This window comes from Tachypleus tridentatus, chromosome 3, assembly GCF_004210375.1.
Source record: "Tachypleus tridentatus isolate NWPU-2018 chromosome 3, ASM421037v1, whole genome shotgun sequence".
Classification (NCBI taxonomy): domain Eukaryota; kingdom Metazoa; phylum Arthropoda; class Merostomata; order Xiphosura; family Limulidae; genus Tachypleus; species Tachypleus tridentatus.
Genome location: NC_134827.1, coordinates 71,510,626 through 71,577,530, shown reverse-complemented (window position 1 = coordinate 71,577,530; position 66,905 = coordinate 71,510,626). Strand labels below are relative to the sequence as shown.

General features: G+C 33.7%; 1 protein-coding gene and 1 long non-coding RNA gene across 10 annotated transcripts; one reads left to right on the top strand and one right to left on the bottom strand.

The window, feature by feature from the left end:
• The first annotated feature begins 14,053 nt into the window (after positions 1-14,053).
• Positions 14,054-20,550, top strand: LOC143247137 (uncharacterized). 2 transcript variants are annotated; one of them, XR_013026388.1, is made up of 3 exons: positions 14,054-15,473; positions 16,703-17,005; positions 20,246-20,550. It is a non-coding gene; the product is annotated as an uncharacterized LOC143247137 (long non-coding RNA). The 2 variants fall into 2 exon arrangements; XR_013026389.1 differs by having other exon boundaries at positions 14,071-15,473; positions 16,698-17,005.
• A 1,213-nt stretch (positions 20,551-21,763) lies between these two features.
• On the bottom strand, positions 21,764-65,464 carry LOC143247136 (uncharacterized). 8 transcript variants are annotated; one of them, XM_076494731.1, is made up of 8 exons: positions 65,276-65,464; positions 61,768-61,890; positions 58,460-58,584; positions 42,505-42,615; positions 41,243-41,355; positions 32,428-40,862; positions 24,932-25,103; positions 21,764-23,886 (listed from the first exon to the last, which is right to left on the bottom strand). In XM_076494731.1, exons 6-8 carry the CDS (start codon positions 32,470-32,472, stop codon positions 22,181-22,183), a joined length of 1,923 nt encoding a protein of 640 aa, XP_076350846.1. In that variant the 5' UTR covers positions 32,473-40,862; positions 41,243-41,355; positions 42,505-42,615; positions 58,460-58,584; positions 61,768-61,890; positions 65,276-65,464; the 3' UTR covers positions 21,764-22,180. The 8 variants fall into 8 exon arrangements, with proteins under 8 accessions (XP_076350846.1, XP_076350845.1, XP_076350844.1 ...); XM_076494730.1 differs by lacking the exon at positions 32,428-40,862 and having other exon boundaries at positions 58,498-58,584; XM_076494729.1 differs by lacking the exon at positions 32,428-40,862 and having other exon boundaries at positions 65,276-65,463.
• Between the last annotated feature and the right edge of the window lie 1,441 nt (positions 65,465-66,905).

The window sequence follows — 66,905 nt, the reverse complement described above, 5'->3', positions numbered from 1 at the left end:
TGTATAAGTTTTATATAAATGAACAAAAGGTGACTAGTAAAGACGGAAGACAGATTAATTTTGCGTTTATTGATATTTCTCGACGGTATATTGATATACATGTTGTCACTACAGCATTATTTCTGCCGGTGACACGAAAAACGTTAGGGACTGAGTGTTTGACGACATCCTTGATGTATTAGGCTAAGTAGCAGACAAATACCGAAACAATAGTAGTTTTACCCTTGTATAACCTACAAAAACGTTTCTTGCCAACACTATGAACTTGAGTACTGCCATTAGATCCTCCATCGGTGTTAAATTTATATATTCACGCTTAAGAAGTCGTTGTATAATTATATTTAGTAAAAGTTTTTGCAAGTCTATGCAAGGGAGGAAGCTCTGTTTATTTCGGTATTTGTCTGTAACTTTAATATGAAAATCAAGATTTGTGAAGCTTCACACATCTTAAAAATAAGGGAATATTTAAATGCTAACTCACATAAGATATAAAAATACAGACAACACGTCAAAAACAATAAATATTTCCATCTTTTATGCAACAGGGTAATCAACCTAGAAATTCTATTTCAGTATATTTCAAGTTTATTTTACGATTTATAAATCCAGTATGTTTTTAGAAACAATGGTATTGATGTTTCATCATTGATAACTACATACATTAGAAACGTAAAATTTAAATAAGTACAAAACTTGAACTAATTCATACCTATTTCATGATATTATGTATGATACACAATACTAATATTTCTTTAGACAGTTAAATGATTACACCTTCAAGTAGTTATAACTGTGTATCAAACTTTGTGTGTAACATTTAAACGACAGATATACTTGTTCCAGATCGAAACTTAGTATAGTGGACGTAAACGCCTATTTGGAACTGGGTTTATAAAACGTGAAAAAAGTATATATTATCTTCTATCATAAAAATAACTTGAAAGATATTTGAATATAATTTCTACATTGATTATCTGTTTTTGTATAAACTATCGAAATACTTGTTTCTTGTCTATATATGTTTGATAGGTTTGTTTTATTTACATTGTCATATAAGTAAAGATTTAAATATTCCCTGATACAAGTATTGATTTGTATGCCAAAGATCAGTTTAAACTGTAACTAAAGTGCATTCCTGATTTAGTTTTCGTAAGTTTTGTATAATTTGTAAAGTAAAGAAAGCTTTGAATGCTTGTGTAAAGTGAATAGCATTTACAGTTTATTATTATAAAATGATTACAATAATCAAAGGTTTTCGTTATAAACACTGAATTGTTATAAAAACTGTAATCACTCGAATTATGGATCATCTATGTAATATTATAAAATGCAGTTGTTAATTCTAGACACATGATTTTCTCTGTCACTGACATCATATCTAATGTTTTAGTTTACACTACATTGCAATACAGCACAAATACATGGTCAAGTCAGATCTGTCCTTTTATCATTCTTGAGCTTGAAAAGGTCATGCTTAGTAATCTGGTTTGTCAACAGCTGCTGATATCAATTCAACCAAAGTATTGTCACAATCCTTTATTCTTGCATGTGAAGGAACGTTAAACAGACATAAATCTTGTGTTTGATCTTTGTAATCTTTAAAAGCTTGTGTTCAGACCGCATGCATGTAATATTCTATTAGTGCCTTGTCGTTAGACAGTCTGAAAGTTCTTGTGTTTCAAATAATAGTAGTCAGAAAGTTGTTCATTTATTATATTTAGCCGTAGGGCGATTATTGATTATGTATGATTTATGAAACATTAAGTATCCTGGAGAACATTATCTGAAAGAATTTGTTTGTTTGTTTGTTTGTTTGTAATTAAGCAGAAGCTAGAGAATGGGTTGTCTATGCTCTTCCGACCACTGGTTTCGCATCCCGGATTCTAGCGTTGTAAGTCCGCAAACATGCCGCTGTGCCATTGGAAAGCGTCTTAAAGAAGCTATAAACATCTTAGAAATGTATTCCATACTTTTGCAAGATTTGTGTGGGTTTCGAGGTGATGAATGATTATATAGAAATGGACTAATAAGTAGTAAACCACTCATTAATATTTATATTACAAATAATGGATTCTAACATGATAAAATCTAGGTGATGATGGCATGTGTACGTTCGTAAAGACAGTTGTTAAAATAATGGTTTTGACACGTGGAAATCTTGAGTAACATGTGTAAAATATTGTCACAAACTAATAAAAATTTTAATTGTTACGTAATAAATGTTTATTAACATTTTTGCTGTATAAAGTATAAGTTATATTCATTGCATAATACTGCTGTCTTTAGACTGACTTAGATCTATAATCATGTACTGTATGCCCCGGATTGAGTAAAATATAGTCATTTTAGAAAAGAAAATATAATAGTTTAGTACTGAAAATCTTTAATCACTGAGTAAATTTTAATTATTGTATTGTTCTTGTAGGAATTAAATGGTAAGGAAATTTAATGTCATTTTAAGATAAATTAATTGTAAATGAATTAATGTTGAGCGTCCTTTTTATAGCAATTTAACAACAATTGATTTAATAAATTGATTATAAATAACACGATGTAACAAAATTTTTACTTTGTCTTGTTCCTGGGCAGAAAGTGTTATTCCCCAATTGCTTATGCCTAAAGTAAATGGAAAAGACCTATTTTTCTCTTCAAAGTTTGCTTTTGTGACCTGGGAGTGTATAACGAAAACATGATGAAAGACTATATTTGGGGACTGATACGTGAAAGTGATTTACATTACAGTCGTAAATTTCGAAAAAATACTCACTTCTAAACATTTTTGTATAACTTTAGTATAAACACATGTAAATCTTGATTCATATGTTGTTTTATTCAGATCTTATGTAAATGAAAATGTGTAAATTTGCTCGTTTTTACATAGAAAATAAGTTAATTTGTAAATTTCATTATCCAGGTTACAAAAGCAAAGTTTGAAGGGAATTATGACTATTTTTTGTACTTTTGCAACATAAGCAATTAAGAAATAACACATACTATCCAATAACAAAATTTCTGTTACATTCTGTTATATTTAGTTAATCAGTGTTAACCGTCATTTTGAGTACTAATTAGTTATAAATGAGTTAAGTAATTAGTGTTAAGCATCCGTTTTAGTATAATTTAATTAAATAATTGGTGATTAATTATAGGCATGATGGGACGTATATTGTATGCGCCATGGTTGCCTATAAAGACGTTCTCTACTTTGTAGTAATATTGCGTGATTATTCATCATGGCCATCTACCCAGACAGCCTAGCAACGCATCGTTTGATGACAAAATTTGGCGTCACGGTTGCTTGTAATGGCGGTCTAAAATGCGCCCCTTTTAGAGAATCAATCAGCGTAAGATGACATCCTTTGGACGCTAAAGTATTAGTACTACTACTACTGCTATTACATATATATTCAAACATTTGTTAAGGTGACAAGGGCGCAGATGGCCTAGTTGCTTTGCGCCATAAAACCCCAAACCAACCAAGGTAACAAGACTTAAAGTTGTAGATAGTAGTTTGTTGTTTCAGGTCAACTGTTTAAAATTATACTTAACCTGAAAGATGTTGAAAATTAAAATTTTGTACATTAACTTAGTAAAGATACGTGCCGCGGACGGTTTTACACTAAACTAGACATACTTTCTAACATTAATTCGTGCAGATATCAACAAGGTGAAACTGATAAGCATTAATATATAGTATCATTAATAATTTAGTATCATTCTGAATAACCCAATCCTAAAAACAACAGCAGTTGTACTGTAAACCCAAATTATTATCACATCAGCTATATGTATCTTTATAAACGTATCTTACAGTATATAACTATAGAACTTACTGTGTTTTGTTGGTTAAGACTGTTTGTGGTAACTTAATTTCATACTATGAACATTCTGAAAATGTATCTTACATTAATCTTAGTTTAATAATTTACTCACAAAACAACTTAATAATAAGAACGCTCAGTCATAGCGACAGTCACACAATCCTCTTCATCAAATTGCTTTCTTTGTTCTAAATTATAATATAAGCACAACTAGTTTGCTTTCGACGATAGTAATCGAAAGTCATTGTTTTGAAGTGTGTGGTATGTTTGTGCGTGTTTTTTTCAAACAGAAGAATTGCTGGTTTGACTTCCTTAAATCAATCCTCATGGATTGTGTCCTGTGTAGTTAGTATATAGAAAGTTATTTTATCTCTGCAATTACGTGATTGAACATCTACATATATTACTGCACTGGACTATTGGAATCCTTCAGAGACGATATAAAGATTCATCCTAAAGATGGAAAAAATGAAAGTACTCATCTTGTGAAGAAGGTGGTTTTGTTTAATTGTTCAGTTATGATCAAAGATGTCTTCGTGAACATAAAGATGACTAACAAAACGTGTAAAATTACTTCAAGTTTGTCTAATTTCGCAATGTAACATTTCTTATCCATTTGTTGGGAATCTTGAAGTGAAGATTTTCTTGAGTTGGGAAATGCTTGAACATGTATCATAACAGAAAATAATAAAATAGTTCGCGATTTCCCAGTTCAAGAAAAACTTCATTTCGAAGACTCCAACAAACAGATAATGAATCTTACATTATTACATTGTATAAACCTGAAATAACTTTAGAAGGTAACTGAGGAAATTATAACACTAAACTCTGGGTTTTTATACTCGCAGTGGGCATGGAACAGAAAGCCCACTAAGTAACATTGTGCTTGAATACAAATAAACTACTAAAATACAAATAGATATGTTCTTCTTGACACTTGGGCCAGTTATGGCCAAATATAGAATTTATTCTGTTGTGATTCGCGACTCGTTGGTGTAAACTTTCCCCCTGCAACTTGAGATTGTGGCTGCTTTATAAGAACGACTGCTACATCACACTAATCAATCAGACAATACTGATCTAAGAGATGGGGTGAGTACTTTCGAATATCTCCATCCCCCCCCTTCAAAAAAAAAAATCGCACCTCGCACTTTGGAGGAGTAGGTGAATTATAAATCTCACTAATCGATTAAAACCCCTTCCTCCTTGTCTATCACTTCGAAATTTAGAATGGCCAGTGCAAATAGTTCTCAAGTATCTTTGAACGAAATGCAATAAAGACAAACAAATGTTCTCCTTCTAGTTTATCAGCTTAAAATTTGAAAAGACTTGGGGCAAAATTATGAAGCAGAAAAAAAAATCGGCTGTTGGAGCTAGAGCTCATTTTTTAACATTGGAATTATATATATGTGTATTTTGTTATTGAGTTCGTGTTTAGTGTTGATTTTGTACTGTTAAAGTTACTAGAACTATATCTTTGTTTTGTTAACGTAGTTTGCTAGTATCGTTGGTTTTGTGCCTGTTGGTGCGTTTGTTGTTTGTTGTTTCTAGAAGTACCTGTTTTTTTTGTTGAGTTGATGTTTAATAGTTTTAGTTTTGTATCACTTAGTGATAATATACTGGTGTTATTTATTGCTACTCGAATTGTATTCTTGCATAGATATTGGTATTTATTTTCGTTGGTTTTGTACCGTCGGTGCTAGTGTTTCTTACTTGTTGTTGGAAAGATATTTTTGTCTTGTTGGATTGTTATTTAGTAACGTGGGTTTTAATGTTTGTACAATTTATTGCTACCAGAAATACGTTTTTATCTTTATCAAGGTATTTGTTGTCGCTGGCTTCGTAACCGTTAATGCCAGTAATTTATTCTACGGAAGTACATTTTTATTTTGGTGTTGGCATTTGTTGTAGTTGGTTTTATGTGGTGATACTGAAAATATCTTTTTGTCTTGTTGATGAAGTTGTTTAGTAACATTGGATTTTGTGACCATTGGTGCTAAGGATTCTGTTTTGCTAGAGGATATATAGTATATATTTTCTTGAATATATATGTGTGTAATGTTGTTAGCTTTGTAACCCGTTGGTGATAGTGTTCTTTTCTTTCTTCTAAAAATATATGTTATCTTTTTTTTTTATTGTTTGTTTACTTATTGTGAAACTCAAAGCCATAGAGTGTTTTATTTGTGCTCTGCACACTGTGGGTCTAAAAACCTGACATTCAGCGCAATAAATTATCAGGCTTATCGCTGAGTAGCTGAAAAGGGTTTGCCGTCTTGAGTTGAAAATTAATATTGTTGATGCTAATACTCCTTTCTTGATAATTAAAATATATTTTTGTCCTACTGAGCTGATATTTATTGTTTTTGTACTAGTATTCATTTTTTTCTACTTGAAATATATGTATATCTTGTTAATATTAAAATTTAATGTTATTTGGTTTCTGACTCATTCTGCCATTTATATCATTGGTTTTTCCTGTAAATTATGCTAGTGTTCATTCTTGCCACTGGAGTTTTGTTGTTGTTGGGAGTTAGTTCTAATAGCGATCCTCATATTACTAATTTTGTGGTGATGATTTTCTTACTGTGTAGTATTTTTAAAATTGCTGAAGATGGAGCTTGTGCTTTCATTGTCATTGATGGTGTTTAAAAACTTCTGTCTTTGTTGGTCACGTTTCAGAGGGTGTCAAGCTTAATGTATGGGTGGTCCAAATTTGTCAGTGACTTGTTGGCGATAAATTTCAATAATAAACAAGTAGCGCCCAATCCACTTGCTTTGTAACACTATATTAAAACAAATGTTCGTTATACTGTTGATTATCGTAGTTGTATCCCGGACTTTAAATAGTTGTCTCTTTTTTTGTCAAAGTCCACACAGGTTGATTCAGTTACTTCAGAATACAGTTTAATACGACGAATTATTTTCTCCTACTCTGTTATTAAAATACAGTGTAATATAATTCCACTTGAAGAACCGCAGCAACATAACTGTTAAATAATTCCAAGTAAAAAATTAGGAAACAAGCATAAAAATACTAAAAAGTAAGGAAACAAGGTAGCAATGGGGGAAAGTATGGTCACATCCACTTTCATGTTTCACCGTGTCAAACACCACCAAGTGTTGTAATGTTAATCCGCCTATGTGCTTTTTGTAACTTGGTTCAATTTTGTTCAAACTAAATAAAAGGTAGAAATAACTAAATATTTCTATTGTAAACTTTATTTTAGCAGTTTATTTTATAACTTATTATCACAATTGCTTCATATATTACTCGATAAAAGTTAATAGTTCAATCTTGATATTTCACTTTTGTTTTGAAAACGTAACGTTGCTTTAGGAACTAAACGACAGGCCCAGTCGTCTTTGTGTTAAATACTTATCAGAAGGAAGAAAATCAGCCAGCTATACTCATCATCTACGCAGTTACTATTAACTGAAAAGTGGTATTCATTGTTATAATTATAGCGCCTGGACAGCTTAATGAGCGGAACGTGTTTTTCTTCATACTGCAATTCAAACTTTAAACTTTCAGTGGTGGTTAGGGTGCTCAACTTGCAATCTGCGGGTCGCACGGTTGAATATCCATCACCAAAAATGTTCGTCCTTTAAAAAAATGTGTGTGTTATAATCTTACGGTCAATTCCACTATTCGTTAGTAGAAGAGCAACCCGAGAGTTGGAAATGGATGGGTTTTGTCTAGTTGCCTTTCCTCTATACTTTCAGGGTTAAATTAGGGACAGTTAGTGTGGATAGTCGCCGAGTAGTTTTGCGTGAAATTCACAAGAAATGAAACTAAAGCACTAACTGTCTGGCCACACCTGACAGTAATATTTTAAAGCAACCACAATTCAACAAAGAAGTGAAATTCAATTATAAAGAGTACATCTCCCACTTCGGTAATAACGCTTAGCGTACATGTACAGTTAGTAAGTCTCAGCGATGTCGAGAAAACTCACTTGTAGAGAAATATATATGTAAAAACGTCTCGTTTGGGTTGAGAAAAAGATTTTTACGTAGAGGAGTGAACAACGTTTCGACCTTCTTCGGTTATCGTCAGGTTCACAAAGAAAGAGAGAGGTAACTGACCGGAAGCTGACAACATGTTTGAAAGGGGTTGTGTAACTGAGTGCCGGAATGTAGAGGGCGGGCTTAGATGTTTGAATATATAATTTTATAGTATTTTTTATTATTATTATTTATTGTATTATATTTTAATATAGATATAAAGCTGTTCCTTTGTATTGGTTTATTTTGGGCTTAAGTTGTTGTATAAGTAAGGCTTCTTTAATTTTGCGTTTGTTGATGTTTGTTTCTTTATTTAGTATTTGAGTATTTTCTATGGTTATGTTGTGTTTATTTGACTTGCAGTGTTCGAAAACGTGTGAAGGTGACTTTTTATGTTCTTTAAATCTGGTTTCCATTTTTCTACTTGTTTCTCCAATATAGAAGTCGTGGCAGTTATGAAGAACATCCTATCAGACACTAACAAATTTAAACCAATACACACAAATCTAACAAAGACACACGAAACGCAACTAAACAAAATACTACTAAAAATGAAAAAAAGCCAACACAATTTCACAAACACTTTATTCCTACCCACGCAAAACCGATTCACGCATACCACAAATATACGGCATCCCCAAACCTCATAAACCAGATTGCCCATTACGACCAATAATGTCCACATATGAATCGTTTAATTACGATCTTGGTAAATACATAGCATGGGCATTCTCCAAATATGTAACATCAGCCAGCTCATTCATCAAAGATTCTTTTAATTTCAAGTCTAATCTTAATCAACTTAATCATAAAGCCTTAAGTTACAGAAGTTCCAACCGCTGAAGCCTGCAAGGTAGTCTTAGAACTCTATATCCGAGACCCTAACCCATCAATAGACATTCCCAGCAACCAATTAGCAACCCTCATAGAATTTACCACGATGAAGACAAACTTCATGTTCAACAATCACAACTGGATACAAACAAATGGCCTAAGCATGGGCAACCCAGTATCACCAGTTCTAGCCAATATTTTTATGACACAAGTTGAAACACAAGCAATTAACACAGCATTATATCCACCACTGTACTGGTACAGATATGTAGATGACACGATTGCGGGATTCACATCTACAGAACACACACTTAATTTTTTCAATCACATTAACGCTATACATCCCAATATCAACTTCACATGTGAACAAGAAGGAAGCAATCAAATATCATTTCTTAACCTCAAAATTACAAGAACCGATACACAATTTAAAACAGAAATCCACAGAAAAATCACCCATACTGGACTATACATTCCTTGGGACTTAGCACATGAAACAAAACAAAAACTCAACATACTAAGAAACCAAATAAACACAGCCATAAAACTATGCTCACCAGATAAAATTAACGAGGAATTAGACAAAATAAAACAATACTTCATCAACATCAATAAGTTTCCTCCACAAACCGTAGAAAACATTATACGCACACACCTAGACATAAAGCAAAATCAACCAACAAAAGTAAATATATCTCACGAACTAAAAAATCACGAAACCATATATTGCTGCATACCATATATTCCCGACATCAGCAGAAAAATAACCAACATTTGGCAAAAACTAGTAACAAAATATGACATTCCAGTTAATACCAAATTTATTCAAAAACCAGGCACAAAACTGAGGTCTATACTATGTAAAAACTACACTGACAAACATCACACCAACATTATTTATAAAATACAATGTGATAACTGCCACGACTTCTATATTGGAGAAACAAGTAGAAAAATGGAAACCAGATTCAAAGAACATAAAAAGTCACCTTCACACGTTTTCGAACACTGCAAGTCAAATAAGCACAACATAACCATAGAAAACACTCAAATACTAAATAAAGAAACAAACGCAAAATTAAAGAAGCCTTACTTATACAACAACTTAAGCCCAAAATAAACCAATACAAAGGAACAGCTTTATATCTATAGTAAAATATAATACAATAAATAATAATAAAAAATAAATCATATAAAATTATATATTCAAACATCTAAGCCCGTCCTTTACACTCCGACACTCAGTTACACAACCCCTCTCAAACATGTTGTCAGCTTCCGATCAGTTACCTCTCTCTTTCTTTGTGAACCTGACGATGACCGGAGAAGGTCGAAACGTTGTTCACTCCTCTACGTAAAATTTTTTTCTCAACCCAAACGAGCCGTTTTTACATATATAGTTAGTAAGTCTTATTCAGAAGAACGCCGAAGTTCTCCTTTTGACCATAGATATCTGAATTACATCTTCTCCTTCAGTTAATGCGTTTTGTGAACAGACGTGGTTAATCGGCCTTGTCTTAAAGTCGACTGATATTCACCTGTTGAATCGAAAGTGATATTCGTGTAAATAAGGTATCTATAAAAATAAGATATAGGAATATTTATATAACACTGAGTAAAATTTGGTTCCATCATAAGGTTTCAACAATAAATAACACATCCTTTAAAAATTACAGTTACAGGGATATTTAATGACATATGAAGAGAAAAACACTAATTCTTGGAAACTTTAGAAGGTTTGTTTGTTTGTTTTTGAATTTCGCACAAAACTACTCGAGGGCTATCGGTGCTAGCCGTCCCTAATTTAGCAGTGTAAGACTAGAGGGAAGGCAGCTAATCATCACCACCCACCGCCAACTCTTGGGCTACTCTTTTACCAACGAATAGTGGGATTGGTCGAATAGTGGGATTATAACACCCTCACGGCTGAATGAGCGAGCATGTTTGGCGCGACGGGGATGCTAACCCGCGACCCTCAGATTACGAGTCGCACACCCTAACACGCTTGGCCATGCCGGGCCAACTTTAGAAGGAAATACCCAGTAATTTTGATGAATTCATAGCGGGTGTATTCCCTAAGAAAATCGATTCGAATAACACTTGTTCTGTTATCCTGTTTGAAAACTCGCCAGAAACTTTTTTTTTCACGACTTTACATCTTATATAGAGGGATGGACACACAAGATGGTCCTATTACAAAACAATTTTTTTAAAGGTTTACTTGGCTTGAATTCAGAAATGCAGAGCCATTATTGTAATGTAATGTTTCGCTTTGTTCTTAGAAGGATTGGAAAAAACGCACGAAAAGTGCACAAGGTTACCATTTTTTCTACGCAGATCAATTTCAAAGTCCGTTTATGACATCACATTTGTACAAAGGTCAGGCAGATGATCTCAAATCCTGTAATTTTACAACTTGTTTAAACATAGAGATGTGTATAACATTTTGATTCGCCTATTTGCCGAAAAATTACTCACTTTCTGAGAAATAATCGGGTCTTCGCAGTTAATCTGTTATTTTTAAGCATGCAGTTTACCTAATAACATATGCATTCTTTCTTAATTTAGGTATATGAGAAAAGAAACAAGGCTACTATAATCTAGCATTGAAATTTATGACAATGAAGCAGAATTACTTCTCTCGTTGCTTCTGCTGAGAAATTGTTAATATGATAGCCAGGAACTCCAATAGTCTGTAAGATATATGCGACTGTTTCTGTCATTAATTCTACCAAGAAAATATTAAAACGAGGGTCAGGGGCTCCAATAAGTTATATGTAGGATAGCATACACACATAAACACTTAAATTTTGGTCTGTCGTGTTCGTTGTCACAAACAACAAAGTAAACGTTATTTTTATAGACTTTATAAGTAAAGACTACTTTGTCTTAATATAAATTTTAAAAAAGAACGTCACAGAAAAACGAAATTATCAGTAGATAATCAAAACTGTGAGAAATAACTTTTTTATTGCTTGATATTTTTCAACAATTTGCTTTCCAGTGATGAAACGGTAAAACGGCTTGTAACGCTATAAGTCAATTTCACTACCTGTGGTGAGAAAAGAATAGTTAGTCCATTGTGTAACTATGCGCTTAACAACACCAAAACAGAACGAACAAACTTAAACAAATTTAGGTCAAATACTGAAAAAATGATCAAAACTAATTTCTGAAATAGTTCTACAGAAATTGAATTTTTAGTATAGATTAATTTTTAGAAGGTTGAAAACTCTAGGTAAAGAATGCTGAAATTTCACATCTTTAGTCAGCATCTACACCCGGTCTTGTTGAATTTTAGCAACTTACTTCTTTACCCAAACGGTTCTTAAAGTTTATTGCCGGCATACCACTTCTGAGGGGCAAAACCCCTCGCGGACTACCCTCCTGTCACACCTCACCTGCTCTGTTCTCTCCTATGGCCTCCGTCGTGGCGTTTGCGTCGTTGACTTGCACTTTGGGCCATTCCCGAACCAGACTTTGAAAACAATTGTTTTACATGTATTAAAATTCTTTTGACTACTGCTAGCAGATTTGTATCAATTTTCAGAAGTCCTTCATGATGCCACTTTTTTATCTTCCATCTCCAATTTGATAGATCTATGTTCCTCCTACACTCAGGTATTTGAAAGTATACTCCAAGGCTGTAATATATTGAGGCAACTGGTGATGATGGTAGTACTTTTAGGTTTCATGAAGCTAGACATTTTTGTTTTTGCAACTTTCTCAGCAAACTTATTGGAACTTAAATAACTTAACCCTTCTTTATCATCGCAAAAAATTTTCGCACGAGGTCTTCTATTCAATATGGAGACAGCGCTTTTGACTTTTCACTTCTTTCATGTGTTTTGTACATCACAACCTCTCCAAATTCGTGCACCTTAGATGTGGTGTCACAGTTTGGTATTGCGTCAAGAAAGAAAATGATGCAAATTTGGATATTCCACACTGTAATAGGTTTCTTTGTTGTTGTTTTTTAGTAAATGTGCAAAATATATACAAGGATTCCATCTGCGCTTAGTAAAACAACAATACGAAGAAGTGTCATGTTCAACTAACATCTTCGTTGCTTCGTAACTTACAGCTGTATTCACAACGAGCACATCAGCATCAAAAGGTTCTTGCATAGTTTTAATGCCAGCAGCTTGAGCCTTTCACTTACGAGATTAATAAGTTTTGTTTATTCTTCCTATTAGTTAGGAAGTTCTTCTGCCCTAGTATGATTACTGTCTCACTGAATTGGACTTTAGCGCTAATGTATCCATATGTGCGCCATTGATGTGTATTGCCTTTTGTGCTAGGTTCATTTTCATAATCGTTATTTATTGTTGTGTTTTGTCTATGTTCCGACTTTACACACCTGACGTACGTATTGCAAATTTCACCATGGCAGCGACCTCTTTGGATGGAAGCCATTACAAACCTCATCAACTTCTCTCAACAAATGTGGAAACTCGAATATTACGGCAGATCATAAGAAAACTCATAGGAGAACAGAGATAGATGCTTGTTTTTCAACTAGAACAGAGTTCCAGGCAGCTGTAACAAATCTCTATCTTTTGATCTGCTTTGATTGTTTTCCTTGGTATATAAAAGTATTTCGTAATTAAAGATTTAATAATATATAAGTTTGAATTTTAAATTCAAAAGGAATTACAAAAAAATGTTCGATACTCATTTTTTGTGTGTCACATGATTGCTCCATGCTCTGCTTAGCACACAATTCGTCTTAAGTTTACACCCCTATTATTCAGTTAGTAATTCAGTGGAATGTGCAGGTTTATTACTATGGACGTTACTAAGTCGTAATATAATTTTATAGTATCCAATTTTTCCATTTTACTTGGATATAAGCCACAAAATCCATCTTCTGCCACGTCCAGCTACAACAATCCCAGTATGGCCATTTGATTAAAGCACTGGACTCGTAATATGAGGGTCGTGGGTTCGAATCCCCGTCGCACCAAACATGCTTGCCCTTTCAGCCGTGGGGGCGTTATAATATTACGGTCAATCCCGCTATTCGTTGATAAAAGAGTATCCCAAGAGTTGGTGGTGGGTAGTGATGGCAAACTGCCTTCCCTCTAGTCTTACTCTGCTAAGTTAGGGACCGCTAGCACAGATAGCCCTTGTGTGTCTTTGCGCGAAATTAAAAAAACAAACATATTCTACAACAAAGTAATTTTAACTGCTTGTAAACACATTATTGGAAGATATTGATTAACTACTTTTTGTAAGAACCAAAAATTGTAGTTGTTGTTTGTGCTGAATGATAAATAACAAAAACACTTAATTCTCTACTTTAAATGTCAATGTTTTCATTCTTTATTCCTGTTTATTAGTCTCTTTGGTTGTTTGTATTTACTTATTTGCTAAACACTCAGATTTGTACTTTTATGAATTTCAAAATTAATATTATCTTAAGTTTTTTGCTTCACACTTTCTAGCAAAATGCGTAGTCCTGAAAAACTTGAACACACGAAAATGTAACGGTATTTATGATTTAAAACAAAAACAAAAAATGTTAACAATAAGAGTCATACCATGTCTCATTATATGTGAGTAGACAGAGCCAATGAATTACAATTATTTTCAACTTATCTTTGTTTTACTGGAAGGTTAAGGTACTGGCGAATATCAAACTATTTCCTCGTGTACGTAGCTATTAAGATTAGTCATATTTCTCAACGAGAATATCTGTAAAGGGTATATGTGTGTGTGTGTTTTTCTTATAGCAAAGTAATATCAAGCTATCTGCTGAGCCCACTGAAGGGAATCGAACCCCTGCCTTTAGCGTTGTAAATCCGTAGACTTACCGCCGTACTAGCGATCTGTAAAATTTTAATTTGTTAATTTATTATTTTGCCACACATTTTTGTAGTATAATAACAAAAATAACGTTCAAAATCAAATTTTAATTTAACAATTTTACATTTTCAACCTTCAGCACTTCTTGTTTTTCAACATAATTTCATTGTTTTAAACATTAAGCCTCAGTACAATTTATGAGATATATAACATAACAACATACATTATATTACACAAATGAATTGTCTTTAGAGATTTGAGGAAAAAAAATATTAAAATGCTACAATGAATTCATTCATTCATTACATAGTTCGAATCTTTAGGCAAGAACTGACAAGGACAACGCTGTATTTATGTTTGAGTTTATGTAATTCCAGCCTCTTGTTTTTCAAAACTGTTACAGACGGTTTCAGATATTTTTGGTCTTCAGTGGGGCAGAGCGTGACCTTATGTGTTCATCCGTGAAAATTTCAACTGTTTGGCAATTTAACAGATTTACACTAGTTGTCTTACTGTGTGTATACTTTTATTGTAGTGACTGTTTTTTATTTGTGTTATTATTCATGAGGCCTTTCTAAGAGGTCGTTTGACGAGTGCCGCAAATGGCTTGTTTGACTGTTGAGCAATGATGTTCCTATGGTTTTTGCAACTTCCAACGTTCGATAGTTTCAAGTTCCAACACTAACTTGATAAACAAACATATTTGAGTCATGGTATTTATAATTTGGTTTAGAGGCAGGAGAATGTTTTCAACAATTTAGAGCAAGTTGTTATGTTGCAACGCTAACATCTCTTGTTATGCAGAAGTTATTAGAACAAGATTAATTTTTATACGATGTTAATAAAGTTGTGCTACTAACTGATTCAGACGTAAAGTGGTTCGTCTTGAGATGGATACAGAAGTCGTTACTTCAGGTTTAGTCATGTAATAAGCGAATGCCTAAAGTTGAGTATGAACATTATCAGAAGTATAAGGAAGTTTGTACTGATACTCGACAACTTCAGGTAGATATGATTTGGTGATTTATTACATAAATATTGTTTACTTGTGTTAATGTCCGAAATTAGGGTTGTGACATAAATAAATGCTCCAAATATTTTCTCTTTGGTTATAAACGTTTCAAGTGCATTATTGTATGAATTTCTTTTCTTCTGTTAGAGTGCTCTCTTATATAGTATTTAGTGCTCCTCCGTTATTTGTTTCACATTAATAAATTCATAACGACTTCCCACTTGATCTTAACATTTCATTATGTCAGTAATAAGAAAACAAATGTAAAAGGTATACTTTTGTGAATCTACTTTATCGATTTTTGTAATAAAATGTGATGTTTTCTTCTGATTTATTATGACAGTTCCTGCTAATTAATGTAGTCGTGTAATTAACAATGTAGACAGTATGTCAATTTTGTTTTAATATTCCGAAATACCGAACTATATTGTTTCTATATTTACTTTACTATTACCTAAACTGGCATGCGAGTTGGTTCAGGGAAGAGGATGTTCATTATAGTATAAAGTAATGATTTATGGCGGACAGTGTTAATTGTAAAACTGAGAAAGTGTGTTGTAAATTGTTTTTAATATTTTTATTTAGATTATTACTTGTTAGGAGGAACAGTCGTGATGTTGATAAGTAAAAAAATTAATAAAATCCAAAACCAGGGTAGAATCTAAAAAATTCAAGTAATATACAGAAATAAAAGTACACTATAATTACGAAAATTAAGTTTTTGGTTCAATGTCAGTTAATGAGTTAAACAGCGACAGAGTTAGTAAGCTAAATAGTAAGTCAGTCAGCATGTTTATTATTGATCGGTTAGCGAGGAAATTTTGTAAGTAAATTTATTTGTGAGTTAAATGTACTGTGATTTTAGTTAAAACATTACTTCTAAAATTAGGCACACCTCTGAAAGTAGCAAATTTTGTTGAGTAATAAATTAATTCACAATTGTTACATGGAATTTGATAAAAATAAGGAATCCATAAAATAGAATCATCTAATGATAAAACACGTTACAAAATTAATTTCAGTAGAGAACTATTTTGAAAAAAATAAAATAGAACTTTGTCTGAACTTCAAGAGGTAATACTAAACATTAATTTTAACACTGTTTCTCAATTCTACCAGCCCTCCATAAAGTTTGATTTTGAGTTTCAGATCAAATCTATTTTCTTATTTAATACTTTTTACTCTAAAAGTTGGTCTCTGCTCAACTTTTTACTTAGCACAGATTTTTACAAAGATAGATGTACTTCAGATGTGTCAGTCAGCAATACATATTCACCCATGGGCTCTGGAACAGTATAAGTCAGAACAGATCTGGACGTTCCAGCTTCAATGGGTTCCAAGGAGATCTACAAGAATTCAGTGACTTCATAGCTGTAATACTTTAAAGGATATTTAATTCAGCAAGGCAAGAAAAAGGATTCAGTGACACTGAGAAAAGCAGGAAATAACAACCAGCTAGTGGAAGATAAAAGAGACTGACTGTGGCTGAAACTTAACCTTAAATATCGGCAGTCTGGACTGAAGTGTAAGTTTTAATTCATCAGAGATTCAGTTGAATGTAGAAGCTAAAAGAGGTTATAATTTTTTATCATGACTGTAAAGTAAATATTGGTCAAGTTGTGCATCTATAAGTTTAATATGTACCCATGCATGTCCTCACCCAGCTAGCTACCTTGTGGTTGCGCTGCTCTCTATTACCCCTGCAAAACAACAGAAATACCAAACTCTCTAACCAGACATTTTTTTCTAGCCTTCCGCCACAAAAATACTGTTGGTGTGAACGTGCTTTGTAGTCACTATGAGAAAAAGTGTCATTCGCCACTGCTCCGTTCTTCACATTATTTAGCCACATAATAGCAAATGTGATAAATAATACTAGTTTATTTATTAAAGCCTAGTATCTGGTTGTCATGCATAAAGAACCTGGTTTTCTAGAGAAAAGCTTATGTATAATTATATATAAAAAATTCGTGCTGTTAGTATTATGTACCCAATTGCACATTCAGACAAAGTTTTCATGGTCGTGTTTTCTACGAATGTTAATGAAAAATCTTATGAGTGTTGGGAGGTATGCTTTTCAGAGTTCTCTCCACTCAGATAAATTGTTAGTCAAATTTTCTCGAAACATCTGACATCATTTCACAACAGACAATTCACAGCATTTACAAGGAAAGGATCGTAATACTATTTCAAGCAGTGATTTTTAACCATATGACTATTCTAACTACCAATAATCAAACAATAATTCTATATCTAATCTCAACAACACAGGTTAAACTGGCTAAGCGTGTTAAGGTGTGCGACTCGTAATCTGAGGGTTGCGGGTTCGCATCCCGGTCGCGCCAAACATGCTCGCCCTTTCAGTAAAATGCAATTTACTGTTCTATCATAGTTGATTCCGTTCCAGATGTCTCTCATCTTAAGCAAAAATGTTAATAATGAAGTTTATGGCTTAGAATGAAAATCTTGTAAATTTGATTAAAGAAAGGTTTTTTTTCGTCAATTTGTAGACTTTCATGAGGAAACTAAAATACATAAACATGTTGATCTTCAAAAGCTGATTATTTATGAAGGATTTTCACACACAATTTTTTAATAATAGTGTTGCAAAAGAAGAAAGAAAAGAGAATTATGATGTAATATCAGAGGAAATGGAAGTAATCTGGAGATTAAAATCAGTATATTCATTAAGTAACTATAGCAAGCCCTCCAGTAGTACAGCATTATGTCTGCAGACTTGCAATGCTAGAAATCGAGTTTCGATACCTGTGGTGGGCAGAGCAAAGATAGCCCATTGTGTAGCTTTGTGCTTTATTACAAACAAGTAAACAAAATCTTCAGGACAGAAGGTTGCAAAATTCCACTAGATAACCAGAGAGGTCATTGAGAATTTGGTGATGGATCCAATATGTCAGGAAAGGTAAAACATGCCCATTTACAGATTCTAAACAAAAATATGGTGTTCATGTACTTAATCTTCTAGGGATTCAAACAGCAGCTGCAAACAAATCATGAAACTGTTACATTCTTTGGTTCTGTTCAGTGCTTATATGTGTTTTTCAGTAGCAAGCCAATAAGGTAGGAAATTTTAACAAATGATGAACATATACAGTTCTTTTCACTTTATGTCTGACAAAAAATTTAGTGCACATGTTAGTGTTATTTATCCTTTTGCAATGCTTCTTCAAGGCATTCTAAAAGTATTGGAGTGTGCTCTTGAAGCATTCATCATATTTGACAAGTGAGAGTTGTTCAAAGTGAACTCCTTCAAAAATATTTCAGCTCATTTTAGTGCTTTGAGATGGAGTCAGATCTCACCATAGATCTCTGTAAAGAATTAAGGCAACTGAGAGACAAATGGTTCAATATTTAGTCAGAAGCATGTTTTGTTGCAGAAAGCAGATGGCTTCCATTATGATTGCTAAAACCAAAGTGGAATTTTAGTTTTATGTCTTTTAAAGCAACTTTGGATTATGTTATAAATTATCAGGTATACTGATTTAAGGCAACCAAGGAAAATATATGCCACATTTACTCCAATTCTGAATAAATTGTGTGCCTCCAAATATTGAAGAGCTACTTTAACTTCATCAGATAACTTTGTTCAAGAATGCTCTGCAAAAATAACAAACCACCACTACTAATTCTGCTAAATAAAATTTACAGCAACAATTTGCAGCTAATCTTTAGTTAAATGTGCATAGCTCTTCATCTTTTCTGCATGTTACAAACTACTGTTGTTGAGACTGAATGAAGTTCAACAAAGTGGCACTCATCAAAAACTTCAGATCTACAATAGGGCAGGAACAACTAACATATCTTGCACTTTTGTAAAGTGAAAGTGAACTTGCCAGAAAAATTTACTTTAATACCTTAATTAATGACTTAGCTCTGTCCATAATTTAGCAATGAAAAACTAGAGGAAAGGAAGGTAGTCATCATTACCTACCACCAACTCTTGAGCTTCTATTTTACCAAGGAATAGTGGTATTGACAATTATATTATAATGCTGAAAGGTTAAACATATTTGGTAGGACAGAGATCTGGACCTGCAGCTTGCAAAATAAGCACCCAAACCTCCTGGCCATGGACATGCAAGGCCAATGAGAGAGCTATAATGATTTCTTTTCAAGACTGTACCAGTTTTTGATAAATCATTTGGGCACTAATGATTTGAAACAGATTGATAGGTCATCAAGACTGCTTTACAGAACTCAAAAGCACAACAACCTATATCTTTAGCCTCAGAACCCACATTAAACTTACTATCTCTAGTGTAGTCCATAGACAAGTGAACACACACCTTTCAGCTGATGCTTTCAACACACTAGTCACTCAAAATTAAACTTCAGCATTTTAACAAACTTATTCAGAACTTTTGCAAACTCAACTTCCAGCTAGCCTTCATTAACCACATAAACCTAACATCACCCGTTAATTTTCATTCCCATGATGGATTTCACTTCAGCTTCTCTGGCATCTATACCTTGACTTCAAGTTTCTTTTTTTCAGTATTTTTCCCTATCCGATTTTTTGTTCCAAGTTACCCTACCCCTCTCACTTTGTTGTTACTGCTAGTTCTTATATAATTCCCTATTAAAACTTCACATTTCTTCCAACCTAACCACTACCAATATTTCATACTCTTGTACCTCTGACAACTCTACCTTCTTCCAGCAATCTGTATTTATTAATAGTTACAATTCCTTAATTTAATTTGTATATTGGGCCAATATGTATTGTTTTTTCACAACCTATCTAAAGCCATCATCCCAGAAAAAATGCACCTTGGGCTGAAAAACAGAAAAGAAGGAAAAACAAGAAGGCTTCTGCAAAACAGTATGGATATTGAACCAAAAGTCAAGAAGTCACAGCAAAGAAAAGAAAGAAAGGTAGTTGAAATAGAACAGTTCATGAGGTGATCAGTGATTATGAGGATAAAGAGGCATTTTTAAGTTATTGCAAGACCTTCTCAAATAGAAAATCACTGAAGGTAACATGTATTAGTATTATTATTATTGTAAGTCTGAATCCAAAAGTAATGTAAGCTTTATCATGGTATCAATAAATGTCACTTATTGCTCCCCCTCAAAAAAAAAGCACACCAAAAAACTCATAAATATCTGTATTTTTCAGCATTTAGTTATCTACTTTGGAGGATCAAGAACACATACCACATCCTTTTAGAGCCATTCAACATGGTATTAAGTATTTGATACTTGAGTTATCAACTATATATTTTATCATACATAACTGATTTAGTAAGAGTTCATGGTAAAGGAAAGTAAATACCAAATACAGAAAAAGCAATAGATGTACATCTCAGAGATTACAGAAATTGTACAACTGACAAAAATATTTTCATTTTTCACATGAATATTACACTGCACTCCAACATTTCAGATTCTAAGTCAGACGGATGTCAGGAATTCACAGACATATCTTATATACAAATACTTTTGTAACACACTTGATTTTTGTGTACAACAGATTTCAACATACTTCTAAAAGCTTGCCATGCTTTGTACAGATGTGTAGAATATTTGAAAGTGCAGTCAACGTTCCCTCTGAAATACAGGTTTGGTCCACTGCATTAACTACACATATATTTGATTAAGGAACATCCATTAACTATACAGTCTGTGTATCAATTACAAATTACCACAACTTGTTTCTAAAGGCAACTTGAGAGGTAAGTCTTTGTTTTCAATTTAGTATCTATGCCAAATAAAATGAAAGTGAACTTTTTATATTTTGGTTTTATTCTGCTGTGAAATATTGTAACTTATTTTTTTCCTAACAAGCTTTTAATGATAACAGAAGACAACAATACATGAGCATGCTTCAATGGAAATGTCTGAAAGTATTGAAACTTCATTTTTGTTTCTTCTCAATTTCACTTGAAAAACTTTTGAAACAAAATTCACGCGTATGACGCAAGTTCAGGTTATGGTTTTTGCAGACAAAATTTTTGGCTTACAACTGGAAAAGTATGGTGACTGTCACATAACAAAGGCCTATATCCAAAAGCTAGTAGTTCTTTAAAATGTTTTTGGAGCATTGTATAACCTTTATACAAAATAAACTTTGAAAATGCCAGAAATCAAATGGTTATTTTCATTAACAGAGATTTGGTAGTTCTGGTAGTCTTGTGACATTCTGGAGGGTAAAAAACAACAAGGAATATAATAATAATGGTATTTTTAGCTTGTTATAGGTTTCACACTATTTGTGTGTGTATGTGATAAATATTTGTGTACAACAGATTAATAACAGAAAAAGTAATCCTAAAACATTTTACATCTTAAAAATCCAAAACAAATAAAAAATATGACAACCTCTTAAGAATAATCAAGTTATCAGCACAGTGATTAGTAAATTAGCAAATTACCCTAACCATCTAGCTCTACATTTAATGTACAGATAAGATTTTCCCCAGTCTGTTTTTTATGAAACTTGTATTCACAAATTATTTTCCACATATTACACAATATTATGGTTTCACATAACTTTTGATCAACATTTAAATGAAGTTTTTCCTCAAAATATTTAACATTGTATTTGTTTTTCAATGAGTATTCTTTGATGTATTTTTGGGTTACTGCCTTTTCCAAAATTTTGGCTACAAATTCCACAATTCTGTTATACATGTACAACATATAGTTTTTAGATTGCTTTTTCCAAATTGTTTTCCAAACACTACACAGCTGTATTGTTTGTCCCCAGTGTACATTTTTGCTCCTTGTGTGTCTTTAGTTGGCTATTACGTACAAATCTTTTACCACACACAACACAACTGTATGGTTTCTCCCCAGTGTGCGTCATTTCATGCATCTTTAGGTACCTATTACTAACAAAACATTTTCCACATACAACACAAGTGTATGGTTTCTTCCCAGTGTGTATCTTTTCGTGCATCTTTAGGTACCTATTACTAACAAAACATTTTCCACATGAAACACAACTGTATGATTTCTCCACAGAGTGTATTTTCTCATGACTCTTAAGATACTTGTTACATACAAAATCTTTTCTACACACAACACATTTGTATGGCTTTTCCACTGAGTGCGACTTCTCATGAGTCTTTAGATGACTTTTAGTTATAAACTGTTTTCCACATACAACACAGATGTATGGTTTTTCCCCAGTGTGTATTTTCATGTGAATCTTCAAGTATCTATCACTGGCAAAATGTTTTCCACATGTATCACAATTATATGGTTCTTTCTCAGTATGTATTTTCTCATGCATCTTTAGATAGCTATTACTAACAAAATGTTTTCCACATACAACACAACTGTATGGTTTCTCCCCAGTATGAGTCTTTTCATGCATCTTTAGGTACCTATTACTAACAAAACATTTTCCACATAAAACACAACTGTATGATTTTTCCACAGAGTGTCTTTTCTCATGACTCTTGAGGTAATTGTTACACACAAAATCTTTTCCACACACAACACACTTGTAAGGTTTCTCCATTGAGTGTGATTTCTCATGAGTCTTTTGGTGACTTTTAGTTATAAACTGTTTTCCACATACAACACAACTGTATGGTTTTTCCCCAGTGTGTATCTTCACATGACTCCTCAAGTATCTATTACTGACAAAGTGTTTTCCACACACATCACAACTGTATCGTTCCTCTTCAGTGTGTAACTTCTCATGCATCTTTAAGTAGCTATTACTGACAAATTGTTTTCCACATACAACACAACTGTACGGTTTCTCCCCAGTGTGTATCTTCTCATGACTCTTTAGATACCTATTACTGGCAAAATGCTTTCCACATAAAACACATCTATATGGTTTCTCTACAGAATGTGTTCTCTCATGCGTCCTTAGGTGACTTTTAGTTATAAACTGTTTTCCACATATAACACAATTGTGTGATTTCTCTCCAGTGTGTATCTTCTTATGAACTGTTAAGTAGCTTTTAAAACGAAATTTTTTTCCACATACAACACAACTATGTTCCTTTTTGCCACCATGTATCTTCTCATGTTCTTTAAGGTTACTGTTTCGTTTAAATTCTTTGCCACATATTGAGCAACTGTATGGTTTTGACCCAGTGTGTGTTCTCTGATGTCTATTTAGCTCACTTTTTGTTCTTAAGTATTTCCCACAAACATTACATTTGTGAAGTTTTTCACAGTTTTCTATTTTCAAAGATAGTTTTAGTTCATAATTTATTACAGCTCGTCTTCCACAACTGTACAGTTTATCAGCATCAATGTGGGGCGTGTCATATGGCTTTATATTAATTCCTCTTGAATATGTTTTCACATCACTGTTTTTTGGATTCTGTGGTTTACCAGTTTTAATTTTTGTAGAGGGATCTTGTGTTATAATGTAACTAGGAAACTGATTTCTAGCAAAGCTGGTTTCAATAATCTTTAGATCTAGAATAAAAAAAATACAACAACTATAATAAGCGAAAATACTTTTGTTAAATATCACTTCATGCATAAAAATATACTTGTTTTGAACATCTACAAAATGTATAGAAGATCAAGATTCATGATACCACACATACATTTCTTTCCTTATTTTATTGAAATACTTCCGTCACTTCTAGTTTTAACAAACAGTTGTGACAGTCATTATCACTTTACATGTACCAATGTTTTTAATTAATACAAAAATGCACTAAAATACTTGTAACACATGAAGAATATTAATAAAGAAATGAAACTACTTTGGAAGAAAAACATCAGAAGCAATGAAGGAATTCAGAACCCCATCTCAACTGACAAAAGAAATCAGTGAAGAGTTGGCAAGATGAAATAAAATAAATGCTCATGAGTTAGGTGTTAACAATTAAGTCACTTCAACAATTAGAGGTGAAGAGATGGAGAGACAGAAACAAAATAAGTCAATACATTACTGAACATATTCAACTACTCTGTCATTAAACTGATTTTATTCTAGCTGCCTTTGTTCCTTTATCATTTTCTTTATATAATATTTGTTTTTCCCAAAGAAATAATGACTGTGATGCTGCACATCATGTAAGAATATAAACAAGAATGTTTTCCAATGGTAGGTCAAGTAATGCCTCATGATTATAATCTATCTTTTATTTCAATGAGAGTGACCAATAGTGACAACAGGTGGTGCATATGTTGAGAATAGAGTAAGAAAGAATTTGGCATATAATACTAGGATCTCTCAGTTAGCTCTCTCCCAAGCTTAAGCTCTCAGTTTAGTAAATGAAAGATAATCTTCTTCCCTAAATAGCAATATTCTGCTACAGTTTAAGCTGTAGTGTTACCCAATTTATAAAAGGCTTCTTTATAGATTACTAAAAGAACTTAGAGAAATATCTATTGAGTAATGGTACTGTCTCCTTCATCCTGTATATATATTTTAATTGTTTTGAGTTTAAATAAAGAATTGTTTTCACTGAATATGTATATGATTTATTTTTAAGAAAATTTTACATACCAGGTTTCTTTTCTACCCAAGAATCAATTTGCTGAAAATCCTCATAAAATTCGTTTTCTTTCTTCACTTTTGAAACATCCTCTTGTGAGTCATCTAGTTTATCATCATCACTGAACTCAGAAATAATGTCAGCTTGCTTAGAATCATCAGTTTTTACCCTGGCAAATATGTTCTAAAAACAAACATCAATAAAACAACAACTAGTATCATCATTAAAGGAGACAATTAAATACTTGTATATAATCTCTGTAACGTACTTGAAGCATGACAATATAAAACCCAGCTGTAAAATTGCATCCTAGAAGTTTCTTCTTGAGATTTATTGACACAAAGTTAAGTTGAATATCAAACATGAGTAATAGCAAAACTAACTGTATTTCAAAATTTATGGCAAGTTATTATGCATTCTCAATACAGCTGTTGTGGGTATTAGAACTAATTAAAATAAAGTACAGGACAATGCTTCTATCTTCTTCAGTTATCTTCAGGTTAACAAAGAGAGTTTGCAAATGACATTGCCTAGCAAACTCTCTTTGTTAACCTGAAGATGACCCAAAAACATCAAAACATTATTCTGTACTTCAATTTAATTAAACTTTTAATACCTACACCAGCCATCTTGAGAATGCATTTTTACTTCATGGGATTTCTTGTCATCATGGACAGACAAGTTATTACATTAAGATGAAATATCATAAAATTCATGTTATGATGAAAAATATTCAAATAGTAGAAATTCAGGGTGCAAATCAAGCAAAAACATTTCAAAATTCATCCCTGAATCCTATTCACCTTTATATTAATGAAAACACAACAACATAATCACTTAATACTTTGAGATACATTTTTAATTTTCCAATAAAAATAATAAAATAAACTTTGCCATCAGAGTCTGAATGAAATTATAATATGGTATAAGATAACATTTTTTTTTCTATTCTACTAGCTAATATGTAAATATTTTTTTGAAATTTCTGTATTCTTTTTTACTTCAGTTTGGGCATGGAAAGTAAATATCTTAACTTTGCTTCTTACTAGCTTCATACAGAACTTCCTCATCCACTTAGTGCAAACAGAGATCCTGTTTCTTGCATGAACTAGAAAATCGTCTTTTCTCTCAGTAAATTGGATAATAGCATGGGGGCTTTGCCATCCTCAGCACTTGAGCATAAATTGATGGAGACTGTGCACAGAATAGCATTTTGTGTGCAAAGTGCATATCTCTCTGAAATTGTTACTAGCTTTTTTGTATTAAAACCAGGTTGTCCTATTTAAGAGACTTTTTTCCCTTAACTTTTAAACTTAGACTTCATTGGGAGCTTTATTTTTGACATTTAATATACACATAACCTTGGCCTTTTCATTTAACTTTCCTTTAGAGCTCTTGTGAAGTTATAACTTGAAATTTGTGTTCTAATACAATATTTTATCTACAAATACAAAGTAAAACACAAATTTAACTTAATTTCAGGATTTAAGTACTATATGATTAAAGAAGAGGCAAATACTTGACAAGTGAATATAGCTGGGTGATTAACTCAATTTTGAAAACTGCCTATAAGCATCGATTGTCATGTAAAACAGTTTAATATTCAAAATTACAATTGGGTAATTTCACAAAAGTAATCACATAACTGAAATTAGTGTTTCTGGTTCTGCCAATTATCCAAGTCATTGAAGTATTACTATTATAATTTCTCAAAATTCAAGATTGTTCAACTTAATCAAATGGTGTCACGATTCATAAAAATAATTGATCTTTCTGTTTAGAATTATTTTCAACTATCCAAAACTCACTTGAGAAATTAACATATTCTAATATTGAAAATATGTTTCTGATAGATACTTCTTCTCACATATTAGCTTTCCTTGGGTTCGTGTCGCATTCTGTATATGCAATATTTTGCTTCCCAATAGTTTTTATGGTCTCATCTAAACTTATGTTTTCACATAGTGTTGCTGTATTGTAGCATGCAAAAACCCTACACCAATCAGAGTGCAACATATCTTTCTAATGCCATTGACTCTCTTTATACTGATTTTACATCATCACTTCAAGATTAGGCCAGAAATGATCCATTGGATTTGAGGAGTAAAGGAGTGTTAGCAGAGGTAATCAGCTACTGGAAATATATTTACATACTAGCTAGAGTTTGATGTACAAATTACATAAATGAGCCCTTCTGATTGAAAAAATACAGCAAAAGAGGTGGACAAAATAGGCTATAAAAATCAGCATGCCCTTGAACAGGATCCCTAGGGGAAGGAATATCAGTTCTCAAATCAGAAGATCAAGAAGGACATATGTAGGACTACAAAGCACTATAGTCAACATCTCCTTGACAGATAGAAAAAGGAGAGCCCAATGCCATAACAGTAATTTCTCTAGCATGACCAAGATCTTAGAGATTCACATTAGATGAACTTGTGAGTTCATAATGTAGAAATGATAGAATTACACTGCACTTTCCTGTTAGGATAACTTCTATTCTAAACAAACAAAAAGCTTGACTTCTGTAATATGGTACATTTTGTGTAATGTAACACCATCTCTCTCCAGCTCTTGCATAGTTAAAACATGTTCAAACTTTTCTTCCAGAAACATAAACTTAGTATAGATTCTTTGTTACTGCTGATGGCTGGGATGGACTTCTTTAGTGTCAAACTCCTTTTCTGCACAGGGTATCCTCCCTCAACAAGAGAGCCATTTGTTCAGCCCACACACACACACTCAAAGAAACTGAAACATTTAATAGGAACAACAGTGGGGAGGTACATTACATTTTCAATTACAAGTTTAGTGCATTCTTTACTATATAGTTGTCCTAATTTGTTGGCATATTTAAATAAGGCACTAAATTTGATAACCACTCTTCTAACATTTGACACTGCACAGCAGTTAAATGTTGTGTCAACAGAAAAATGAATTAAATGTGGCATATCTCTGACTCACAGAAGTTTACTAACACCTTCACTAATATGCATGTCATTCACCATTTTTTGCATGTACCATGCAGAATCAGATACAATGCCAATAACGTTAAACTGTGGCTTCTTATATTACTGGAATTATTTTTCGAGCATTAAAGTAATGCTGACACCATTTGAGAAAACAATATCAGAAAATCCCACCAATGCAATGTCATGACTATCTTCTCAAGTGTTGTAATATGACATCAGTCTATTTACTGTAGGCTTTTTCAAGTATATCCAAAAACACACAATCAATTAGACATACTTTTTACTGTTTACTTACTTTTCAATTTCTGTCTCAAGTTTTCAAAAACATAAGACAAGCATATTGTCTTATTGTTTCAGATGCTGGAGAACAATTTTTCATAAAACTTTCCTTAAAATCCATCATCCACATGCAAACACGAACCAACTTGGGAAAGTTCTACAATAAATGAGTGAATTGTACTCAGACCTTCAGCCTCTTTATCCCTCTGCATCACTTTCATTTCCATACCATTGTAGAACTTCTTAAGTTTTTAGCCTCTTACAAAATATGTAATGTACAATAAAGTTGTTAATTTATCCTGTTATACGGTTTCTCTTGCCTGTCAATAGCTGTTTTGCACACAACAGATGCTTCTTTAGGACCAGTACCATAATATCCACATAAAACTTTAAAATCAGGATATTCTATTTTTCCACAAAACGAGTAATTTGTATATGCAAAGAATTAAAGAGCATCATAAAAGAATTGCTCTTATTATTATTAAGGAAATTATTCAGAAACCAAATCAAATGTATTTTATTAGTGCCAACTTTCCTTTTATCTAGTGTACTGAATAGATAAACATTTTTTCTATCCTCTTCTTTCTCAAATGTTTGTGTTTTTTCATAATCTCCTGTTGTTTTTATCTTTCCATCTCTCTAACATCCCTGTGCTCTACTATACTTCCTGCTGTTGTTCCCTTTCCTTTATTTTTCTGTTCTATTCAATTTCTCATGAACCACAATAGTTATTCATAAGAGGCATTGCCCAGGAATTTTACTAAACTTGTAAGAGAAGATACAGGCAAAAACTATTTCAAATAGCAGAGTTGTTCTTGAAATAACATATAAAATCTTATATATTAATGACTGAGGTTGATAAAAAATACTGATAATAGCAAAAATATTGGTTTTCTGATTTTAGACAAAACTCATCCATTTGTTTCTCATTATAATTATTATTCCTGTTTCACAAGTATACATTTTATTCAAACCAGGATAAACTTGTTTAAAAAACTCCTGTGCAGGTCGTACAACTATTTTTATGTTAATTCTTGAAAAAGGAGTAGAAATTTTATCAGTTTTAATTGTGACTGGTAGATAATCTCTTCAAAGCCATTCACACACCAAGGCTTACAGAAAAAACAACTAGCTACTAAACAAACTCTTGTGAAGGTTGTGGGACCATTTTTAAATTGAATCTTTATGCCAAAGTTTCCACCCTCTAAAATTTTCTGATTTCTTTTTTCACTACCAACAGAAGCTTTCCAAATCCACTTAAGCACCATTATACTAATCAGAAAACTTTGTTTTATTACAGTAATTTTTCATTCAGTATAAAAGGGCCTGGAAGGAGACTTCAAGTAGCTGAGTTAGTCTCAAATTTCCCATGCTATACTAGAATAATTTTAAAAGAGGAATAAGAAAGTTAAGGTGGAGTATGTAGTTCATTCTTAAATCTTTTATGCTTTATTGCATACTTTTTCATCATTTTAGAAAATATTGGAGGATGGAAGTAACCTACTGTGGAATTTTTAGGGTGGTTTTATTGTTGTTCTTCTACTTTAAGAAAAATTAGAAAAGGTTAAGGGTAGAGGTTAGGAGGAACATTTAGTACAAATATTTTTAGCATGATCTTTTTTTTTTCCCTACTTTTAATATTATAAGTGGTTTAAAGGGTAGCTACCATCCCACAACTGGCTGCTGGCAGTGAAAGGAAATAGAAGTTGATACATTACAGTTATAAGCACTCAACAATGCACCTTTATTTGATTTTCTATGACTGCTAACCAGTTTTTCATCTGTGTTTGGATCATTTCTGAGAAATAGGATATCAGTTCTATCACCACATATAATTTCTGTTATGACCTTAAACTTATGACTGAAAAAATGGCAATAAAATTTCAAAATAAAAACACTTTTAAGGCTTAATTTATATTAAATTCATTACTGTTTTATGATGCTGATATTAATCACATATTTAAAACTAATGTAATTAATATAATAATAGTTTTGATAGTGTCTCCAGCTTTATAAATATTTATTATAATTTTACAAAGCACTAAACAAATGCTATATTTTACTGAAACATGGACAACTGTAAATAATGCAGTACTCAGTATGTCACAGGGCAGTTTTTAAACTAATTCAAGTGCCTTTGTTTTTTTGTTTTTTTTTGCTCTGAAGAATTTAACTCTATTATGACAGGCCATGTCATCAAGTTTGTTGACTTGCATCAAAAATGTTATGAAACTACTATTTTATGCATTTATGTCATTAAGCAAATATAAAACAGTATACTAGAATTCAAGTTTTAGTATTATACTAAATTTCTTAAGGCTTAGCAACCTATGACAACAGCAACTAGGTAGAAAGTTTGTAAGTAGAAGAGATAATTGTTTGTTTTACTTCTTTATTTACTGTTCTGTATTTTAAGAAAAATAAGTTTTATAACTTATTTGTAACTAGTACTAATGTATATAATGTATAATAGTTGAAATGTGACTGTATTTTACAAAATACTAGTCAACTAAACACACTCAAGACAGGTCAATTTGTGAAGGTCAGTTTTATATTCTTGTATATGGTAACATGAGTTAATGTGCACTGCATCATTGTACCTTCTATCAAATAGGCCAACAATGACTGAAAGTTCAATATAATAAAAATAATAATATATATAAATGTATAATGTGATGATATTTAAGCTATTTGGATTAAATACTTGTATTTTCAAGTTATAATTAAGAATCATTCAACAAAGTAAAAAGTATAATTTACATTTACTTCCTAACTTGTTATAATGGTTTTGAGATTGGTTAAATCTGTCGAACATGTAAAAAGATTCTGATTCGACAGCAAAAATAACAGATAAAATATAAAGATTTCTTAAAAACATTTGATGATTATCTGGAGGTTATAAAGATTTCACATATAAAATTTGCTAATTTTCTAATGCATAAAAGTATTTTTAATCTTAAAATGAAAATTACTTTGCACATTCTGTGGTCAACATTCTGAAAGAAAAAAATTATGAGAAAATTTTGAATTAAAAAATCTTAGTACTTAATTCAAAAATCTGCTATCTTATGTACACAAACCTTGTAATATTTGTCAATAACTAGCAAAATTCTGTAAACATATGCACAAATTATCAAAAATCATAGTATAATTACTTGGTTATGGGTTGGGTGGAATACACCCAACTTGTTAGGGTTAAGTTCTTCACTTTAAGCCTTTGAAAAATCCAGTGTTTTACAAATGGCCATTTATAGGAAAATAATTTGTGCAACTTATAGCTTATTAATTGGAAACTGTCACATTGAGGATTCACCATTTCTCAAGTTTGCTGTTGATCTTCATCCTTCTATGATTTTCTTTGACTATTTCAGCGAGTTTTCTAACAGTACACAATTACCATAGTAGATTTCTCTACTCTTTAGAATGGTGATTTGTTCTACTGATTTATGTACTTTGGTTGTTGAAAGTGTGTTTACACTAAACTTCAGGCACAAAACAACTTGGCAGAAGTAAGCTGTTGAAAAACATGTAATATTCAACTCAATGCATATGGCAAGTATGTAGCTTAAAATTTATTATCCATAAATGAACATAAAAACTTCACAAAATAATTAAAATATGTTAATTTAAAATTGTCAAAAAGAAGAGAAACAAACTGAATCAAAATGCAAAGATTATTTTCTCAAACTTACAACTTGGAATGTTAAAAAAAGTATGAAAAACTAGGCTGAAAACAGTTTCTACATTATTTTCTCAAATTGCAAATATTTATTGTTACTCCATTAAAATTGATAAGGACTATAAATAATGGGGTCAAAATTGTCAAGAAAGGTGTGTAGTACAAAGAGACAAATATCTATCTGAAATACATTTTTAGGTAAGGAAACTGTTAACATCAGAAGAAGTAACTCTCTGCAAAGAAAGGTAGAGTCCCATACTGAAAATAACAAAGGGGCTGGAGCTGTTGTTTTTTACTGAAATAGAATAAAAAAGGGAAAGCTCATAGGCATGACTTCAGTGAGACTAGAAGTTATCTAATGGAACAACACCCTGTATGAAATTGCAGGAAGTATTCTCTGCTGAATATGTTGCTGTTTATTCATTCATATATTGCATTTACATTACAGAGAAATTTACAGTAAAGAATATCTGATTAAATTCAGTGCCAGTGGTAATGTGTTACATAGCTGAATGCATTGTGAGAAAGTATAGTATGGCTTGGACATTAGGCCATTTCTACTTAATGAAATACTTACATAATATAGATATTGCAATGGCAGAATTAGGGAGTTGGTTGGCATTTATTGATGCAAAGCATATCTGCATAAAACACCTGCTAAAAATGGAAAAGTAAAATTATTATAAAATATAAAAAGAAATCAAGCTAAAATGAAACAATGTCCAAAATTTGGATAGAATATTTAAAAAGAATTGAAAAAGCCAATGTCTTATAAAAAGTTAAAAATGCAAGGAAGGTAGACAGTATCACCATCACCTGTGACAATGTTCAACACCAGGGATAAACTCAAAGAATAGAAATGCTTAAAATGGTGCTGCTACTCACAGTCATAATGATGGCACAACATTAAAAAGTAGGCTGTTGTGATTTGAGTGCAAAATGTTCACACACTGGTGAATCAGTCCTGGATAAAAAAAAAAGGATGAGTTAAAAAAACTGTAACCAAAGCATAGGCTAGTTACAACTTCCTCCTTCTAATCCTTACAAAAACAAGATAGCCACCACTGAACTGAAGGTCTGATCAGGAAAAGTTTATGATGTTGCTACTCCAAGTTGACTGTCAACTGGCACAAAACAGAGCCTTCAATAAAGGACAGTAATCCATATACTGGAGAGGCATGGCTGTGACAGCACCATAGCATATGGACTTAGCTGTGGTGTTAGTGAGCTCATTCTTATGAATATTGACATAGTCAGGCATCCAGAAAACTGTACAAAAATAAAAAAATAAAGAAAAATAGGCCTATCATTTCAGACTATCCATGAGAACATGATGAAAACTAATACTAAGTAATTCCATGGCCTTTAGATAGCTAAGAGAATCAGTGTAAATAGTACAACTGGTGTACTACATAGCTTATATGTGATCCAAGGCAAGAAAAATGGTATACAATTCAGCAGTGAACAGAAATTCAAGAGATGATCCTGTGAGTAACCACCAAGTCACAACAAATCATGATAAATCCTACAGAATCACCTGATTTCAAACCATTGAAAAAAGATGTTCGCTCTTGAGGAAAACTTCCTTGATTGATGTCTCAAGTTAAATCATGTGGTCCAAGATGGAGTGCTTTTCATAGAACTCACATTGGGTGGAAGAGAGAAGGTTATTTGATTTGATGGGTTGGTTGTTTGGCATTTTGTGGCACAAAGCAACTAGGCTATCTGCACTAAATAACCAGTAAAAAAAAAAGTAAAGTAAAATTATTGAAATTTGTAAAAAGGAATCACGTCAAAACAAAAAATATATTTTTTAAATTAAAACATAAAATAGCATTAAGAAAACCAATGGCAAAAGAAATGGCATATAGTTATGCAGTGAACAAGAAAAAACTGTAGAGGAGATTCTATGCATAACAACCAAACCACAATTAACCATGGCAGAGCCCACAGAATCACCTGATTTTGAACCTTCTGTATAAATGGGATTGGAAGAATGGTTCAAAAGATGTTCTGCAAATAAAAGACAGTATTTCCAATTGGGAGAATCTGATTTTCTCAGATAACTTAAAGAAAGGTCACATTTGGGGATGGACTGACCAGTAGATACAGCAGTGTCATCTAAAACCAGACCCAATTCATCCAACTGTGCCTGGATACAAAGGCCAAAAAAATAATGGCAGATTGTCTGTTCTGAAAAAGCATGGCCCACTGAGGAAGGAAAACACAACTCTAGGTGGGATGGTGTGGTAAGGATAGAAGTTTTGAAGCAAACGGTAAAGACAGTTGCAAACAGCAGAGGTGTGGAAGATGTTCATGAGACTCCATGTATAAACTTTGAACTGGGGGAGTGTGGAAAGCTCATGATGAAGAATGGGATCCAGCATCTTCAAGGCAAAGGTCCTGGCAGAGTCATAGACCAGAGACCCATAGTCCAGTTTTGATCAAATAAGAGCACAATATATCTTTGACATAGAACATCAATCCACTCTCTAAAAGGTGGAAGAGAGGGTATAGAGGATGTTCAGTGCTTTTGTACATTTGACTCATAGCTGCTTTATCTGTGAAATAAAGGTCAGCTTCAGTCAAAGATAAGCCCCAAGAACTTTGTTTTGGAACCATATGAAGCACAACTTCAACAATGCAAAGTTCAGGAGTGAGGTGAACACCCCGTTGGTGGCAAAAGATCATGCAAAATGTTTTAGAAAGAGAGAAGTTAAAACCATTTGCTGTGGTCTACTTCAGTAAGTGATTGAAGGCAGTCTATAGCTGCTGCTCAATAAACCTCATGTTCAATGACTCACACAAGATGTGGAAGTAGCCGACATAGAGTTCATTTGCAACAGTAAGAGAGAGTTGTCCAATGATGGCATTAATCTTTATACAAAAAAGTGTGACCCTCAAGACACAGCCCTAAGGGACTCCAAGGGTTGGGTGGCCAGTCTTTCTCAAAATGATAAGAAAATGATCACTGTCCTGTAGGTTACTGTCAACCCTCCACAAAAAGTGAGAAAGTAGTGAAGGGGAGCAGACTGAGAGATCAATAGCAGTAAATGACTGACTAGGCGCATGAAAATAAGTATAAGAACCAGTACTAAAGAGAGAAAGGTTGTAATCTGAGAACATATACTCAACAGAATGACCCCTCCCATCAATATCTGTACTTCTCAAGAAGGGATTATGTTGATTAAAATCCCCCAGGATTAAAAAGAGAGATGGCAACTGTTCAATGAGAGCATCAATGTTTGATTGACCATCGGTCTCTTCTGGAGACAGATAGAGAGAACAAACACTGATGGTATGATCAAAGGAAATGCAGATGACTATGGCCTCCAAGGACATGTTAAGTGGCAAAACCAAGGTGGGCATTTGTTGATCGACCAGTAGTGCCACCCCTCCATGCACTCACCCATCACACAACCTGTCATTTCTGCACAAAGAAACTGTTGAAAGGTGACTGTATCAACAGATTTCCTGTAAGGAAAGACATAAAGGATGGTAAGAAACAATCAGTGCTTTAATGTCATCCAGATCAGAATATAATCTTGGACAGTTCCACTGTATCAAAGTGGGCATTTTTACTTATGTATAGGCAAATTGGATGGAAAGCCTCCTGTTTCCGACCATGTCTTTTTTTCTTTATTCGAGAGAGGTCTATCAACCTCCATGGATCCTGCCCTGGTTGACTGGGAAGGTCTTTGTCATTGGAGAAAGATTCCAGCAACTGCAGATGTAAACAGTTGATCATTCTGCATCTCAGAGCTGAGAAAATAAGATGAGCCCAAGGAAATGCCCATAACTGGAGCCAAAGGAAGTAAATTCATGGATCTGCTGGAATGAATGGTACGGACAAAGATGGGTGTTGACATTGATTCATTAACTTTCTTTACCAGAGATGTCAAAAGACTTTTCACATGATTTGAAAACAGAGAGATTTGTCTGCACTCTCACTGTAGCAGTGGAAGGAAGTGCAGCAGCATATATCTGAGATGAATTAGTGGACTGTAACTTTCAAGTCCTTGAGGTAAGAAATGTTGTGAATCATTTTCAAACACTGGAAACATCTGAGAGAGTTTGGAATATATGGCTGTACCTTGCAATTAAGACAACCTGTCTTGATGGTGGCAGGTGGACATGGTGATGTAAATGTCAAAATTAGGACAATGGTTGGCATCACAATTCCATCTTTGCAAATGGGATATGCCTCACTTAAGAAACTCCTTGGGTGGAAAAACCAGTAAGGATCTCTGACTTGGGGATGATCTTCAAATCTCCCACAACAGTAGCTCTTCGTGACAAATTCAAAGTTGTATGGGGAGTAACCTCAATGGGTATATCCCCAATGTCCTTAGAATGCAAGAGGAATTCACTGTGTTTAGGAGTGGATGTTTCTACCAGTATGTTACCAGAATGAAGCTTTTTGACAGACTTAGGAGAGCCAGCAATTCCCTCTAGTCCCCTCTGAATAAAAAAGGAAGATATTTGTCCTAAAGATATGACTGATAAAGAGTGTAATATCAGAAAATGAGATACAGGTTGTTTACCTATGGTCTGTTTTTAGTTTCTTTTTAATTTGATTATGGTGATCCATGATAAAGAAACAATGTTTTGGTGCCCACTGATCCCACCCACCATAAAGCTCCACGAGGAGATGCACTACAATGCCAAAAAAGAACACTGCAGCAATGCCAGGGTTTTGTTAGCATTATATCCAAACACCGACAGTCAAATACAATGTCCACAACACCCATTGAGAACATCCAACACTGGTATTTGATTGACCCTAGCCCAAGTGGACCAGTCAATTGACCCTGGGGGGAGCCACCCCAAGGCTACCCATCTACAAGAATTAAAGGCCAAATTGTTGTGTTAGGGTTGGACCCTCAACCACCAGGATCTTCTCCTCCCCTTCAAGGGTCACTACGGACGACAAGAATGTGGATGGATGTTTATATTCCAGAGGAGGTAAATTGAAAGAGCAGAACCTTCTTTTGAAAGTTCCCTCACAACATACAGAACTCCACAATGAGGAGTGTTTGATTTGAGGAACCAAAGAAGATGAACATTAACCATCCTCTATGAGACATCAGAGAGACAACTAGTCAAAACAACTAGACAATATTTAGATGGAATCTTGGTATCTTTCCCAGGCTTAACAAATGGTATCCCAGGCCCATTCTTGAGTCTTCCATGCTTTCTAGTAGCAAAGACTCCACCAATAGAAATGTATCAAGGTCTTACACATAGATTGAGCAGCTGCCTGGACAATACAGTCAGTCACTGCTACTACACAGTCTATATCAATAGCAGACAAATGACACCTGGATAATTCTGAAAAAGTAGTGAAAGAGGCCGAGTTGGATTGGTCTAACTTCCAATGAGGCATGTGGGTCAGGTGGTATCAACTATGGCCAATCTTCCTCAAAACGACAGGAAAATGATCACTGCCCCATGGATCACTGTCAACCCTCAAAGAAAAGTGAGAAAAAAGTGAAGGAGAGCAGATAGAGATCAATGGCAGTAAAAGACTGATTAAGTTAATGAAAATAAGTATAACAAACATATTTAATAGACAAAAGTTGTGATCTGAGAAAATATGACCTATGAAATGATTCCTCCAATCAATATTAGCATCAACCCAGATGGAATTGTGCCCACTGAAGTTTCCCAGGATCAAAAAGGAAGAAATTCAAAGTAGCATGAGGAGTAACCTCAATGGATATATCCCACATGGCCTTATAATTCAGGTGTTCAATGTGTTTTGGTGCAGATGTTTCCATCAACATGTCCCCAAATGTAGTTTCTTGACAGACTGTAGAAAGCCAATGAGCCCCTCTGAACCTTCTTGAATAAGAAAGGGAGGCATTTGCCCTAAAAATTTTTCAGACAAAGAATGGAGTACGAGAGAATGAGTTACAGATGTAGAATGAGTTGGAGATCAATGTTCAGAGTCATCAAGATGCGGTTGTTTACCTATTAGATGTTTTTTAATCATTTCATTTTCTTGAAGATTTGGGAGATCCATATTATAAAGAGAAAGATTCACTCCCACTGATCTAACTGACAACAATGCAAGAGTTTCATAAATACTATACCTAAACACCGACATCAGATTTAAGGTCCACGATACTCACAGAAAATGCTCAACACTGCTACTCAGTTGACCCTAGCCCAACAGAACCAGCCACTGACACTGGGAGGGGAAACCCTAAGGCTACCTGTCTGCAGAAATTCAAGGACAAAGTAGTGTGTTGGAGTTGAACCCTTAAACACCAGGATTCTCTTCTCCCCTTCATGGGTCATGATGCATGAGAAATACATGGTTGGATGTTCATATCCCAGAGGGGGTAAAGTAAAAATACATAATCTTACCTGTTCCTCTCACCATGTACAGGCATTCACATCAAAAGGGTTTAGGGCAGGGGTTCTTAACCAGGGGTGCGAGGATGCCCATGAATAATTAAAGCAAATCTATATTTTTACATAAAAGTATGCTTTATATTTCTCCAGGGGGTGCGAGAAATGATTACTGATTTGAAAAGGGTGCAAACACTGAAAAAGGTTAAGAACCGCTGGTTTAGGGAGAAGGGACTCACTTATATTGTGAAGCAAGTCCAAGTTTCATCTGACTGGAAACATCCACCAGTAACAGTTCTGTAGATATTTCAATAAGCTGTCTTGTATTACACTCCCAGAGAATATCATAACACTATGTCTGAAACAAAGGATGGATTAAACCAGCCTCTTACCAAAGGAAATGCACTATTTATAGAAGAAACTCCCCATATTGACATCCCCCATGACTTGGTACTAGGAAAGTAAGGGTTCGCACATGCTTCACTAGAAGAATTCCAGGGAGTGTACAAGGACCACTTACATTAGACACAATCACCTGAAGGTCACTGCAGAGAGAGGAAGTGCAATGAGTTGCTGTGGCTAAAGACAGCAAGCATGAGACAGGGACTGGACTACACTTGGTTCTGTCTACTTTCTATTTTTTGTTTTTTCTAAAATGTGTGGAAATTGCTATGTCCATTATAGAAATATACTACCAAAGCAGTCTTGAAGAAAATCCTTCTCAACATTGGACACTGAACAATTTTGGCAATTTCTTCCGCATTCAGTGCAGATTTTGAGTAAGCATTGTCTGTGAAGGAATATCTGTAACTCTTGTGAGTTTCAATGGCACCAATCACAAAGAATGTAAGGTGTGGTTCCTAATGTAACATTTGCTACACTTCATTTTTTGTTGTTGTTGTTGTTGTTAAAAAACTTGCAATGTATTAGAATATGTACAAAAAATATGGTACACACATGGAGGCACCGTGATACATGTGAATAAAATGGAAATGACTGAAAAAGCACAAAAGATAAAACTCAGCACATTATATCTTCTGGTAAATAGAAGAAAGGCACAAAAGCCCAGAGACACCGCAAACATTTCAATGATGAAAGCAATTTGAAACAAACGTGTCAAATAAAGTCCATATACCTGCAAAGGTGAGTGAAGAAAAGAGGCAAGAAAAGCTGTGACATGCCAAAATTGGTAGAAAGAGAAACATAAAAAACATATGGTCAGTTTCACCCACAGGAAAATATTCAAAATGGATGAGTTGGTGAACCTAACAAGTCAAAGTGGAAGAAAACAATTTCTGAGAGGAAGTCTGCTATGGTAAAATAGGCAACAGTAGTTTCTATGAAAAGAGGCAATCAAAGCAAGATTGTAAATGACAGTAAGTACAGAATACAAAACACAACTGGGATCAGAAATACCATAAAATGATGAAATATATGGAAAAGAGAAATGACAGAACACATTTGATCACTCAAAGTTTTTATGAAGAAGGAAGACCCTTTTTAGCGCAGGGGACCCTTAGCAATGTAATAAATTAGCTGATAAATGAGAATATAAGAATCTGGTTGAATAAATGAAATTAAGTTGAGAAATAACCACTTCGTGAAGGAAATATTTGAATATGTCATAATAAAAAAATAAAATAGCATGTCCAAACTCAAACACTACCAAACAAGAAGTTATGGTTCAGTAGAAGCACACAGAGTTACATGTATCTTGTGAGTATGCTATGTTCCTACTGGTGGAGAATTGACACATGATGATTTATGAAAGACACATCAGAATCACTCAATTCCATTATGGGGAGGGGAAGGCTTGTGGCATGCATAAAAAAAGTTTGCATGCAGAAGGCAGCAATGAATGACAATGACTAATCTTAATAGTAAATGGAAAGACCTTGTCAGAATGTTGCTTGTACTCTGAGTGAAATTGATTATTATTTATTCAGAACACAATGTTAATCAATTTGTAATTTGATAGACGGTAACTTTGTTTTCCTATCAGTTATACACAACGTAGAAGTAAACATGAGACAGAACTATTAACATACCCTGAGAGAAAGGATGTAACTGTTAGGTGCAACAGGGAGGGTCTAATTTTTTATTGATAGCTCTTTAACCACAAAATAATTATAGTTTGTCTGAGCAATAACACTTCATTAATGAGTAATTAACATTTAATTTTTTACTCTTTCAAGGGGCAGTGGAAAAATAGAGAAGATGAGATGTTAAAATATGTCACATGTCATATTATGAGAAATTCATGATTTTTAAAATATTTCCTTTAAGAATTAGGAACATAACACTCAATACAAAATATGGACTATTAGCTAAGTGTTTATGCTATACTTGTTGGTATAACATAAACAAAAAGTAATTAAATAACATTTTAAATTTAAGACAAAAAGACTGTCATACTTAGTAATGGATATCTGGGAAGAGAGGGTTAAATGATAGGATTAATACATCAAGCTTGATTGAAGTTTAGAGCTTATAAACTTATCATTGATTAAAATCCTTATTAATTACAAAAATATATGAACAAGGTACATTAGTATTTCTTAATTTTAACATAAAACCTATGAGGTCCCTGTCCAGAACTCATACAAATGCAGAGGAATTATTTCATATTCGTAATGCAACGGTTGATCTAACAGTCTTTTTCAATGCACATCATCATAGAAATATAGAAGAAAACAGGAAAAAAGAAATGAATGATAAAATTTACTTTCAAGCTAAAATGCTTTATTTTCATAAATTTTAAGGAAATACCTATGTATTTAGAAAATTAATTCTCACATCAAATTCAACTCTAAACAAATTATTCTGACAAGAATATCACTATAAATTTGTTTGTTTAAAATTAAACACAAAGCTACACAATGGGTTATCTGTGTTCTGCCCACCATGGATATTATCACCTGGTTTCTAGTTGTAAGTCTACAGACATACCATTGTGCCACTGAGGAGTTCACTATAATTACTTAATCAATTTGTTCAAGTAATAAAACTGGAAAGGTTTTTAATCTCTAGATTACCTCCATTTTCTCTGATACTTCACCATAATTCTCTTCTCGTTCTTCTTTTACAACACTATATTCAAAACCTGTGTGTGAAAATTCTTCTTCAAAAAACTCAGTTTCTCCTGTTCCTGGAGATATAAACAAACATATTAAATAAATGTGTAAAACAAGAGAAAAATCATTACATTTTCAAGTAATAATAGTTTCCCGGAATTAATAAATGATTGTTACATCTTTTGCAAGTGAAGACGTAATACAGGCTTTTTTTTTACTTTTACTAATAATATTGCTTATGTTTAAAATTCCTTTTTATGACTTTTTGATGGATTGTTTATTTTTTATGAAAATTATTTTGCACTGCAATCTTAACACATGGATTCAGGACTAATCTGTATCTCTTTGGGTACACTACCACAATTTATTACTAGGAATATTTCAGAAAATATGGTTAAAGGCAAGGGACCTATCTGATAATGTATTGCATTCATATTATAATAAATTATATCATTTCTGCACATCATACCAATTACATTCAATCAGTTTGTGATTGTATTTATTACCCTTTATGTTATTTTTAGTTCTAAACTTTAATAACTCTATTTCAGACGTTCCTGTTATTTCAATGAAAGGAGTTAATAATATACAATTGACAAGTAATAATGTAGCAACACTGAAACATAATTAAAGCTTTATGAAGTATTCTCAAATGTAGGAAGTTTTAATGAAGAATGACAATCACAGTTCTCACACTGTTTATCTTACATAACAACCACAGCCACATTTTTGTACTGTTTTCTTTAACAAATAGCCACATTCATAGTTCTCATACTGTTTATCCTTAACAAACAACCATAGCCTTAATTCCTATCCTGGTTATCCACAGCTAAATTAAATAATACAGTTGTGTAGCCTGTATAATAAAGTTTTATAAATAAAGTCTATGATTAGGAGAGTAGCTTAATTCTAAATTATTGTGCCTGAAGTCTGAAGACAGGGTTTCTTTTGGCTTTCCACACTGTTTTTGACACACAAATACCAAATCACGTTCTTGCTAATTTTAATTATATTTCAACAGTTTTATTTTGAAAATATTTTACAATTGATATTTTATCCTTTCCTTATATTTATTTATGTGCACAATTTGTGAAGAGAAAAAGTTAATATTTTTCATTTCTTCATATATGTAGCATTTGCCTGTCAACAAAATAAATCATTTGTAACTTTTTTAGAATTCTACTACTCATCCTAATGATTTTTTATTAAGAACCTATTAATACCTGAAAATCTATCATCTATTTCTTCATTTTCAAACATTCCCCTTAGTTTCCACAGACCTTGGCTGAAACCTTGTTACAGTGTTAAGTGGGTTTATCGTTTCAGAAACAGCTCTAAAAATGTTTAAATATGATTGTATAGAGCAAAAATAAGGTTGTCAAGTCACAATATAATATATACATTTACTACATTTTTAATAGTTTTGTAAACTTTCATTCCATCTGTTCGTGAATTGTGAAAGTATGTATAAAACTATATCTGTTTGAAAGCTACAAAAGTTTCTTCAATGAAAATGCGTCAAATAATTTGAGATAAGGCAAGCTTATACAGTTTAAAGGTATGTTAAATGAGTAATAAAGAAAACTATTACAGGTTTAACACAGTGACAAACATAGAATGCTTAGAGAAGATTTAGTAATCACCAGATATAAGTAGTTTAACTCAACACTTGAGCTTTAATAAAAGTATCTTGTTGTTTAGTTTGTTGTTTGAAATTATATTTTTACTTTTCAGTGTATATATTATGGTTTCATTGAGTTGCAATGACGTACACTTTTTTTTTCTCGTTATTATGCTCATCAAGTAAGATAATATAAAATCAGTTAAGTTTACTGTTAAGCTAGTATAGTAGCTGACTGCAAACTATTCTATTGGCTAGCATCTTTACTGAATGTTAATTTTATGGTTATCTTATTTACAAATGTTTGTAAATAAATAGGCTAACTGGCTACTTTACTATCTTACATTGCAACCATAATATATTTTATATAAAAATACTATTAACCTTATCATTGAGAGTGAATATTAAAAAAAAAAAGTATTTCAGAAAATAGGCAAATTGCTACTTTAAGGAGAACATTATAAGTTGAAATCAAAGAGTAATTTGAAAATTATATAAGAAAAGGAAAGTGCATATAAATAGGAAGTCTAATTCCATGTTATAATAATGAAGTAACAGAAAAAGTTTAGAGGGGACATGTATTGCAGAGGGCACATGTAAATCAATTAATGGTCACTTTAATTAATCACTTAGCAAATTCCACTAATAGCCCAGATGTACATGACAACATGAACTCATTTTACAGACCCTAGGCTTCTACTAGCCATTAGCCACATCGCCATTGGTGAAAAGCCTGTGACTAAAATATCTAGTGTTGGTTTCACCACAGTAGCGAAATATGATAATTTTTCGGTCTTTGATAGTTTTCCTTCATATATTCTGCTCAAATTTCAGTCTTAACAGCTTTTGTGGTTTTTATCACCATCCATACCATTAATGATGACAAATGACCAGAGGCGCCCCCAGTGAGTTGAACAAGAAACATCTTTAAAAACTACCACTGACTGTAATCTATATTTTCCTTATATATGTATTTTTATGATATCAGGTATATGACAACTAACAAATTAAACTAAAAACAAAATTATTACTTAACTGTGCTAATGATTTCTTTTATTTTCATTTCTTATGCTACATGTTTGATTCTGCCTGTGGTACACAAATAGTAATTAGAGAAAACCTGACTTTCGTCAAACCGGTATATGGTCTGTATAAAAGTGGAAATCCCAAGTTTCATATGACATGTGTTTGAATTGAGATCATGACAGCTCCTAGATCAGATAAAAAGATGTCTAAACAGTTAGATATATCAAGTTTTTTTCAAAAGAAGGTCGAAGCAACAACATCAACTGATGGTGGGAAATTCACTTCTAAAAGAAAAGACAGCTCTAAAGAAACTGAAGCTTGCAGCAGTGATCAGACTGTTAGTGTGACAAAAAAATATACCTGCAATTTTCACAGAGTTGTTGAAGAAACTTGGTTTTCAGTTTCCTTGGCTGGAACATGTTTCCCAACAAAATACATTTCATTGCAAATTACACAGAGACAACAAGAAGACAAATATTTATGCTACCACTGGGAAAACTGCTACTAAGCCTAAAAAAGACGACTTAGTGAAGCATGCACGGTCAGAAGATCATCACAGTGCAGTAGCATCACAAGTTTTAAAGAAGGACATGCCAACTGCTGCTGTGAATGTGTATGTGGAGTGTAAAGGTGGTATTCAGGTACAGATGGCCACATTACTTGTACAAACAAAGGAAGCCATCCCAACTGTGAAGTTTCATTCCCTCCTTTCATTTCAAGTATTCTGCCTGCATTTTATCTTGAACTACATGATTTAGGGCACTGTACATATCATCGACAGACTGGCTGTGGGTGTATATGAAGCTCTCTGTTCCATTTTGTGACTGAGTTTGTAGTTTCTTTAGAGAGGTCACTCCCTATTAAAATATATATAAGAATTTGTGTTTTGAAATAAGACCACCAATTAAAGTAATAAAGGAGTGTAAAGGTGGTATTCAGGCACAGATGGCCACATTACTTGTACAAACAAAGGAAGCCATCCCAACTGTGAAGTTTCATTCCCTCCTTTCATTTCAAGTATTCAATGTAAGAATATTTTTCATTCTAGTATTAATAAGATACTTTCTGTTTTCTACAGTATTTTGTTAAAACAAAAGGCAATTTGACAATTTGTCTGTGGATGATATGTACAGTGCCTTAAATCATGTAGTTCAAAATACAATGCAGGCAGACTTTCAGGCATCGCCTTTCTCATTTTTTGCTCTTGAAGCAAATGAAGCAACTGATGCAGGAAACACCTATATACTGATAATTTCTATCAGATATCTTTCATCATTAGGTGAGGTTACAAGTCGATTCCTTGCTGTGCGTGAGCTGACCAACACTGGGGATGATTCTATCTACAACACAATGTGCTCAGTCATGGAAGATTGAGAATTGTTTGATGTTGACTTGGTTGAACTTGCAACTGATGGTGCAAATGTCATGGTTGGAATAAAAACAGGTGTTGCTACAAAATTTAAGGAGGAATGCCCCTGGATAATAACAAGTCATTGTTTGACACACAGATTACAGTTGGCAGCTGAAAAGGCAGCAAACTAGGTGCCATACTTTGTGAAGTACACTTCAGTTTTGAACCAGTTTGCAAAAAGCCTGAAATATTTTCCCATGTTGTATCGGGTTCTGGAAGAGAGCAAAGCATTGCATGGAGAGAAAAGCAACAAAATCAAGCAAGTGTTCTTCACACGATGGCTCTCTTTTAATGATTCCGTCCAAGCACTAGTCAACTGTATTGCATCTGTGATAAGCTGCCTGCAGATCGTAACAATAGAACGTGGTACTCCAGGCTGAGCCATGCTACATGGTCTAGTCCAACAAATGTCATTTTACAGCTTTGTCATGATGACACATTTTTTGGCTGATGCTGTTGGCATTCTTGGACTTTTGTCAAGATCTCTACAGAGAGATGATTTATCTTATGATCAGGCTAAAGCAATTATTGATGGGTTAATTCTGTCAATTCAGTTGCTGGTACACATCCCTGGTCCTTACACATAGACTGCACTGAAAGAACTCCCACAAGCTCCTGATACTAGTGGTTACACTTCTTACAGAGACCATGACATGAATGATATTGATAAACAATGTGAAAAGTACAGATCAGCTGCTGAGTCATTTGTTGAAAAGGTGGTCACAAGACTACAAGTAGCATTCCCAGACACTAACATCATGTCATTTTTTTCAATATTTAGCCCATGTCACAGCAGAGCAGTATCTGATGAGGATGATCTGAAGAAACTCATTCAGTACTTCTCTCCTTCTGTCAATGAGGATGAGGCACTGACTAAATGGCTGCTACTAAGGAACTTAATGGAACAGGATGCTCACAAAAACAGAAACATGAAGAGCTTCTACAAGAAATACATCCACCAGACCCATCAAACTTTTCCAAATTTGTCTCAGCTTGCAGCAATTGGATTAATAATTCCACTGTTGACTGTGAGTGGGCACAACAGCATCAAAACAAATGACAGTTGCAGTCTGTCTGTGGCCAAGACAGATATGTTACTAAACTTATCCATGGAGTCCAAACCTTTAGATCATTTTAACTTTGACTCTGCATTCAGATACTGGGTCACTCACAAAGACAGATGTGGGTACCATTCCCTGTTGAAGAAATGTGCTTCGGAACCTCAGGTGTCAACTTCTACCACATCTTCTGTTGAGAATGATTTGGCTGAAGAGATGCCATTGGATTTATCTACTTACTAGTCACGCTACAGTATTCTAGTTTTAAGTCTTTTTTTTTTTTTTCTGTGTTATTTTGAGAAATGTATCTCTTTATTTTTCTCTTTATCATGTATATTTTATTTCTTTGTTTTGTTTTTGGTGGGGAAGATTGCTGGGGAATAAAAAAATAGTACAAAATTTAATGTCTTATAAATTTTCACACAATTACAACTATTTTTTACTGGATGGTATTGATGCATATTAAACGTCACACACCACACAGTTTTTGGCAACCTAAAATGTGGCTAAACAACTGTCACTGTGGCTAAAAGAAAATTACTTTGTTTAGTCACTGTGGCTAAGAGAGTTATGATTTCTAGTGGAAGCCCAGACACCAGTATGGCTAAACATTTTGACAGGTTTTGACTACCCTGCATTCCCTTTTTAAGCAAATGACAAATCAATATATAGTAACATAGTCTAATAACATAGATGCTCTACTTATGATATCAGAATAACAAAGGGAGAAAATCTATATTTGGATCATGTAATGTAGGTATGAGGAATAATCTTCTGAGTGGTAAAGAAACTGACTGAATACAACTTCCATTCAATAAGTGACATCACCATCATAAATGAAGATTACTTTTTGTTACATGCTATAATTTAGCACCTGTGACGTTGGATATTCTCATTATGAGGAAATAACAACAAGAAGCCATCATCCATTTCTGCACGTTATGAGATTTTACTTACTTACATTCAAATTTTACTAAACAACTTTAAGATCAGTGAAATTAGCATTAGAATTTATAATACAGTTCAAAGTTTTATATAATCTAAGTTTTAATTTCTTTATTTCAAAAGAAAAATTCTTAAACTTCAATTTTTATTGGCACTTTATATTTAACTTCTCATCTCTGTATCTTTAATACTTCCTCACGTACTTCTTAACAATCAAAAAGTAGGTTAATTGTTCTGTGCATACATTCTTCTTTCACACTCCTTAGGGCACATTCAGATAAATAAATTTCTTGAAACTCTTGACAAATGCCACACCTGGTATTTACACACAGAGTTACAATTTCTCAGCCAATAGTGCTTCTTTGAGCTAGATGTATATAACCAACAGAAAAAGAACCTTTTAAAGTATGATTTCCAACTGTTATTTTAAAATTTATGCAAATAATTAAACAAGCTGCTCTTATTACTGTTGTTGCATTTGTCCATGCAAGCTTGAACATGTAGCATGTGACCACTCTCCACTGACAGTTTTACAGCCAGCTCCCTCTAATGTTCCCACTCAATCCTCACTTACATGGATTGGCATGATCTAAAATGAATAACATTGGCAGTAGGGGGGAAGGGTGAAAAGTGTGTAAGTACCTACTGGAAATACATTTTCAATGTAAGAAAATGTTAACTTCTGATGCAGTCTTATTTCTATTTACACAAAGCTAAAACCCAAACTGAAAAGGCAGAGGAGCCAGCATAGTTGCCCAACAGTGAAAGCAAGTGGAAACAGCCATAAATAAATGATGTGCTAGGAGATATAACCAAAACATATATACAGGACACCACATTACTTCTGGAACAGGTGTATTTTTTGCCTTATAAGAAGAAAATTAACTTTGTACAGGCAGATAATAAAAAAGAATGAACAACTTTAATATGTTCCAAGAGATGCATTCTATAATTAAAATGGCACAAGTGTGAATCATCCTCCAATGCATAAAACAGATAGGAAAAGAGCCAGCTTCTGTATGTGAATGGCCACTCTATTAAACAAAAATGAGAAGCAAACCCAATACCCACATGAAAAGAAATGGCAAGACAAGGTACAGTGCACTAAAATACAGCAATGAAAAAAATGCCATGGCTAGGTTTCTACATAACCTCAATCAGCAAATGAAATGAGAGTAACAAGTATTCTGGGCAAATTCAAATATCACAGTTCTCATACCAGGGAATGCTGAGAATTTTTTACATTTCCTCATATAATTAAGAAATTAAAATTTAATAATACCAAACATTAGTTTATTATCTGAGCTTATTCATATGCATGGATAATTGTTTGTTTGTTTTTGAATTTTGTACAAAGCTAAATGAGGGCTATCTGTGCTAGTTATCTCTAATTTAACAGCATAAGACTAGAGAGAAGGCAGCTAGTCAACACCACCCACTGCCAATTCTTAGGCCACTCTTTTACCAACAAATAATAAGACTGACCATCAAATTATAATGCCTCCATGGCTGAAATGATGAGGATGTTTGGAGTAACGGGATTCAAACCTAATCCCCTCAGATTACGAGTTGAGCACCCTAACCACCTGATGATGCTGGGCCTGTATAGATAATAAAGTAGTTTAATTAAATTTTGAATGTACCTCTGTGAAAAGTTGTAACATTTATACTTTGGCCTACCTGAGGTGAAAGGATTAACAATGTGGTACTTTACTATGGCTTCATTTTCATGTAATTTACTGTCATTGTTGAAACCTGTTAGAAGATAATACTGGCTTGCTGTGTACAAACTGTGTTCTGTTTAGTTTGTTATGGTACAAAGTTTGAAGCAAAGTACTTGTGCTTCCATTGCATATAGGATGTATTTGGTATGCAAAAGGTAAAGTCTCATGGTATCAAGAAATTCTTATGTATATGAGACCCAGGAGCTCAAGTTAGTGCAGATATAATGAGTGATGAAGGAATACGTAGTAGTTCACATTCTGGCCTGAATAATTTTTTCCCACAGAAAAAGATGAGCAGTGACATGACAAATTTGATGAGAAGAAATGTCAAGGAGATAGTTATTTTTCATGGATAAATTTGAATATGCCAGCCTAAGAAGTTGAGAAAGCCAACCTGTTTTTGCAATAGGGGGCAGATCATGGAAAGAAGGCAGTGCATGCTACATAACACAACAGAGAGTACAATTGTTGTTGAAACTAATAATAATCAGAACAAAAATACAGATGGGAGATGGAAGGTAAAGAAACGAGTGTGAAAGCCAAATGACCTCCTTTGGCAACAGAGGTCTCAGGGAGGAGGGACCAATTTGAATATATGACAACATAAGAGGAAGGATAGAGGATTATGCAATATTAATAGCATAAATATTTGATGTATGACATCTGCAATCTGGGAGAAAAACGTAATATCACATAATTGATTAAACCAACTAAAAAAGAAAAAAATGTAGCATGTGACAAACTAAAATAAGAAGGTTTCAGAAAATATGATTCCAGTTTTTTCTCCTTGATTGTATTTATCCTTTGAAACACTATCAGGTTCAAAATGAGAAGAATCTACAAGCCAAACCTTTGAATATAACTCCTTGCAAATTAAGATTTGTACTTCCTCAGTAGAAAACGTTGAACCTGATACCTAGGTAGTTGTAGAAGAAGTGTTGTTTATCATAAGGAATTTACATTGTCAATACATTTAATTATGAAGTCAAAATTACTGTATAATTCTGTAACAATAAGGAAATGCAAAAAATTTGATCTCAACACATTAAAAAAACTTTAAATGGTAGTCATATGCAGAAAAACAAACATTTAGACAATACTCTGACAATCAAGAGAGAAATGAGCAGGAACATTAGATGGATCTAGCTCTGCTAATACAGGCAAAACTAAACTATCGGCGAAGGGTGGTAACATGAAATATATGTCAAAAATGCCACAGAATTTGTGAGGGTTAAAATGTTTTAGAATTGCTTAGAGGGCAGAAAGAATATTGAGATAACACCATACTGAAAGCATTACTTAGACAGTTGAATTGTATATTTCTTAATATTTTATCTAATATGGGTTATTTATATTCTAAAGATGCATATTTGAAATATTTTGCAATTACTTTTATACAACCCAATGCCTCTTCTGTTCATATGCATTACTGTAATATATGTGTGCTACCACATTTTCCCAAAGGCAAACGTTCCTCTGCTCATGATACTGTAACACTGGCTACAGATGCCCATTGACATGGGTTGCTTGGTTTGGTGTTTTATGGTGCAAAGCAACTAGACTATCTGCATCAAACATCCAGTAAAAAGTTAAAATTAAAGTAAAATTATTAAAATTCATAAAAGGAAATTAAGGTAAAACAAAAACAAAGTTTAATTTTTGAATTAAAAACATAAATAGCATTAAGTCCAATTTTAACACCTAGTCTATGGTGGTAACAGAAAAACTACAGTAATACAAGTTGTAAAGGACTTTCTGTAGCATAATTGTGATTATTATATCTTGCTAGGAAGATTAACAGGTAAGTCTAACAACCACCATTAGTCACCTGAAGTTGACCTTTTCATCCTGGTTTTGACTAATTTGACATTATAGCCATTTTCAGAAAGTAAAGTAATACAAGTTTTAAAAGACTTGTAGCAAAATTTTAATTATTATAACTCACCAGGATGACTAGCGGGTAGTTCAAACATCAGCACCAGTCACCTGAAGTTGGCCTCTCCTGTCCTGGTTTCGAGTTATTTGACATTATAACCATTTACTAATGTAAAATCGAACTAGATGTACTTTGACTCTTAAAAGGGAATGACATTAAAAAAGGTCTGATGTATAAATTTAAAAACTTAAATAGCATTAAAAAGATTAATAGCCATTAAAAAACTAAAAACATTTCCCAGGTGGACACTGTCACCATCACCAACAACACTGTCTAACATTACAGCTAAACCTTGGAACAAAACATGTTTAAAATGGTACAGCCGTTGAGAGTCGCAATGACAGCAAGACAGTAAAATGTGGCTTATTGTGACTTGAGTGTTACATAAACAACAACACATTGGTACACCAGTCCCAAATAAAATAAAACGAGTTAAAAAACTGTGACCAATGTGTAGTTTAGTTAGAACACCTTCCTCTTTCCAATCTTTATGGAAGCAAGGCAGCCAAAGCCCAATAGAGGGTTTTATTTGGAAAAGCTTGTTTTCGCATTGCTCACTCCAAATTGACTGCCAACTGGCACAGAGCCAAGCCTTAAATACAGGACCATAGTCCATGTATGGAACAGGCACAGCAGTAATAGTGCAGGAGCAGACAGATTTAGCTGTGGTATCGTGGTGTTAAAGAGGGATGGACCAGTCAGTTTTGAGTATCGACAAGAAGAGGGTGAGAACTAATGTGAAGCTATTCCAGGACAGTCAATATAAATAGTGCAATTAGTCCTGCTTAGCTTCTATGAGATCCAGGGCAAGAGAAATGGCATACAGTTCAGCAGTGGACACAGAAGCTGTAGAGAAGATTCTGCAAGCAACCATGGAAGGATGGTTCGAAAGGTGTTCACCAAATCAAAGATTGTACTTCCAATCAGGAATATCTGCTTTTATCAGATGACGTAAAGATAGGTCACATTTGGGAACTGTAATAACTCATGGTGGAATGGGCTGACCAGTGGATACAGCGATGTTATCCAAGGACAGACCTAATTTATTACAATTACTCCCGGATAGAAGGCCAAAAGGAACAATGGCAGATCATCTGTTCTGAAAAAAGCATGGCCAGCCGAGAAAGGAAAACACAACCCCAGATAAGAAACAAAGTTTCAAAGCATACAATAAAGACAGTTGCAAATGGCAGAGATGCAAAAGAGGTTCGTGAGACTCTGTGTATAAGCTCCAGAGTGGGGAAGTGTAGAAAGCCCCGGTGCAGAGCCAAAGTCCCTGATGATGAACAGGGTCCAGCATCTTTAAGGCCAAGGTCCTGGCAAAGCTGTAGACCAGTGATCCACAGTCCAGTTTTGATCAAATAAGAGTATGATATATCTTTAGCAGAGAATACTGGTTTGCCCCCCCCCCCCCAAGTGGTGGAAGAGAGGACACAGAGGATGTTCAATGCTCTTGTACATATGACCCTAGGTGCTTGATGTGAGGTATAAAGGTCAGCTTACGGTCAAAAATAAACCCCAAGGACTTTGTCTCAGGGACCACAGGTAGCATAACTTCACCAATATGGAGTTCAGGATCAGGATGAATACCCCATTGGCAGCAAAACTGCATGCAAATGGTTTTAGAGAGAGAGAAGTTAAAACCATTTGCTATAGTCCACTTCAGTAAACAAATGAGTGCAATCTGTAGTTGCCGCTCAATATATATCATGTTTGATGACTGACGAGATGTGAAAGTCTTAAACGTATAGCCCATTTACAACAGTAAGAGGGAGTTGTTCAGTGAAGGCAATAATCTTAATTTTGAAAAGAGTGACACTCAAAACACAGCCCTGAGGTACTCCAAGTTCCTGTAGATAAAAACAGGAAAGTGTCAAACCCACACAAACTTGGAATCGCCTGTCCATTAAAAACTTTTTCATAAAAAATGGGCAAATGGCCACTTAACTCACATAAGTGGAGGTCTTGCAAAATGCCATACCTCCATGTTTTATCGTAAGCCTTCTCAATGTCAAAGAATATTGGTACAAGACGTTGTTTGAGAAAGGCTTCTCTGATTGACATTTCATGTTGAATCAGGTGGTCCATGGTGAAGCACTGTCATCGAAACCCACACTGGGTGGGTGAGAGGAGGTTGTTTGATTTGAGGAACCATACAAGAAAAGCATTAACCATCCTCTCTAAGGTCTTATAGAGACAGCTCGTCAAAGTAACTGAATGGTAGTTTGAAGGAATCTTGGGATTCTTCTCAGGCTTAGAGAAAGGTAAGACAATAGTCTGGAGCCAGGGATCAGGAAAAACATTCTCCTGCCAGATCCAGTTAAAAACAAGAAGGATAGCAAGAGAAGCAAGAGATAGATGGTACAGCATTTGATGGTGTACATCATCAGGTCTGACCGATGTACTTCCAGACCAATGAAGGGACAGTTTGAATTCCACCAGTGTAAAGGGATAATTATAGTCATAGAGACAATCAGCTTGAAAGAAAAGAGGTGATCTCTCTGCCCGAGGCTTGATGGCTAAAAAGGTGGAGGATGAAGCAGAAGTGCTAGACACCTGGCAAAAGCTTTCACCCAGAATATCAGTGATGCTGCAGGTATCATCTACTTCCTGGCCTTCAAAGAGCAAGATGAAGAGGAGTACAGAATTATATTGCCTCCTGACCTTTCAACTCTTATCCCATATGACTTTGGAACTGGTGGTGGAAGATATGCTTGTTGTGAACTTCTGGCTTTGACGTCTTACCCGCCAAGCATGTGCACGGGCCTGCTGAAAAGTGATGCAATCGAGAGTGTGGGATACCTATGAAAAGTATCCCAGGCCTGTTTTTGGGCCTTCCGTGCCACGTGCCAGGCAGGATTCCACCACGGATGAGGATATCGGAGAAACGTGTCAAGGTTTTAGGAATACACTGAGCAGCTGCCTGTATAATAATCAGTTACTGCTGCCACACAGTTGTCTATTGATGGTTGACAGACAATGGCAGGATCCAGTTCTGCAAGAGCAGTGATAGAGGGCCAGTTTGCTTGATCTAACTTCCACCTGGGCATGCGGGTCGAGTGGCATCGACCATGACCAATCTCTCTCAAAATTATAGGAAAATGATCACTGCCTCATTGTCAACTCTCCAAGAAAAATGGGAGAATAGTGAAGGAGAGCCCACTGAGAGGACAATAGCAGTAAAAGACTGACTAGGTGCATGAAAATAAGTATAAGAACCACTATTGAAAAGAGAAAAGTTGTGATAAGAGAGCATACACTCTATGGAGTGACCCCTCCCATCAATATCAATACTTCCCCAGAGGGGATGATGTCCATAAAGTCCTCCAGGATTAAAAAGGGAGATGGCAACTGTTCAATGAGAGCATCAAGGCCTGATTGATCATAGGCCTCTCCAGGCAACAGGTAGAGAGAATGAACAGTGATGGTACGACCCAAAGAAATATGGATGGCTACAGCCTCCAAGGGCGTGTTGAGTGGCAAAGACAGGGTGGGCACATGATGATCAACCACAGTCCCACCCCTCCATGCACTTGTCCATCACATAGCCTGTCATTTCTGTACAAAGAAAACTGCCAAAAAGTGACTGTATCAGCAGGTTTCAGAAATGTTTCCTGTAAGGAAAGATGTACAGGATGGTAGGAAGCAATCAGTGCTTTAATGTCATCCAGATTAGAATATAAATCTCAACAGTTCCACTGTATCAAGGCAGCCATTTTTATTTATGTGTAGGCAAATTGGGTGGAGAACCCTTCTGTTTATGACCACATCTTTTTTCTTTATTATTGTTTTTATTCAAGGGAGGTCTGTTGACCTCCATGGATCTTGCTCTTGTTCAATCAGGCAGGTTTTTGCTGTTGGAAGAGCATTCCAGAGAATGAAAAAGTGAACAAATGATCATTTTGCATCTTCGGGTGGGAGAAGATGTAACTGAGGAAATGCCCATACCCAGAACCAAAGGAAATGGATTTTGGGGTTTGCTGGAATGTATGTTAAGAACAGAGATAGGTGTTGAAGTTGATTCATCAACTTTTTAACCATGGAGGTCAAAAGACTTTTCATTTGGTTTGAGAGCGATTCTTTTGGAGGCACAGAGAGATACGTCTGCACTCCCACTGTAGTAGGTGTGAAGTTTTGATGAAAGTTTTGCTTAACACTATTTATCTATTTTGTATCACACAATGTTTTAAGTGTCATCAGTGCCAAACAATAATTTGTATTAGTTACAAGCAGCCTTAGCCAAATCACCTTTGTGGAATGAGAATCTTGTGCATTTAAAAATAGTATTAGTTGTAACTTCAGATGTCTTTCAGATTTCATTATACGCAATTTTATCCCAATGTATATTAGAATGTTCTATGGCTTACTGTTTAATCAATGATATAATCCTTTGAATATATTTTCATGTAGGTGTGTTAGATCCTGATTGTAAACCAATTCAAATGCTGCTTGTAGTGATACAGTATTGTATAAAGGAGGTGAGCGTCCATGTGCTAGACCACGTGAAACTGAGAAACTTTCAAGATTTGGATTGCCCCTGTTTTTGTATTCAAACTACAACTGTATTTGCCCCAAAGTCAATGGTCACTGATTACTTAGCACTTGCTATTTAACAAAAAAGATCAGCAATACAAAACTTGGGTTGAGTTATTGGATCAGAATACATCACATGGGATGAAGTAGTGGACAGCAATTTTTGAGCCTCAGAGTAAGTAATGTTTTGAATCTCTTTCAAACACTGCACCTATTTTTCTTCCAACCATTCAGGATAAGAACGAAAGTAGGACAGGTGAGAGCCATTGCAGTTGATGCAATGAGGGTCCATTTCACACTCATAGGCATTGTGATCCTTGCCACCACAACAAACACACATCAAGGAACCACAACATGGTGTTTTCGAGTGACCTAACCACTAACATTGGAAACATCCGAGAGGATTTGGAATGTATGGCCATACCTTAAAGTTAAGATAACCTGCCTTGATGGTGGCAGGTGGATGCAGTGATGTAAATGTCAGAATGAAAACATTGGTCAGCATCATAATTCAATCTTTGTGAGTAGAGATATGCCTCACTGCAGAAACTCTTTGGGTGGAGAAACCAGCAAGAATCTTTGACTTGGGGATGTTCTTCAAATCCCTCTTATTGTGGAGAATAACTCCTTGTGACGAATTCAAAGTAGCGTGAGACGTAACTCTAATAGGTATATCCCCAATTGCCTTTGAATGCAAGAGGAGTTCACTGTGTTGAGATGTGGATGTTTCCACCAATATGCCACCAGAGTGAAGCTTCTTTACTGACTTTAGAGAGCCAGCAAGTCCCCCTAGTCTCTTCTGAATAAAAAAGGGAGACATATGTCCTAAAGGTTTGTCTGAAAGAGAATGTAGTATAAGAAAACGAAGTACAGGTGCTACAGATGTTGAATATTGCTGCTCAGAATCTTCAAGATGTGGTCGTTTACCTATGGACTGTTTTTTCACTATTTAAGTTTTTATTTGGAGGATCCATGATAAAAAAAGAATATTTCTGTGCCACACCCACCATGGATCCCTATGTGAGGATGTACTACAATGCAAAACAAGGACACTGCAGCAACGTCAGGATTTCATGAACACTATACCCAAACACCAGCATCAGATAGTGTCCACAACACCTGTTGAGAACATCCAACACTGGTACTTGGTTGACCCTAGCCCAAGTGGACCAGCCGAATGACCCTAGGGTGAGCACCCCATTGCTGCCCATCTACAGAAATTCACGACCAAAGTGGTGTGTTAGGGTTAGACCCCTCAACCACCAGAATCCTCTCCCCTCCTTCATGGGTCACCATGCACAGCAAACATGTGGGTGGGTGTTTAGATCCCAGAGGAGATAAATTGAAAGAGCAGAACCTTCCTTGAGAGGTCCCCTCCCCATGTACAGAAATCCACACTGAGGGGATTGACATGGGTCACAATGAAAAATACCAGTGCTAAAGTATAGGAAAGGAAAATAAAACATTAAAAATAAACTATTTGGAAAAATCTAAAGATATGCAATTAAAAATATAACCAGAAGAAAATCCTTCAAGAATGTTTGATAAAATATTAAAAATTATGTACATTTTCTTATGTCATAATTTTAAATATTTCATTATACTATTTAGGAGGTTTTAGTAGTTATGTATGTGAAGATTTAAAACTAAGACAAAAAATCCTCATATTAATGCTGTTTTGTTGGCTATGTAAAATGTTACTTGTGCGTGCTCCAGTAAACTCAAGAGATAACATCTATCATTGTTAAGACTGAATACAATTTTGAAACAAGTGTAACCCTGCTGCAGTTGATAATGATACTGAAGTCTTCTTTCTGTCAAGATGAATGCAGTTTTAAGACTATCTTCAGTGTTAAAATGTAATAGCACACGTTCTTCATTGTTGAAATGTAAATGGAAGCTAAAGGTAGAAATCAACCAAACTAGACTAGATTACAGTTACATCAACAAAACTGTATCTAAATCAGCATAATCCTCTTCAATTGAAATGATAAATATATTCAAAGCTACTAGATACTAAAACTGCAACTGTCAGTCTTATAGTCAACCACCTTAACTGTGGAAATTACAATGTAACTGTTAATCCTATAATCATTGGTCAAGAGTAGCCCACATGTTAGTAGTTGGTGCTGATATATGGTTACTTTCTTTCTGGCCAACAGTTCATAATTAAGGATATCTTTATTGGTTTTACCACAACACAAAAATAAATACAATTTTACCACACCTAATATGGCAGGCATGTTTGGTAGCAATGGAAATCAAAGCTTAAAATCATGATAAATTATAAATATACTGATAGATTTTTTTCATTTAGGATAAAAAATACAAACATTCTGTATATAAATATTCTTCTGTATTGTAATTTTAAAAAACAGAATAATGTTATAAAGTTATATGCCACAATGAATCATCAAAAGATCTATTTAAATATTATTAAAATGTTTCCTACTTATTATGTCACATTTTTTGTAAGCCTATCAGATTGAATAAGACTAAGTTGGCAACTTACTACAGCACATGTTTATATTCTGAGTAAAGAATGTAATTATTACTGTGTTTACAAAGGTAGGGGTGTACGGAATATCAATTTTGCTGTATCATGTCATTTGAATTACAATTTCTATAAACATTTCCTATTATTATGCTCATGAGTAACATCTGAAGATTACTTGCTACCAACTCTTTTAGCCTTCACTTGGTCTGACCTCAGTTTCACTTACCTTAAGCAATTAAGTAATTATTAATTTCAAGCTGTAACATCATTTCTAGGACAGTAACAAAAATTAACTTGCCTTGACATAAAAACATCCTGCTCATGGATAAAAAATTCTAAAGTCAATATAATAGTATTCACACTAATTTATAAAAAGAAGATAGTTGAATCAACATGAAACATTTAAAATCTAAAGCTATGCACTTACTGCTAGACAATGTAAAAGTTTCTTCATTTTCCACTAACTTTATATCCACCAAAGAATCTTGCTTCTCATCAGATTTGGGTTCAACTTTCATCCTGAATAATTCCATGGTTACATCTGTGGGTCACCTTTACATTTGTATATGAAATTTGTAGTTAAGAGTACAAAGTAACAGGTTAAGACTCAGATCTTTCATTTTTCATAAAGATTATTAGTCTTCAACAAATCTCAAAATAAACATCATCCTGACAATCCATAAAGTTAAATCTTGACAATAAAACTGTTACATGTTCTCTTATCTGATCCATCAACTTAGATCTCCACACTAAAATGTCACAATTTCTCTATCTGTTATTAACTCATATCTCTGTACTAAAATTGTTACAAGTTCTCTGTATCTGATCCATCAACTTTTATCTTCATATTGAAACTGTTACAAGTTCTTTCATACTAAAACTGTAAAATGTCTGCCTTTTCTGATATCATTATTTTCTGAAGTGAAATGCTAAATTTTATCTTCACCCCATATTTGAGTTGAAATTATTGGAAGTTTTACTCTTTCATCCATTCTAGGTGAATGCAACCCCAATTTAAAATTATTAGTCATAATTTGACAAAACCAAAACATCACAAAAAATTAGAAAACTGTCGAGTATGGCTCTCATCAAGTAATAGACAATCTGGAAAAAGAAAAACCATAACAGCAGTGTGTGTACGTTTAATACAGTGACAATTTACATTCAGATACCAGCTGGAAAATCCACTGTCATTGCGTGAAACAAAATAGACAGCAAAGAAAACAAAGATACAAATATATGTTTAGAAGACACAAAATGATTACTGGAATTAGAAAACAATTGTTTTATGTTGGGATAAAGCATTTTTGTACAGAGAGAAAACTTATGATTGGGAGATTCATTTCTTCCAGTATCAGTAATGCTATTCCTAATTAGCACAAAGGCAAAAGCCATTAAATACTGTAATATTTCCTGGTGTTAAAAAAATACTCATGAACTTATGTACACTTGTTAAAGGAATGCGATTAAATATTCATAGTTGGAACATAAAAAGTATGCATAATAAAGCACTGGAAGTATGCACCAATTAATATGAAATCAAAACATAACAGAATATTTCACAGAAAAAAAAAAAGTATTCTCCAACATAGCTGATGACACAATCAAGAAAACAATAAACCAAGCAAAAATAAACAAAAGCAAGAAGAAAAAGATAACTGACCAAAACATTCAAGAAGTGCAATATGAGAAATGTGTTTATGAATCAATACCACTTGTAGGTGTTATCAAACTAGAAACTAACATGAAAAAGTTATATAACAATATAAAATATGATAATAACAAAATGTAAAAAAAATAATGTTTAGTTTATGAAAGTAATGACCAGATATGAAGAATATGAAAAACAGTAAAGTGGAATGAACACATCATTGAAAAACATCACAAAATAAATTTTGTGATATAAATTTCCTTTTCAAATCAATAATATTAAGCTTTAATTTACTAACTACATTTTGGTACCAAATTTATTTGTATACACTGATAATAAAGTAGTTTATCCCCTTCATGATGGGTCATGGATTAAAGGCTATGTCATCGAATTTGTTGATTTGCATTCAAAATTTTATTGATCTACTATTTTATTAATTTATGTTAATAAGTTTGGAATCAAACTGTAGATTATAATTCAAACTTCAATATTATATATGAGTTAATTTATATTCTAGCTTGTTATTGATTTTAGTGAGTAATGTGGTATGTTGAATGAAGCACTATTTAAAATTAGATATTTGTGATATCAAATACTAAGTCTATAGTTTCATACAAATTAGGAATTAAAATTAATAACAAGCTAGAATATAAAATAAGAACCTAATATCCTTTTGCTTTGCTGAGATATGGCTTATGTATTGAATCAAAGTTGCCCCATTCATCTATATTTTTGAAAATGGTCCCTTATATACACTTACTTCAATATATGACATGTGAATAACCAATCAACAGCTTAGAATGTCCTTCTAGTGATTTTCTCAGTCATTTTAATCTGTAAAAAGGCTAACACTTTCTTTTGAACCAAGATTTCAAGAAGACAAGTTCTGTTTTTGGCCTGCAAGTTTCATATTTTTTAAAATCTACATACATCTTAGTTACTAAGCTTAATAAATTACAGTTGCATTACATTGTATCGGTATAGTTATTTATGGTTAATCAACTGTATATATAAAACCTAAAAAAATTGTGTTTGATATCCTACACATGCAAAATTTTAAAAGGTTTAGCAACCTATGTCTAGCAGCAACCAAGGTAAAGGTTATAGCAAGAAGAGATAACTGCTTTACTTCTAGATTTACTGTTCTATGTTTTAAAAAATGTTTAAGTTACTTCTAAATAGTAATAATCTATATACATATACAATGTATAATAGCTGAAATACAATTATATATTACAAAAAAAATTAGTCTATTAAAACACAGTCAAAACAGGGAAGACTAAAGGTCAGTTTTATATTATTGGATACATAATGTGTGAGCATGCACTGCATCAATGCAAGTTATGTAATGTCAGGTAGGCAGGACTGGAAGGTCGATATAAAAATATATATATATATAAATATATAATGTTATGAGCTTAAGCTACTTAGACTAAATATTTGTATTTTCATGTTATAATATGTAGTCATTCTAACATGAAAAAAACATAACTTGTATTTATTTCCGAATTTGTTTATGATGGTTATGAGATTGGTCAAGTAACAGACTCCACATATTTAGAGTACAGAAAATAACATAAAATACAAAATCTTACTGCAAACAAAAGTTTTAAATGTATTTTGATGGTTTTAGAGATTATTTATGGATGAAGAACAGTTTTTAATCATAACATGAAATCACTTTGCATTCAGACTAGTAATGAAACAAACTTGATATTTTCACAATAAAATCCTTTGTAAAAATATTTCATTAAAAATCTGAAGTTTTATGTACACAATACTTGTAATCCACACTAAAAGTCTACCAAATTTTGTGAAGCTGTAACAAAAGTTATAATGCAAATATTTAACATGTGCAACTGTGTAAATGAACTTGTGTATATTTTACCAAGCCCATCACAAAAGGGTAAATTAAATTTTAAATGTAACCCTGTGAAAGATTATGACAGATGCACTTTGTTGCACCCTATATGAAAGGGTTAATAAAGAGTTAAACTTGTATGTGATCCACAGTGACACAATGGTACATCAATATGCACTTTGGCCTTCCCTATAAGAAAGGGTCAATAAAGATTTAAACTTACTTTTGGTTGCCAATAGCACAGCAGTATGTCTGTCAACTTGTAATGCTGGAAACTGGATTTAGATACCCATGGTGAGCAGTGCACAGATAGCCTACTTGTATCTTAGGCTTTTAGATCCAAGATCTAATACAAAATACAAAATAGTGTATATTTTGAAAACCAACCTATTGGATGTAACAAACTGCTGCAACAAGGGGAAACAGTCTTTGCCACCATCTTCATTCATTTTTCTTCTCCATAGTAATAACTTTTTTCTGAAGGCTTAAACCTTCTCTGTGAGTCTCAGAATGTGTGTGTTGCTTCCCTGCAGAGAGAGATTCAGTACATTCAATTTTTTGAAGAAATTGCACATGTATGCTAATTTTGACAAAAAATCAGTATCCAAAAAGATTTTAGCACATCCATGTTCTTCTTCTTTAAGATAAGAGTAGAGTTCCTGTTGTAATTCAAACACACGGGACAGTACATTCCACAAGAGAGCCATCATGCACTACAGTAGTACAATAAAGATGTGTGCTCAGATCCCATATCCTCACACAGTTTAAAAAAAAAAAAAACTCGCCTTCTGTGGCTGAGTTTTTAAAAGTTCACCTCTTTCAACACACTTTCCTGGATCAGGTTCAGTGAAGAACTCAGGTGCTTTGATGCAAGGGCTTCCCTGTGGATTATGCAGTGGGCCCACAATGCTTCAAAGGCTTTGCTTCATATGAGTGCCTGCAATCCTCTATAACAGCCAGACATAGAGTGACCACCATCAGTACAGATGCCAATGCACTTAGTCCAGTCTAAGTTGTTTTCATACATAAAAGCACCAAGGATCTCAAACAAGTCCTAAGCCTTTGTACCTGTACTTTATCAGAGAGTTACAAATATGATCTTATCTATTACAATAAACAAAGTTCTTTAACTTTTTTCCAAAATTTATTTTATATCCAAAAATAAATTACATGTAGACAGTACTAATTTAATATAGTTAGTGTTAGAGCAAGACTAGTACACAGACTAAAAGTGAAGATTTTTGGTGATATAAGTCCATTTCTTGCCCTGTTTCAATGAAATCAGTTTAATGCAAATAGATTCAAGTTAAAGAGTTTGTACCAAAAAAAAAAAAAAGAATTATAACAACTTAAAAATTACATTAAAAAAACTTTTATTGTATAGTATGGAAAAATCATATGAGTTAACATTCTATTATTATTAAAAGTTCTTTGAAACATTCCCTATGCAGAAGAGTATCTGGAAAATAACAATAAAAAGCTTCCTGAGGTATACGAAGGAAATTAATAAGGATTTGCCATGTGTGTGTGTGTGTGTAAATGTAAAGGAACAACCTGAGCATACACATTGTCCTAGTTTATGTCATGAAAGAAAGATCAACTGGTTTAAAAGCTTTCTTAGATAATAAGGATAATATTGTTATGATATTCCATTATACAATGTGTGAATGTATTTAAATGGTATTTTCCACCATACCTCAGCAAAATACTTGATGACTTGTAATACCAGATATCAGGGTTCAATACCTTTAGACATATTGCAAATAGCACATTGTGTAGCTTAGCATTTAAAAAAACAATGAAACGAATGGTTACAGTAAATTCTTATAAAAATCATAGAAAAAGCTAATTCATAAATGGTTCTTTTGAGATGAGAGTCCTTTCAACTGCCTATATAATATCCAGCATTACAATTTGTTGTTAAAAAGATTCCTTCTTTATGTCGCTGTAATATTCAACAGGTTACATTGCTTCAACTAAACACAAGGAAGAATTTCTTCTGACATATTACTGCTACAGGTATTATTGACTATTTTCATGAAGAAAATATATTGGTTTGTTTTGAATTTTGTGCAAAGCTACTCAAAGGTTCATGAGCATAGCTATCTATGCTAGCCGTTCCTAACTTAGCAGTGTAAGACTAGAGTTATCACCACCCACTGCCAATTATTGGGCTACTCTTTTACCAATGAATAGTGGGATTGACCATCACATGACAACACCCCCATGGCTAAAAGGGAAGCATGTTTGGTGTGACAGGGATTTAAACCCGTGACCCTCAGATTAGAAAATATACTGAAGAGTTTTGAAAGTTTATTGAAACCTCATTGACTGTTATCAAAAACCACAGAAATGAAGTCTAGGATATTTTAGCACATGATAAAAGCAACATCAGAATAAAAATAATTTATTTCCAGACATAGTAACTGAAAGTATCACAATAATTGTGATGAAATTATCAGTTGTGAACAATTTGACAACTAAATTCCCTGCATGGTTATTTTTAATGTATGATGACTGGAGAATAGAGATAGTTTGCTTCATACAATAACAAGAGCCAGGAATATTCTGTTATTAAGGAATGGTCTGATAATAGTGAATGTTCAAATTTCAATGCATAATAAAGTTGCAGTAACCAATACATTTTTCCAAACGTAATTTAATGGTAAAGCAAAACATAAAAATAATAACATGTAACATTCATTACACATTACACAATCTTTAAAATTTTATCTTTGGTAATCTAGAGATAAAAACACAACTGTAACTACAACATAAATAAATTATTTACATAAAAACAATTTGAATGTTAAAAGCACAACATGGAAAGATGAAAAGTATATATCTAAATGAAATAATTCAATTAAAACAAATACAAATCAAGTGAAGAATATGTATTATTCAAAGAAGGAAGAGAAGTTTTACATTTAACTTCTCTTTTTATTAGAAGTATCACATTTGGCTGTTGAGATAATTTAAAAGTTGGAAAGAAAACTTGGGTGCCCTGTTTCTCTACTGTGCTGGCAAATAGTGATGTTGGGAGGGTTTGTAACCTTACTTCCAGTTTTTATAGATATGACCATATATTCAAATATTTATACTTTAAAGTGACGTTTGATTTCACCAATACAGGAGACCCTACAGTTTCTGCACATATATAAGTAGACAAGATGTGAACAATGAGTAGTTAGCACACAATCTTAGTAGCAGAAAACATTAGCCTGAAATTAGGTTTGAGAATAACCTTAAAGTCAATTTCAGGATTGTTTCATGATGTGGGAGCTCCAATTTCCAAGATATGACATGCAGTTGAATAAAGTAAATCTGGGCAAAGTATGTATCTTGATAAACACATTACTATTAGTTTTAGTTAAGAATGGAAAATTTCTTGTGAAACTGAAAAGCTAGATTGAAAGGTATAAGGCTGTACTTGAAGGCCCTATTTAGCAAGAAGAAAATAAGATTACGTTTGAAGGCAAAGGGTATAATACTGTCAAACTTGGTGAAGAGATCAGTAAAACTAAAAGCGTTTTTACGACAAACAAAATTTAACTTTAAAGCCATTAGCATCTTGATTAACAAGGGCGTCCAGAAAAGAAACCGTTATTGGTCTCAGTTTTATGAATAAAGCATATAGAGGATACTATTATAAATTAACAATCAAAAAGCGTTGAATACGACGTTTAATTAAAGGCTTTATATAGGAAAATAAGGAAACATCATCAACATACCTTCCATGGAGAACAAGTTCAAATCTTATATATCACCTGTCAATTCTAGTTCTACATATAATGACATATGAAAATGTTGACAAGCATCGGACCCAAGCAGTCATAACAGCGCTACCTATCTAATCATATAAAGCAGGGGTCACCAAACATTTTTCACAGGGGACCAGATTACTTGGGGAATGAGAAGCGCGGGCCACATGATCATTGTGTTCAATACTCATAAGCTCTCTGTAAAAGACTTAACGCTAAATTTAGGATGCCACATTAGTCATGTGGGAGAAGCATGCAATATACACAAATAATAAAAACAAACAGAAATACAACCAACATTTTTATTTACCAAAAGGTTATCAAAGAAGGTGACATTAGCAAAAACAGTTGTCACATCGCACAGTGAGTACATATCTGAATTTCACTAAGCCGCAAAAACGTCAGTGAGATTTATGAAATTGGCGTTTAGCTTTCAAAATACCTTCAATGTTCGGTTTTGAATTGCTGCATCCAATCATTAGAATTGCTTTTAAATATTCATCAGTCAACCTTGATCGTTGTACCGACTTCACATACTTCATTTTTGAAAATGTTTGTTTACAGACATAAGTTGTTCCGAACACTGATGCCATACCAAATGCGAACTGGTTCAGCTTTGGAAAATCATCTTCAGGTATGCAGCTGTAAGATTCAATAAGTTGCCTCTCTCTGTGTTTTGCTTTCAACAGGTCATTTCCTTGCAAATCGATGACCTCCAGCTGAAGTTCTACTGTCACGTCATCAATGACACAATCAAAAGAATTCTGAAAAAGGAGAATGTCACTTTCGATTCTGTCGAGATCCGAAAATCTCTCTAAAAAATGCGTATTTAAATCACCAATAATCTTTTTCTGAAACTCCAGGTTGACATATTCTGTGATTCCAGCATGAAACTCATTGAAACACTGTAAATGAGAGAGGTTTCCTCCTTCCAAATGTGCTTCAAACAATGACAGCTTTCTCCGAAATTCTTTAATGATTCTATAGAGATTACAGACAAGGTTATTCTTCCCCTGAAGTTTCAAGTTCAATTGACATCAATCACGTGGGATGTGATGTCAACCAAAAATGACAACTTTGACAACCAGGTTGGATCCGACAGAAGTGGATCGGCTCTATATTTCTCGATAAGAAATATATCTATTTCTCTTCCTAGCTTATAAAAACAAGACAAGACTTTACCGCAGCTGAGCCACCTCACCGCCGTGTGATAAGGCAAGTTCGAATCAATTTCTTCAAGAAACGCCTTGAACTGGCGATGATTAAGTGCATGACTCCGAATGAAGTTCACTGCAGAAATGATTGGTTTCAGTACGCAAAAATATCTAAGTCTTTTCCACAGAGTGCTTGCTGATGTATGATGCAGTATATGAACAGAGCGCTTGAGAGTTGAAAATCTTTCAACTGTTTCCTGATCAGCCCTACCAGACCCTTCTTTACTCCAGCCATGTTTTTTCCTCCATGAACTGTTACACCTCTAAGCTGATTCCACTGAAGGTTATAAGTCTTGCAAAGTTTTATGCACTTCCATAAAAATGTCTTCTCCAGTTGTTCTTCCGTGCATGCTGCAAACTGATGCCAACTCTTCCATGATCTGAAA

Coding starts and splice junctions, on each gene's coding strand:
- LOC143247136 (XM_076494726.1), bottom strand. CDS start 58,565: ATGGAATTATTCAGGATGAAAGTTGAACCCAAATCTGATGAGAAGCAA. Junction 41,356..58,459: donor AACTTTTACATTGTCTAGCA/GTAAGTGCATAG, acceptor TTATATCTCCAG/GAACAGGAGAAACTGAGTTT. Junction 25,104..41,242: donor AAGTATCAGAGAAAATGGAG/GTAATCTAGAGA, acceptor GTTTGTTTTTAG/AACATATTTGCCAGGGTAAA.